The following is a 66,055-nucleotide window of genomic DNA, read 5'->3' as shown; positions in this document are numbered from 1 at the left end:
TGTTTACCACGTTTCAGAAGCTGAGCGTGCCTCTCCCTCGCCGGCCGCGTGGTCTAGGGCAGGGCCTCTGGAAACTTGGGCCTCTCCTGTGGCAGAAATGCTTTGTGGAAGCCGCAGAAGCGGTAATTGGGTGTAACGTCTCATCCCATGCACCATGAGGGGGCTGGCTCCCCCGTCACCCTCAAGCATCTATCACCGTCACTCTGTTGTGGATTGACGCTCCCCCCGGCGCTCAGGTGGGGGACCCCCTCATAGAATTTTACCTCAGAGTCGCCATCTCCCTCACTCTGCACCCAATCCCTTCACCAGCTCCCCCCCTGCACTCAGCTCAGCTCAGCTCCCCAGACTGCTGCATGTGGGTCACTCTAGCACCAAGAATCGCCAGCTCCCTGCACCAGGAGAGCTCACAAGACACCCAGACAAAGGTAGAACTGGCATCGCCAAGCGGTGGTGTGGAAGGAAGTCCCAACGAGGTTAAGTCACGGAGGAAGGCTGCCGCAGAGCCAGGGTTCACAGAGGTGGATATAATGCAGAAGGGACCAGAGACTAGGGTTCCAACGGGACCTCCTCTGTAGGCGACGATGCCACGACCACCACCCAGCACCAGTCCCCCAGCTACAGAAATGAGACCACTGTTGTCCAGCCCCAGGAGACCGGACTGTCCTGGGCCAAGACAGAGCAAGGGAAGGACCAAGGTGGCTGGAGACCCCCGCAAGGCAGGGAAAAGACAAATGATAGATAAGCAGATAATCCTGGCAAGTGACCTGCTCCCCAACCTGCAGAAGAAGGTGAAACCCCTAAAAGTCCCTGCTGATCTGCCCTGAAGGGAAATCCCTTCCTGGCCCCCTACGTGGCGGTAAGCTTGAGCCGGCCAAGGACCTGAGACGCTAGCAGGAGCCATGCAGAGCCCTGCCCTGCTATGCCCCGTCCCGTGTCCCATCTCCAGCTGGGGTCTTCCTGGATGTGGCAACAGATGGAGATTTTTAAAGGGGCCCTCCCAGAATACATCGGGGGTCAGAGTCAGTCTTAGGGGCCGGTGAGCTGGGCGGTTGCCCAGGGCTGCCGCTTTCAAGGGGCTGCCAAAAAGTTGGCCCAGCGTGTTGTGCTTGGCTGCTGTCTCGGCAGCTAGCTTCCCCCCACACTGTGCACTCCTGAGCAGGCACTCTGCTCCTTGGGGGCCCTGCCACGCTGCTCTTGCTCCTGGGCAGGCGTTCTGCTCCGGCCGGCCCCTGCTGCACCGCCTGCGCTCCCAGGTGGCCCCTGCCACACCGTGTGCTCCAGGCTTGGGCCAGCTGCTGGGTGCAGAGCTGGGGGCTCGGTGTTTTTGTGGGGGCCACCATTTTTAAGGGGCAGCTGAGATTTGCCCAGGGACACCAGTTGGCTAGGACTGGCCCTGTTGGGGGTGAAAAAATCCCTTCCTGACCCCCTGCGGGTGGGCAGCTGAATCCCTGAAGCATAAGCATCAGGAACGTGAGCCCTCTCTCACAAGCAGCCCCTTCATGCAGTTGTCTTGATCTTTGGGTCTCGGTCCAAAGGCCCCTCCATGGTGGAGGGACACCAGGCCTCTAGGAAACATGCCTTGGCCCACAGCAGAGTCCCTCACTCCTGGGGCGCTTGTTAGGTAAGTGCCTGAGCACCTCACAGTCAGTCCTGGATGTTCTTCTCACAACTGCCGAGCGAAGGAGCGGAGGGTGGTGCTATTTACAGCTGGGACATTGAGGTCCAGGGTCAATTCAGTGACCTGTCTGAGGTCATACGGGGCATTTGTGGCTGAGCTGGGTATTGAACCCAGCTCTCCTAGTCCAGGCAGGGTATCCCAGTGGATGGGCCCGTTCTAATGCAGAGGGCTGGTGTCAAGTTCTCCAGGGAGAGGACGGAAGGGCTGGCAACATCAGCAGCTCCTCTCCCGCCTGCTGAGGACCACCCAGACTTCAGCCTCCTTCTTCAGGCAGCTGCAGGCCTGGGTTCCTGGGCTGGTTATGCTGGAACAGCGCTGGGCTCCAGCGGCTGATTTATTCCGTTGTGAAGTCAGCGCATTCCTCCGCCTCGCCAGGTATTTGTCTGTGGCTGTTCCAAGATAAACCTTGGAAGTTGGTCCGTCTGTTCCGCATCAACAAAATTTGGCCGTGGTGGAGAGAGTTCAGAGCAGCCTGACTCGCCTTCCTACCCATATTTCCCAGACAATGATGGGCTCTGGCAAATAAATCCACATGAGCAGTGTTTCGACAGTGGAGCTGGGGAGCGCCAGGTAGAGCAACAGACACTGTAAAACAGCCCCCTGTATCTGCCCCGACGGTCCCAGGAGAGGTGACGTGCATGGCAGTGACTCTGGTCTGAGATCGGCGGGAGGGATGAAGCCATTTATCAGAAGGACTTGAAGGGCTCAGACAGCCACTAAGATAACATCCGTGCCTTGTGGTTTTAACCTGCAGAAAACGCAGTGGAAGCCCTGTTGCCTCTGGCTTCTGTCCCTCAGACAACAAAAATGAAATTGCAGGCTGGGTCATTGGTCTTAGCTGGGAAACAAGGTTCCTTCTAATTCTTTCCTTCTGTGTGCAGAATGAATTTTATTATGTGCGGCAAGGCAGGTGCAGAAGTGCACCACCCGTAACTGTGGGCATTCTGCTAATCAGCTGGGCAGCACCTGAATGTCTCCTGGGTAGCTGCCCAAGCGCTCAGCTTCCAGGGAACTGGGAGGAGGATGGTTTTGCTCCTGATCAGCACTAGTTAGATGTATATTTTGATTTTGTGTTAGATGGACCACAGTTGCTTGGAAGGGAAAACCAAAGGGAGGTGAAGGTCTGATGGCAGCTAGACAGGGCACTGAACAGGGGAGGAGACAAGGTTAGGCCTCTAGGGAAGGGAAACAGCGATCACAGGCTCCCAGGGTCTCTGTCTACCTCTTATGCAAAGCTCAGCTGCTTCCTTCATACCGCCCCCGGGGCCCTGATTTGGTCTTCCTGGTCCTTCTGACAAAACAGCCTCTTGGTCTGTGCCCGGTAGCACCCTGTCTTGTCTGATCAGGCTGTGAGAAGGCTTGGCTGGGAAATCCCAGGGGAGAACCCTCAGCAAAAGGACACCCGAGAACGCCGGAGGCAGATCTGATGTGTTAACTGTCCCGTGGGCCTCCAACGGGCACCGTGGCATTAAGCGGCACGCATGGGTGCTGGGTGTCTGTGTAAGGTCAGTTTAGCTGGACAAGAACTGTGTCCCCTTAAGGCTGGCAGGGGCTCAACAGGGACCCTGGCTGCCTGCTTGGTGGGCTTTGCTCCGTTTCCCTTGGACAGCTGTAGCATTTCAGCAGGCGGGAGTTGAGCTCTGAGCTGCACCAGGCCCTGGAGCTGGGGGGGGCTCTGCTGGCATCTGCACTGATACTACTAGTATTGGCATTACAGGATAAATAGCAGTACATGGCCATGGTCCTCTCTTTCTGCAATGCATCCCGCTGGGGACGGACGTACGGACGTGTGGCTTTGTAAAAGGCGACTTTTCCATTCTTCTTTCCTCTCCGTCAGCCAGTCTGGGTTTTCGAGACTGAAGGCCGGGAGGGAGAACAGCTGAAATTGGCGGGGAACCCTGCGGTTCTGCGGTGTGATGTGAAATTGTCCCTTTGGCTCCATGAGACGTGGCTGGGCTTTTCCTGTCTGGGAGGAAACGGAGGCAGCTGACTCTGGGTGTGCTTGTGGGGGTGGCGGGCGGGGGGCCACCCGCAGTAGGAAAGCAGCTTTCCTGCATCTGCTAAAACACTGAGGCTTTTTCACCCCCTCACTTTGCACCTGCCCTGGGGGGAGAGGCAGTCAGCTCTCTTAATCTCCCTTTACATTTGTGCTGGGACTCTTGCACACCCTGGAGGTGATTAGGTGGAAGGTGACCTGACTACTGTCAGGAGGCAGTGTGAGCTAATGGTTAGTGTGCAGAACTGGGGCAATGGAGAGAGTGCTCCGCCACTGCATGATCTTGAAAGTCATGTCACCTCCCTTAGTTGCCTCAATAAAATGAGGATCACTCTCTAAAGTACTCTCTAAAGGACTGAAAAGCCCTAGGTGTTGTTACAGACCTCTTGCCAAAAAGTCCTCAGAAAAGCTTGCATGGGGGGGGCGATCTTCCCCCTTATTGATATTACAGTGGTTATTAACTCTCATGACTTAATTATGAGACGTGTGCCTATCTGGTATGTTTCTGAAAGTCCCAGCTCCTGGAGTCATGTGAATTGATGAGAAACGTGGCTTTCACCTTTTTTAAAAAAAGTATGTTTGCGTCTAGTCCTCGCAACTATGGATAAAAGCTTGGAAATGTGACTCAGGTGAGGCCTAAAAGGTTAAAAGAGAATCACAGCAAGGCAATTTAAAAAAAAATCCCCTTCTGGTGAGTTGACTCAAGTCTCAGGATTCTTAAGCCAGTCTCGAGCTCTTGGGGTTGACAGTGCTTTCTTTTGCTGTCTTTCGTTTAAACCCAGAACAGAGCCCAGGCTGTGTGTAATGTACAGTACAGGAACTGGGGAGCATCCCTTTAAATAGCATGGGAGCCCTTTAATGTTCCAGCCGGCAGAGCCAAGCAGAGCTGGGGTGAGCGGTGATTTCTGGTGGAGAGGGGCTACTCCAAGAATTGAGTAGGTGGCTGAGGGCTGCCCTCTTCCTGATGTTAATTGAGGGGGTGCGGGGTCTGGGAGGAGATGGGGCGCAGAAGGGAGCTGGGGGTGGAGGTGGGGCTGCAGGAGAGGATTCTGACCTGGAGGAGGGGTGTAGGGGAAGGGAGGGGTTGTGGCTTGGCACAGAGGTGCAGGAGGGGTGGAGGGTGTTTGGTATCTGCCGGGGCGGGAGCTGGCTGGCTGTGGGGTCCCTGTGCTTTCTGCGCACCCTTTGTAGGGGAGCTCCACACGCCGCCTGCCCTGCAAGCCTGGTCCAGGCAGCTCCCAGTGGCCGTGAGCAGCGGGCAGGGGCAGGGACAGGGACAGCAGGGAGCCTCCCTAGGCTTCTGCTGGGCTGCAGGGCCGTGGTGTGGCGGACGTGCCATCTGTGTGCACGTGGAGCAGCCGCATGTGTTTGCTGCTCAGCACAGGCTGTTTAGGGTGGGGTCCTCCAGATCTTGGGCCCCCCAGGCGTGTAGAGCAACAGCTGCTTCCCAGGCGGCTGCAGCCAGGCCAGGCCGGAGGGAGCCCCCAGGGACGAGCTCGCGCAGGGCCAGTGTGTTACACTTGGTGCCGACCCACCGGGGGGCTGAGTTCTTGCAGCGTTCCGTGCGGCGCATTAGTTCTTCCTCTCGCCGGGCACGCGGAGGTACCTGCTCCAGTCCTGCAGGGCCGGCCCAGCAACAGCTCTGGGGGCGAGAGGGGACCCTGCAGTCCGTTTGTGTCCAGCACCCTCCTTAATAGTTCATTGCAGCTGATCCCTTCCCCTTCGTAGCACGAGCCAGGGCCTGGCGGGTCCAGGAACGTGTGGAGCGGGCGGTGTAAAGAACTCTCCTGCCTCCCGTTCTCGCCCTTGCCTGTCTCTTGCCCACCCTGTAACTAACTGACGCCAACCAGTGCAGGCCACTTGTGCGTCCCGTCCTGCAGCCACCAGTGTTCCCTGTAAGCTGGGCACTTGTGCGGCCGCTCAGGAGGGAGTCCAATGCCGCCCGGCTGATGAGCAGGGCACCCACAACGGCATTGTGTGGTTTTATTGGTGGTGCACATTTCCACGTGCCTCCGTGCATGTAAAAATTTATTCCGCCCGTGGATGGAAAAAATCCTCATGTGGATGGAAATGATTCTGGGGACTTTGGTGCCCAGCCTTGTCTGCTTGCCTAGGATGAGGTTTTGCATGTTGCACGGACCCTGATTGGTGCAAGCGAATCCCAATGCAGGATGGGGCCTTCCCTGCTTAGGCCTTGGGCAGAAGCTGTTCCCCCCCAGCGCCAGGTGAGGAGGTGAGTCAGAGGCTCAGCACTTAGGGAGTCGTTCTGGAGGCTGTCGAGCTAGCAGCAGGGGCAGATTCTGAAAGGGGAGGAATCAGCTGCCCTGGTGTTGAGCGGCACCTCTCCTGGGCAGTGCTGATGCAGAGGGAGGATCCTGTGGGTGGTCAGTGTGGCCTTCCCTGTGTGTCCCCACTGATCTCCACCCAGTGCTCCTCAACCCTGCGCAGCTGCCCGTGCCAGGGTTGATGGCTCCTCACGTGGCCTGCACTCCCCACCTGCCCTGTCTGGAGAACACAGGGGAACAGGGGACCCTGCCGGTGTGGAGAGGCTGCGGCAGAGTCCCACCAGGGCCTGGCATGTGCTTATCGTGGCCCCTCCCCTGCTGCATGTGGCCCTGGAGTCTGTCAGCCTGACACCTTATGCAGCCTCCAGCGTTAACACCACTTGCAACGTGATTTCATTCCTTCCCACAGCCACCCTCAGCCTGGCTCCAGCCTGCTGTTTTTTGTAGCCTGCCGAGCTATACCCCAGGCGGTTCTACGAGACCTGGGCTCCCTGCCAGTCTGCTGACAGCCCAATTGAATTACACTGGAGAGGATGTAAAGCAGAGCTAAATTTAAACATTAAATGCTGAAATTACACAAAGGGCCCCTTGGAGAGGTTTAACTCCCCAGGGCGAGTCCTGCAGAAGGATGCAGCATCCCCCCTCCCTGCCCCTGCAGGCTTGGCGCCTTCCTACATGATCCTTAAAAATCAAAGCCAGCTGGGCATGTGGCTTGGAGCTATTCTGACACCTGCCGGATCATTTTGCAGGGATATTTTAAAAGCTGAGGTCAGAAACTAACCACACCAGGCCCCACCCCATTTGGGCTATGCTCTCACCCTCAGATGCCGCAGAGCCACTCCTTTGCTGGGCGCTCCCTAACACGTCATGTGGAATCACTGACCAAAGCAGATTCAGGCCATGTCTCTGCAGCAGCAGCTCAGCAGCTATGCTGGAGCATCCTAGGTGCTTCTGGCATTGACATTTCCATCAATGTAGTTAATAATCTATCTCACTGAGAGGTAGCCACAAGGTTGAACTGACTGCAAAGTGCAGACCTGGCATTGTCCAAGTTTCCACATCATTTGCATCCTCGCTTTGTCTCTATTGTTGACCAGAGACCGTGCTCTGTATGGAGCACGAGGTGGTATATGGACACATCTAGGGCTAGTTCTGTAACAGGGCCTCAGGCTGAGAATTCAGAAATCTAGCTTTAGACACACCGCTGCCTCGTGGAATCCGCAGCCCCAAGGTATTGGGCCAGAGAGTGGGTCAGAGTAACTCTCTGGCAAAGTGGTTTGGGCACGCCCTTGGGCTGTGAGAAACTCGCCTTTGAGTCTTCCCTAGAACCTGATAGTTTTTACGGAGAGGAAGAACTTCAACAGGAGATGGGGAGCAGCCAACTTCATGCTCTCCCTACAGCCCAGGGGCTCAGGCTCTCAGCTGGGAGATGTGGGATCAGGTTCCTGCCTCACACTTGACAGAACGGGCTTTTGAGCCCAGCTCTACCCGCACAGCCTGAGCAGTGCCAGGAGCTCAGTGTGGCCCTTAGCTCCAGCTTTCTCCCCACCACCCAAGCCTCAGTCCAGTCCCCTTTCAAGCCTTCCTGTGCTACAAAAACACCCAGCCCCACCCTCCTTCAGGTCTTCCACCATGTACTGCCTTTATAGACTCCACATGCCTCGGGCTGGGCCTGACCCATGCTGAGTTTTGTCCGGCCCTGTGTCGTTTCCTACTTGGGCTCACCCAGAAAGTCAGCCCCTGTGCTCTGCCTTTGCTGAGAACGAGTCGAGGTCAAAACTGCAATGGGTTTTAGGGCACCCTTTCCGGCAGCTGTGGTTATGAGCTGGGAGCAGATGCAGGCAGATCAGGGGGTTCTGCCACACGCTGGGGTTTTTCAAGGCTGTAGAGACTGTTTTTAATCATCTCTTGTTCTTTGGGGCAGCATGTGGATTCCATAGACGCGGCAAATTCGTCTGTAAGGCTGTGTCCCCAGGCCCCTGGATCTATCCAGCCCCAGGCTCGCACCATCTGTCCATTGTCATCTATCTAGAATATGGCCCTTTGAGGCAAAGGAACAAATTCAGCCCTGGGACTCTGGTCAACAAGCGAGACAAAGCAGGGATGCAAATGATGACCAGGAGTTCTCAGTGGGATTCCAGTGTTTTTGCAGTTCTCCTGCAGTGGGCCTCCAGCTTTTTCCCCTGGGCCCTACTAAGTCTAACACTGGCCCTTCTTGTTGCATGGAAGGTGAAAGGCCTGGGCCTCCAGGCCAGGCCTGTGTAAGGTATTTGTAGCGGACAAACACAGAGGCAGAAGAGGGTGCATAGGGTATTGGGAGCAATGGGAAAAGCCCTCCATTCTGATCTCCAGCAGCCCCCCCCGACCCATCAACTGGAATGTTATAGTGGATTAGGCCGAGATCACCACACTCATTTCACATGTGATCTGTTATAGCAGATCTGCCCAAGGGAAAGGCTGACAGTAACTCCCCTCTGGCATAGTCCAGATTTAATTCACAGGCTGTTATTTCATCCCAGATTGGGCCCTGGGCAGCACCCCGTCAGCCTGCCCCTCTTCCACCTTTGCAGCGGCTTGGGAGAGCTGTCATCCCACAGAGCCGTGTTCGGCTGATGAATATCATTTTGCAGTTGACTTGATACAAAATCCTGGGACGCTTTTAAAAATTAGAATAAAGCCAAACTGGAGCCATTCTTTAAATAATCGGGGGGCTGAGCACTCAGTGATGGGACAAAGGCGATTTAAAGGGATTGGACTGGTGGACAGAAGCCTGCCAGATTCCAATTTGCTGATTAATTCTGTCACAAAAATGGGCGAAGCATCCTGCCCTGATCTTGCTGTCCCTGGCTCTGTCTCCCCAGGGGGTGACACGTCAGGGATCGCAGCAATGCTGCTACCCCATGGGAAAGGAGAATAGGACCCCTGGGGTTTAACCCAACAGATTATCCTTCCATTGTAATTCAGGAGCAGCAGATACACAGAGTTCAGACACGTGGGACAGCGCTGTCAGTCTCCAGGGCTTTCAGCCAGGGGACAGTTCTCCTTGACGTCTCCCAGCTTCTCAAAGGCTTTTATGTCAGGTTTTTCTACTCTTCGGGCACATCTGTGCTTCCCGAAAGGTGGACCCGGTCAGCATCAGCCTTTCCCATCCTCGCGAGGAGTAAGGGAGATTGGCAGGAGAGTTTCTCCCGTCACCCTCCCTCAGTGGGGACGGCCAAGTAAGTCGATCCCATCTGTACAATTGCCGTAGCTGGAATTGTGTATCTAGGGTCAGTGTTCAGGTTTAGTGTAGACCTGTCCCATGTCTAAGCCTGTGTGGCTGCTTCCGGCCAGTAGGGGGCACTAGGGTGTGAGGTGAGCTTGGGCAGCCCCTTCCATGCCTACGCTTGTAGTACCTGGGGTTGCCACCGAGCACTTGGGTTGATCCGGTGGGTATCAAATGCAAATGTTCTGCCTTTTGGAAACAGCCTTCAGAACATGAGGAGCAGCCAGAGCAAGCCTCCTGGTGAGGAGTCTCGGGGGGATAACTGCGTTAGTCTGTGTCTGTAAGAACGAAGAGGAGTCCTGGTGCAAGTTAGGGCATAAGCCTTTGTGGGCAAAACCCACTTCATCAGCTGGACGGGAGTGGGAATACAAAGGCAGGTAGATAGGTATGAAAATGGCTGCAAAAGAAAGAAGGTGCTCTCCATTGTAGATTAGGGTGATTGCAGCTATTCGGTGTCACTGGTGAGGAGGCGTGGATATCGGTGGAGGGGAAGTTGCCTCTATAGAGAAGTAACCAATTTAGATCCTCACTGAGGCCTATGACTTTGAATTTGGCCTATGAGTTTTGAATTTGGAAATGAGCTCCACTTCAGCTGTTTCCGTTTGCAAATGAGTTGTTCATTGGAGAAGGATGGCTACTTTTAAATCCTTTGCTGAATGTACCAGGAGGTTAACGTGTTCCTCTGCAGGTTTATGTATGAGGACTTTGTATAATAGCCGTTGCTGCTCCATTTCACTCTGCCACTCCCAAGCACGTCTGGCAAATGGATGTTTTATTATATCCCCTGCCCTCTATGGCTGGGTCTACACTAAAGAGGTTTGTCAACAGGAGGGACTTTCTGTCGACATAACTCAGGGAGCGGCCACGCACGCTGGACACATTCTGTTGACAGAGTCCCAAAAGAACTCTACATTTGCCTCTCCAGTATCATCCCTCAAAAATTCAAGGCATAACAATCTCTCGTCAGTGTACTGTCAACAGAAGTGCCGCGTAGCCACTTCTGTCAACAGAGAGGGTTTCTGGTTGCCCAGCAGCCCTCTTTGCAGAGTTGCCATTCTGCTTTCTGGCACCAGAGGGCTGTGGAGCCTGGCAGGTCTCTGTCGACAGAGAAGGTTGTGTGTAGATGCGATCTGCTGACATAGGTTCTGCCAAGATTTCCCTGTCGACCGTGACTTCTGTCAACAAATGCTTCTCTTGTAGACATATCCTACCTGTTCAGTGTGCCTAGTACAACAAAATCCATGGCCATCTATGACTTCCCAGTTGTCGCTATTCTACACAGCATGGTAACTAAGAACATCACACCAACATTAGGGATGGGGGGGCGCAGAAGGAGAACTCTGAGTTTTCCCAATCCATAACATTAGGAAAAAGCTCCTAACTGTCAGGGTGGTCAAACAGTGGAATAAATTGCCTAGGGAGGTTGTGGAGTCTCCATCGCTGGAGATATTTAAGAACAGGTTAGACAAATGTCTATCAGGGATGGTTTACACAGTACTTGGTCCTGCCATTGGGGCAGGGGGCTGGACTCGATGGCCTCTTGAGGTCACTTCCAGTCCTAGTATTTTATGATTCTATGACTTACATAACACAAATGCCTACCTTCTGAGCTAAAGGAGAATCTCTCTTCCCACTCCATATGGGCCCTTTGACACACAGTCAAGCACTGCTGATGTGATCCTCCAGTAGGGAATGTGATTGGTCAGTTCCATTCTTGTGGAATGTCCCATAGAGTTCCTGGCAGGATGTCTATAAACCCTCATCAAATCAAGGAAAAACTTTTTAAAAATGCACTTAGCAATGACTGTTTGATAGTGAAAATCTGCTGTGTAAAGTCATCAGCCTGCGTGAGAAAGTCATACCAGAGAGATGAGGATAAGAAGAATAATTTCATCGGTGCTCAGATGCCATAACAAACACTTTCACCTCTCCCTCGGCTCCCCCCGTCACACTCCCCCTGGCCTGCTCATGATCTAATTAGTGCTCCTTTCTGATGAGATGAACTCACCGCTGAACATTGCCTGTAATGAAATTACATGTGAGTTATGTTAAAGGTGAACTGCAAAGCTTCCCAGCAGAAAGCATAAACAAATGGAGATTAAAGACCTCAGCCCATCCAGAAATGATACACCGGGAGACCGAAAAACGGCAAATAATTACATTAGCAAACAAAATAGGAAGGGAAATAGAATTTGCCAGCCAGGAACAGATAAATAGCCTGTCTAGCCCAGTATCCTGTCTCTGACAGTGGCCAATACCAGATGCTTTGGAGAAAGACGCAAAAAAGACCAACAAAATAGCTGATAGTTTTGCATTAAGGGGCCCGTGGGAAAATTCCTGTCTACTCCCAGTCAGTTAGTGATTGGCTGGTGTCCCAAAGCATCACGGTTGATGCTGCTCAGCAAACATTATCCTATCTGATGAAGCAGGTCTTTGCCCACGAAAGCTTATGCTCCAAAATCTCTGTTAGTCTATAAGGTGCCATGGGACTTCTTCTTGTTTTTGAAGAGAGAGACTAACACGGCTCCCCCTCTGATACTTATTCTATCCGGTGTAATGCTGCCTGTTGAGCCAGGTTCTCAGCTGGTGTGAATCAGAAGCTCTGTGGAGCTACACCAAGTAACGCCAGCCGTGGAGCTGGCCCGCTCTTAGTGCTGATCGTACAAATGTCCACCCTTTTATCGAATGCTGTTGGGCTCCGTATCGTGAGTCAGGAGTTCCACAGGTGAGCTGTGCCCAAATGTCTCCTTGCTCTTCTCCTAAGAGAAGGGTAAACAGGCGCTCCCAGATTCCTTCTCTAGCCCACTGACCTAATGACTGCTGAGAAGTGCTAGATGAGACCGTCCAGGCCCGCTGAAGATGGAGCAGGCCTGGTCCAACTATGTCTAGCTAATTGCCTTCCAATGGCACTGAAGATACCTGGCCTACCTGAAAACTCAGGCAGTGGTTGGGAAAGAGAGGCAGAAAGGGGCAGCTGGGATTGGAGGAAGGTCTTGAGAGACCATGAACTAGTTGTTAGGGAGCAGCTGGGGAAAGAGACCTCAGAAAGCTCTGGAGGGCAGTGAGGGGGAAGTTTACTTACTAACTCCTCAGAGCCCAGAGAGAAGGAAAGTCAGAGGGGATTCCCTTGAGCTGGGGTAGAATTGAGCGTAAGCCCAGGGTGGGGTGGGCCTTGGTTACTGTGAATCTTCATTAAGCCAGCATGTGTGGAGGGTGATTGTTCTGTGGTTTTGGTCTGGTCTTTCAGCTTATCTGGGGGCCACCAGAGAGTAACCTGCAAACCTGCCCTCTCTGAGTGAAAAAGGATCCTGAGAAGGAGCCTGGTTTTGCTAGTATGGTGGTGGACCCCACCTGGTGGCTTTGGGAGCATTTGTGTTACTCAGATACCCAGCAGCCAGGACATTACTGCCCTAAGGAATGAAGACAGAGGGACCTCATGTGGACATGCTGAGGCTGGGATGCCTACGAGACCAATTCTAGCTACCAGGGGGTGCTCCTAGAGAAGCCACCAATTGGTGGCTGCCAAAGACCTGCCACATTGGTGGATTCTCCATCACCAGCTATTCCTGAGTGGAACTTAAAGGGGCAGTGTAAGGGGGGCGCTAAACTGCAATACACCTGATGAGCCATTAGCAGGCACCCCGGGTACCGATCATGAGTAATTCATGGGGTCCGAGTGGGTTTCCCTTTGGGAGCTCGTGACAGCAGCCGATAAAATGATCCAAAACTAACTCCTTCCAAACAAAGCAACGTTTATTCTTGCATCCCAAGCACGCAGGGCCCAAGTAGAAAACAACACTCCTAGGTACATATTTTACCTCACCTTTACCCTCTGTATCTGTAGCTCAGCTCCCCTTTGATCCCAGGCTTAGCCTTGAGAGAGGTAAACCATCCTAGCCTGGATGGAGTTATACTGGTAGCTTCTCTCCTCTTTGCGGTCTGCCCTCCTCTAAAGCTTTGTAGCTAAGGATGTCTGGTCCATGTCACTGTGCTACCTGTGCTGCTTGTTTCTGTAGCAACCGCCTTCTCACCCTTCCCCTTAATTTAACTCTATGCATTCCGACAGGTAGGGAAACTGAGTCACACAGACTATTCACATGAAAACAGATGTCCCATTTTGTCATGACTATATCATGCTCTGGTGGAACCCAGACTTCAGAGGAGACTCCAATGACCTCTGTGAAGCTACGCTCATGGAAGACCATTAAAAGCCAGCAGCAGGTGAGGCCCACGGACTCTTCTAAAACGTATGGCCAGCTCCTCAGCTGGCGTAGTTTGAAGTAGACCCATGCAGTTTAGCAGAGCTAGACTGCTTTACCGCAGCTGGGGATCTGGCCCTTGTTATCTAAACAGTTCTGAGAACACGGATTATGTCAGAGGTTTTGTTTAAAACATGGATTAGTGACCAGATGGGTTGTAGCAGCCGGAGCCTGTTGTATAAATACATATAAATGGAGGGCTTTTAAAGGACTAATATTTAGCTTTTCAGCTAAGACAGCTTGTGCTGTTCTGGGCATAGTTATGTAGGGAAAACAACAAGAAGTCCTGTGGAACCTTGTAGACTATCAGCTATTTTGGAGCATCGGCTTTCATGGGCAAAGACCCGCTTTGTCAGATGCATCTGATGAAGTGAGTCTGTGCTCACGAAAGCTCATGCTCAAAACTTTTCTGTTAGTCTATAAGGTGCCACAGGACCCTTCGTTGCTGTTACGATGAGGTAACTGGCTCTGTGGATAGGGAAAAATCAATGGATGTGATTTATCTGGACTTTAGCAAAGCTTTTGATATGGTCTCCCACAATATTCTTGTTGGCAAATTAAAGGGATGTGGATTGGATAAATGGACGGTAACATGGATAGAAAGCTGGCTAGAAGGTCGGGCCCAGAGGGTAGTGATCAACCTCTCGATGTCGGGATGGCAATCAGTTTCTAGTGGAGTGCCTCAAGGTTTGGTTCTGGGTCCTCTTCTGTTCAACATATTTATCAATGACCTGGATGAGGGGTTGGATTGCACCCTCAGCAAGTTTGCGGATGACACTAAGCTAGGGGGAGAGGTAGATACGCTGGAGGGTAAGGACAGGGTCCAGACTGACTTAGACAAATTGGAAGACTGGGCTGCAAGAAATCTGATGAGATTCAATAAGGACAAGTGCAGAGTCCTGCACTTGGGCCGGAAGAATCCCAAGCATTGTTACAGGCTCAGGTCTGACTGGCTCAGTAGTAGTTTTGCAGAAAAGGACCTGGGAGTTGTAGTGGACAAGAAGCTGGACATGAGTCAATAGTGCGCCGTTATAGCCAAGAAAGCTAATGGCAGATTAGGTTGCGTCAAGAGGAGCGTTGCCAGTAGATCCAGGGAAGTGAGTATTCCTCTTTATTCGGCTTTGGTGGGGCTGCATCTGGAGTACTGTGTCCAGTTCTCAGCCCCCAATTATAGGAAGGATGTGGATACACTGGAGACGGTCCAGCGGAGGGCGACCAAAATAATTAGGGGGCTGGAGCATATGACTTACGAAGAAAGATTGAGGGAATTGGGACTGTTTAGTCTGCAGAAGAGAAGACTGAGGGGGGACTTGATAACAGCCTTCAACTTACTGAAGGGAGGCTGCAAAGACGCTGGAGAGAGGCTGTTCACAGTGGTCACAGATGGCAGAACACAGAACGATGGTCTCAAGTTGTGGTTGGGAAGGTCCAGGTCGAACATTAGGAATAACTTTTCACTAGGAGGGTGGTGAAGCATTGGAAGGGTCTCCCCAGGGAAGTAGTAGAGTCTCCAGCCCTGGAGGTGTTTAAGTCTCACCTCGACAAAGCCCTGGTGGGGCCGATCTGATGGGTTTGGTCCTACTTAGAGCAGGGAGCTGGAATCAATGTCTTTTTTAGGTCTTTTCCAGCTCTATTGTTCTATGAGTCTATGATTTGTCCCACATTATATTTGAAGGACCTTAGTGGTTAGCACTAATGAAAGGCACTCAGCTAACCGCTGTGGACACATTCACCTGAAGAAAGAGCAGCGCCAATGACGAGCCAAGTTTTCCTCAGAGCATTCCTGTCTGTCCTCAGCCCTGCTCTGGAAGCTGGGAGAGGAGGCCAGCTTCTGTGTCTTGGTCACCACAGCTCTTTCTCTGGGCATCAGATGCTGGCTTCAGACACCACCAACCCAAGCCAGGTCTGGACAGGTGAAAGGCCCCTACTTGCCTCAGTGGTCTCTGAAGATATCTGGTCCCCCAGTTCACCCAGGGCGCTGGGTGGATGAATTCTCCTGGCAGAGCTGCTGGTGAAGTTACTGTTCAAGGTGTCCCATCAGAACAGATATAATTTGCTGGGGGTTGTTGACTGAGTCCCCCACCCATCATGGACTGGAGTTGCCTGTCAGCTCTCCTTGCCAGTTGCGAGCGCTGAGCTTGGAACAAGAGAGAGAACTGAGCTTAGATGAGGTCTTCAGAGTCGGCCAGAGGCCATTCCAGCTCCGCCTGGTTCCTAACCAAAGCAAAACCCCTCAGACAGACCTTCCAAATGGGGCTTAGACTGTGTGGTCTGGTTCTGTCTCCACATCTAGACAAATTCGACCCCCTCCTTGACCCTACCAAGGCATCTGGGTTATGAAGTTACCGACATGACATCATGGGAACAAAGTCTGTTTGGCAGATCTTGCAGCCAAATGTATCTGTTATAGAAACAATTCCGCCAGCTTTGCCTCACAGATACCGTGTTTACAGTAACAGCAGGTACCTGGAGCGTGCCAAGTTCCTCCATCCTTAACAGTAAAAAAAACAAAAAAAAAAACCCCACATCTTAGAACTACAGGAGACCAAGACTTCTGTGCAAAGGGCCATTCACGCGCATGCAGTGAAACAGGGGGCATGGTCTCTGGGCATCCCCATTAGAAGTGCTACTTGTGAGGAAGGTAAATGCACAAGGAGGAGAGTCAGAAGAAAATGGCATTGAACCATTAGTTACATGGCCATGAATAGAACTCAGATACAGATGCAAGCTACTCACAGATGTCTACTCAATGGGCTTTAGGGCCCTCCAGGTGTTCCTGAGCTTGGTAGGTAAGTTATGGAACTGTTGCTTTTGTTTTCTGTGTGCTGCATCAGTAAATTTCTAAGACCTCCTGGGGACATCGCTGTTGTTTTCGCTTGTCTTCTTCCTTAACCTAAAATAAAAGCCACTTCAGAAGGAAGCACAGGGTTGCTCTGGGTGTGGGAGAAGAACATAAGTGGATTGATAAACCTGTGGCACAAGGAAACAGTTCAGGGCATCTGCGTGACACAGCTATCCCAGAAGAATCGAGTCTTGCAGAAGAACTTATCTTTAGCTCTTGCATAAAGGCATTACCTTGTAAAGCAATAACACATTTAATTGACACGAGGTGTAACCTTCCTCACTGCCATCCTCCTCACTTCATTTGCATACTGCAATCATACTGGTTACAATTTAGTCAACTAGAAATTGAGTTAGATCTGCGGCATGCAGTCAAGCAAATTCATTATCTAAAGATACTGAATATAATCCATTAACGCCGGGCTTGAAAATCAGTGTTTGGAAAGGGTCCGTGGACATCATTTTAGCTGCTGTGCTCAGATGGGTCTCAGCTGCAGCATTCTTGTTTGAATCCATATGGATTCTAGGTTTGTGCTTCCCTATGGAAACAGTCTGAATACTCCTGGAGGTGAACATGTTCCAGAGAGAGTATCAGGGATGTTTCAGAAGGCGGCCTTGGCTCTAGAAACATAAACCATGGCTAGCGCTGCTGCAGGTTCATGGGGAACTATTGTCCCTGAAAAGGGTCTTTAATGGAATGGGCTCCACTATGGAACCGTTGGTGCTTCACCTAATCCAAGCCAAATCTGGGAGCCTGTGATGTCACAGGCAGAAGTATAGAGAGACGCTGGTGGCAATCAGAGCAACACACTCTCTTTGTTGCTTCTTCTTCTAGGTCCCGTGGCCCGAGGGCAGAGCTCAAGACAGGTTTCTGGACCCTTCAGCTTCCCAGGTAAGTGTAACGCAAAGGAGTGGCGTTGTTGTTGGGGGAGAGAGGCAGGAAGGGAGCTTGGGGGGGAGCGTTTGGGTGGTTGTTGTGAGTTTCGTGTAGGTGGATGGCCATCGCTGGTGTGGTTTCTACCTGGCAGCTACAGCAAGGTTGGGAGCAGAGGAAACTTCTCTAGCAACATTTCTCCTCGTCAGACTGTGATGAGGGGCTGGAAGGGCCTCGTTTGGTGCGGTGCCTGGAGCTCAGTAGTGCAAGCTGGTGACCCCTTGCTCCTGGACAAACGCAGGCCTCTGAGCACGTAACCCTGGCCTCTCAGCATCAAGATCTCTCTCCTGCACCTCTATCTGCAGCTAAGCAAACCTAGATGGCACTTGGCAAGACCTGCTCTCGGGGCTAAGAAGGCATCTCGGTCTCGCTCGCTGAGGCTCATTTATGCCTTGGCAGCCTGGCTTAGGCTGGCAACAAGCGAGTAACTTGGAAGCAGTTGTGCTGGTGGTGTTTGTCCAGCTGTCCGCTGGGACCGGGGTGTCAGAGTGGAACCCTGGCTCCATCCAAGTCCAGGAGAGGGTCTTGTCATGGACTCCAGAGAGACCAAGATTTCACTCAGAGAGTTTGAGGGCAAGCAGGGAGCTGGGGGCATGAGGGTAGGAATTTCTAATGCTTCTCTCACCTGCTGGTGACTCTGAGGTCTCCCCACCAGTGGGGGACAAGAGGGGCTGGTGGTGAAAGGTGCAGACACCTGAGCCAGGGGCTAGACTGAGACCTTCTCACATGTTCTGTTTATAAAACAGGCTGGGTGAGAGCGCCCCTCTCCAGATGGGGAAAGTTGGAAGCTTTAACCAGAGATGGGTCTGAGCTAAAACTGTGGACTGGCTCCAGCCTTTGGACCTGTCCTCCCTGCCCTACTGATGTCTGGAACATGGGTTTTGGCTCAGTCTAAAAACCCATTTGAGAGGCATTCAGGCAGGTGGCATTGGGCAGAGGTGGAGGCAGGGAGGCTGGTGTGGTACAGGATGAACCTCTTTAATCCAGAACTCTCTCATCTGGCAACTTTGGTAACCCATCATGATTTTAGTTATCTGGACAACCACTTCTCATGGGTGTGGCCAAGTTTCCCCTGGTCCCATGAAGTTTGTTTCCAGCCCCCAGTCCTGGCTCTCAGTGTTCTTTGCTGTTACTTAACTGTAATTTACCCCTAAGTGCCTTCTAAGAGCCCAGGCAGCAGTGAAGTTTTGGTGATGTGCTAGAAAATATTAAGCTCCCATGGTCCAGCAAAAATCTCTCATCCAGCACCAGTCAGGTCCCAAGGTGCCGGATGAGAGAGGTTCAACCTGTACAAGGAAGACTGTCTTTGATTCCTCTTGATTATCATGGTTAGGTTAGCTATTGTGTTGTGGGGTGTGAAGTCCCTTGCCCTAGTGCTGGTTAGAGTCCTGCATGTTATGGGTGATAGATTTCCCCAGTCAGAATTGCTGGCATCTCTGCTAGGCAGGGTCCCAGGTGCCCTGTGGGGATTTCACTCCCAGGAGTGCCTGGGTTGGTCTTATTTCAGCGCTCTCTAGTGAAGTAGACACTGCCCGCAGGTTTTGATTGCAGTGTGTTTTCCCTGTCATGGGGTCTGGAGGAGTTTGCAATCAGATTTGTTCTCTCTGAGCCAGGGCTTGTGGCGCACACAGCACCCTGGAGCCATGAGGATGGCGGCTGCATCACAGCAGTAGGGGTATCTGTCAGCCACTGTGGTGTAGGCGCCTTGAAAAAGTTGCTTGCATGACTCCAAACTGAAGTGGGGCTCGCCGGCGGCTAGTCAGGCTGGCTGGAGAATCAGAGAGCGCTCAAGAGCTGCATTCTTGCTTGGTCTTTCAAAGACCAGAGGGGAGCACAGAGAGAATACACATGATTATATCTGTGCCTGGAAGCACTGGCTAATGGCCCATAATCTGGTCTGCATTAACTGTCTCCCACTTGGCAGCTGCCCAGGGCTCTGGCATGACTCGCACCCCAGGGCTCGGCTTAGACAGCGCTTGGATCCCGTTACAAAGAGCGGTCTGTGTTAAGCCCTTCCCTGCAAGATCTCTGCCGCCTGGGGAGTGTCTAACCCCAAGTTCCCAGGCACTCCCAGCAGATATCAGGTGCCAAGTATCAGAGCAATGCAAAGAGGTGATGGGGAAAAGATACAGCCGTTGTCTGGAAGGAAGGCTGGGTCAGGATTTACTTGGTCCAATACCTAATGCTGCTCTGCAGTCCAGCTCTCAGACTTTGGAAAAGGACAGGGTGAAAGCCCGGCCCTTGTCCTCAGCATGTCTGCGGTCAATCCTTGGCTCTGCTGCAGCTGCTCCGAGTGACCGTGGGCAAGTCCTTTCATCTCTCAGAACCCAGTGCCCCACTGGGATGACAAGTCGTCCTGTGTCTGTTTAGGCTGAGCGAGGGCCTGTCTCCTCCTCTGTACCAGGCTAGCTCAATGGAGCTTGGATCTTGGTTGGAGGTCCCAAGGCACGGCTGAAATAAAAATGTGGTGATCTGTTTGTCAAGGAGGACAAAGGATACAAGCTGGGGTCCGTCCCTGCCTCTGGCCCACTGTACGACCCTGTGCAGATAACAGCCCCTCTGTTCCTCACTTTGCCTTTCTGCAAGGTGGGGATTGTATTACTGACCTGCCTTTTTCCTTACACTGCTTCAGCTGATTTGTCCATTTACACACGTGCCAGTCAGACCAGAACTGGGTCCACCGAATTTTTAAATGAACATAATTATTTTGGTGCTTAGGACCACAATATTTGGGAGTCTTACCTAAGCACACGCAGGTCAGTTACAAATTATCTGTTAGCATCCTCATGCCAGATTGCAGAACCCTGGCCAAACCCATTCACTGGATCTCTCCTGAAGCCGCCAGCATCTCATGGGCCCTCTGCTGAAAATGCAGTGGGAAGTCTAAATCCCACATCTAGCAGCACGAGCAAGCCAGCCGCTCTTAACGTCCTGAGCACAGGAAGCGAAAGGGCAGCCCATGAATTATGAAGACACGAACTCGCATTTTACAGTTCCAAGGCCATCACTTCCAATCAAGGAGTATATTGGATTTGATCTACAGCCCACATGTCGGTTGCGCACGAGGCATTGATTAAAGAGGGAAAGGTGGGCTGCAGAGCCTCAGAGATGCTCCCTAATGATGCTGAACTCATTATCGTTAATACACTTACGTGCCCAAGACACAAGGAAGAAAGGGTGGTCTTGTGGTTCAGGTCCCTTGCCAGGGACAGAGGAGATGTGGGTTGAATTCCTAACTCTACCATGACGCGGTGCCTGATCTCAGGCCAGCTGCGAGGGCCCAGATCCTGAAGCCAAGAGGAGTTAGATGCTTGGATACCACTGAGGACCTGAGCCTGGGAACTGGATTTTCCAGACGATCTCCATATCCAGATTGTCACCTTAAGAACATTGAGCGAAAACTCAGCTGCTGTAAATCCCCCACAGGACCTCTGTATGCTAGAACTGCGCCCAGGGTGAATTATAGTGACTGCAGGTTTGCAGGAGGTGGGGACAAGGGGGACAATCGCCCTGGGGCCTGGTAATGTGAAAGGGCCTGGGACTCCTGGCCGCCACCACCATCCTAGTGGCAATAGCAGCAGCCAGGAACCCTGGGCCCTTTAAATTGCTGCTGGAACCCCTGTGGCACAAACTGAGTGGTGCTTACAGCTGGCCAGGGGAGGTTGCCCCCCAGGCCATACCCCTTCCCTCTCAGGCCCCGCCCCTTTTGCCTCAGGCCCCGCCCCTGACAGGGGCCCAGAGCCGCTCGCAACCCACCTTGCCCAGGGCCTGGCAAAGTCTGTCAGCTGCCCTGCAAATCTGCACACGCAGTCACAGTGACTCTGAGCCCGGTGAGGCATAGGGGGTACACTGAATATGCAGCACCAGCTGGGCTGCAAGATAAACGGGCAGAGAGCAAAGGGAGGAGAGCGCCAACCCAGCCAGACTGACCGGGTGCCAGTCTCCTCTGAACCACAGCCTGGCCCAAGGAACGAACGTTTTCCAGAGGTTAAACCTCTAGGAGAACCTGGTTTGGAGTTGCTCACTGGGCCTGTTCCTCCAGGTTGATTTCCGATGGCAAGTGAGCCAAACGTTCTCTCTCTTGCTCCATTTTATAGGGGCCTTCGTCACGCCCATATCTGAGCACCTCACAGGCGTTTAATGAATTTGCTCTCCCGGTCCCTAAGGGAAGTGGGCATGAGCCCATTTTACAGATAGGAAACTGAGTCAGGGATGTATTGAGTATTGCCGATCAAAGAACCCGACAATGATGAAATAGCCTGTTATGAAATTGGCGGGGGGGGGTGGGATTTTCAGAGAATTTGGGAGTGTGCCGTTTTCATTCCCATTTGTACCCAAACCTCAGAAGCTGCTGAGAACTGGAATTTCCCCACTTCACACAGCTGTGATACGAAGCAAATTCCTTGGAATCTGGAGCAGAGCACAAAAATGAATCCAGATTTCCCACCTCCCGTTCTGGTGCCCCAATTCCAACAACACACATCTTGCCACAGCAGTGGGGCCTCTCCCACGAGGGCGTTAGGTTGGGGAAGCAGGTCCAGACATCTGGCTTTGGGAGGAGGGTCACAGCATCTCCTCGTTGGTCAAGAACAGGTATCACAATGAGACTCGGGCCAGGGTGGACTTGTGCTGTGGCAATGTTCCTAACATGGGAACACCTGTGGTGGATGGTGTGTCCCAGCTATGGTCACTTGGCAGGATCTTCTAAACAGAACAGGCTGGAGAAACGTCTAACAGGTGGTGCTTGGTCCTGCCTTGAGGGCAGGGGGCTGGACTTGATGACCTCCTGGGGTCCCTTCCGGTGCTGGTATTCTGCAATTCTTTCCCCTGGTGTGGCGGAGATGGCAAAACGCAGTCCAGTGACCTTATCGACTGAATTTTGCTGTGGCTCCCAGACAGGGCTGCGCCTCAGTCATAGTTACGTACAGCAGCTGCTGAATTCTTAACCTGACATATCTGCCATGATGTGGGGGAAGCTGCAGGAAAGACCTCCTGTAAGGCTGGAATAACAACGAGAAGTCCTGTGGCACTTTGTAGACTAACAGATTTATAGGGGCAGAAGCTTGCTGGGGCAAAGAGCCGCTTTTTCAGGTGCATGTGACGAAGTGGGTCTTTGCCCACAAGAGCTTATGCTGCAGAAAATCTGTCAGCCGACAAGGTGCTACAGGACTTCTCCTTGCTTTTGAGGATACAGATTACCATGGGTACCCCTCTTGCATCTCCTCCTTCCCTCCGCCCCAAAGCAGGCAAAGCCTCTCTTACAGATTCACTCCGTGAAAGGCCCTTGCCTAGCCCCCAATAGGTCAGTCCCTGCTCTCCTCCTGCCCCTCTCCAATCCTATTAGTATTAGAGAGTGGAGAGAGCTATAACAGGAAAAAAGCCCATCTCAGCGCAGCACGGCGGACGGCTTCCCTTTTAAATCTTTAATAAGCATTAGCTTGAGCAGCAGTTCCAATCTGCTGGGGAGAGGCACGGGGGCAGATACCTAACCGGTGGGCCTGGCTGATTTACTGCTGAGGATGGATCAGGACCAAGGCGCTGGTGGATGCGAAAGCGCTGGTACTATCACGAGGGGAGGGGTGTACACAGTCCAAACCAATTCCACTGAAGCCCTGTCCTTCAAGCCTCGGCCTTACCCTGAATTCAGGGGCTGCATTTCCCTTCCAGAGCTGACACCTCTGCCACTGCTTTCTGCTGCACTCTAAGATCTTTGTCCTCCACCCAGGAAATACAACAACACGACTTCAGGTCCCAGCAAGGACCTGATCTGCACAGCTGTTAGTTGGAGATGAATTTTTCTGGGGTGTAACCACCCCGATCAGTTCCCATAAGAATCAGCTGGGGTGCAGTGACATTCCTTACCCCCGTAACATCTCTCTCTCTTCCGGGCTGGGGATCTCAAGCCATTTATTTTTCATGCTGGCAATTTATAATGACCCTTTTTATTTGCAACGCTGGGGACTGAGGAACAGATGGTGGCGATGCAAACATTATCAGCTTGCCTGGGTCGTGAGCTCTGACGTGGGAGGCGTAAAGGCCATGTTTATAGCTTAGGGAAGAGTCATTCAACGTTGGTTGTCAGAACAAATGAGATTAATTAAAATAGACTCTAAAAGTGCCGCTCTCTGCACCCACTGTCCCTGGCAAGAGGTGTTGAGCAAACTTGTACTCTGCTGCCCTCTGATGGGGACCCATTTATTCCTGCCCATGTGTATACTGGCTCCTAGAGGTTGAGCTGGTTGTGGAGCCTGGCACGACTTTGTGCTATCCAGGCTTCTTGTACAGGTTGACCCTCTCTAATCCAAAACTCTCTCATGCGGCAACACCTGTAATCCAGCATGATGTTAGTTAGCTGGACGACCACTTATCAGGGGCGTGGCCAAGTTTCCCGTGGTCCAGTAAAGTTTATTTCCAACCGCCAGTCCTGGGTCTGGGAGTTCGGTGCTGTTGTTTAGCTGTAATTCACCCTTACGTGTCTGCTAAGAGCCGAGTCAGCAGTGGAAGTGTTCGTAATGTTCCAGATAACATTGACCTCCTGTGGTCCGGCAAATTCTCCTCGTTCAGCACCGGGCAGGTCCCAAGGGTGCCGAACAAGAGAGGTTCACCCAGTAGTGTTTCACTGTGCATTTCATTCACTTGAGCAGTAGCAGAGAGGGGATGTTTTCCTCTGTCTTTGGCACAGTGGCAATGCGGCTGGAATCCTGCCTCCAGTTCCGGCACCCACAATTCAAAGAGGACATTGACGAATTGGACGGGTGTCGGAGAAGAGCCCTGAGACTGCTTAAAAGAGTAGAACACTGCCATGTAAGGGTAGACTCAGGGAGCTCAGCCCATTGAGCTTAGAAAGAGAAGGGTCAGGGGGTGGGTTATGATCATAGTCTACGACGATCTACACCGGGACCAAATCTTGAATAATGGGCTCTTTGGTCTAGCAGAGGAAGGTCGAACACAGAAATGGGCAACTGTGACCAACGAGTGGGCAGAGTGAGTGACCCTCCTTCACCTCATCCATGTGCAGTCCTGCAGCCCACCTCTCCCATTGGGGTCCTGGAGCCCTGCCTTTCCCTACTTCTCCCCGTCCCTCCCAGCACATCTGGAGCACCATGATTCACCTGATTTGTGCTCCGGTGCTGCTCTTCGAACCAGGTGATTCACATGCTCCCAAAGTGCAAGGAGGCAGGGGGGGAGACCTAGAGAGTGCAGGGCTCCAGCTCATGAGACGCGAGGGGGGTGAGAGCAGCCAGGGGGTCTGCAGGCCACAGGTGGAACGCACCCCAAGTTGCCCGCTGCTGGTCTAACACAATCCAATGGCTGGAAGTTGAAGCTAGGCCAATTCAGACGGGAAATATGGCATAGAATCATAGAACAATAGAGCTGGAAGAGACCTAAAAAACCCATCAAGTCCAGCCCCCTGCTCTAAGCAGGACCAAACCCATCATACCTTTGGAACGATGACATTTATTAACCATTGGAACAATTTACCAAGAGGGGTGGTGGCTTCTCCATCACTGACCATTTTTAAATCGATTTTCTGAGAACTTCACTCTGGAAATTACTGTGGAGAAGTTTTCAGGCTTGAGTCCTACAGGAGGTCGGACTAGATGGTCACAGTGAGTCTTCTGGCCTTACAATCAGTGAAGTGCGCACCAGGGAAGACCTAGTGTGATGGTAGACTTCGGAATTCGTGTCCTCTGACGTGCATGGTCGCACCGGGCAGACAGGCCTTTCCTGACCTGTCCAAGGTGTTCTCTGGCAAAGCCAGATCTCCTGAGGTACCGTCTGATTCGGGACCGTGAGGTCATTTTCCCGTCTGTCTGCCCGCTGACTCTGTAGGCTGCTGACTCAAGGTGGGGAATGGGGAACACACTGCAAGAAAGAGAGATGATACGGAACACTAGATCCCATTGTGTCCTGCGGCCCAAACACACACCAGGTCATTTCTCACTTGGCAGCCTGTTGAGTACTGGCTCTGATGTACAAAACTCTCTCTTCAACACCACTTCCCCTCCTCAGCAAGCGCCCACTGCCTGAGAGGGTAGAATTCTTCAGTAACTGAGTCTTAATTTGTGGTTTACAGGAGTCATTTTTGCCAATGAACTGGAGAGGGGAAGCAAGGGGGGGCAGGGGCTGTGGGTGGAGCTCTGAAGAGATCAGTTGGAAGGACTTCTCTGCTGCAGGAGACAAGCGGAGAGGCGTCAGTCCTAGCCCAAGATGGGTAGGTGGAGCAGTGAGGGGATCTGCTTCACACCTGATGGCTTATTTTCCAAGCACATCATTTCCTCTGCTACCCTCAAAGCTCATGTCTTGTGAGCACACCTCACACAGTAGAAGGGTATGAAATTAACCTATCTTACAAAGGATTAGTGCATAAAGATGGGTTCTTTTCAGAAAGTCGGGTTGATCTTTTTAAGCGGGGTTCCCATAATTACATCACTTGAGTCAGGACGGACTCTGAGAGATTTAAGTGTTGTTCTCCAATTGCGGTGAGGAGGTAGTTCATATGTTGAGGTGTTTCAGCAGGAATTGTCAATTATTTTTGTCAAGGTCCAAATTTCTTGGTCAAGGTATAGTCTAAATCCAGACTGCAGATGAAATAATGAAAAAAAATAACAAAAATAAGCAAATAAAAAGATTTCAGAGTCTGTTCAAAAACATCTGATGGTCCAGATTGACTACCTTTGGCGTATTGAGTGGAAAAGGTCAGAAAGTCTTCAGCTGAACAATTTCTTTTTGAAATTTTCTGACCAAAAAAATTTAGATTTTTCATTTTGAAATGACTTTTATTTTATTTATTTTATTTGACATGTTTTGGAGGATTGGAATCAAAACAGGGTTTTGAATTAATTGAAATGAAATGTTTGAATTGACCCAAAATTACCTTTTTCCCCCCAGTATTTCATTTTATGAAAAACTTCAAAATTTTGGCTCTTGTCCCAGTTGAGGATGAAACACATTTAAAATCTTGACATTTTTCGCAGGATGGAGATTCTGTTTCCTGACCAGCTCTGTGAACAAAGAAGAACTGGAAACAGAAAGAGCGAGATTTCCTTAAACTGAAAGAGAATTGCAGTGTTCTCCCTGACTGTAGAGTGTATGTTGGGAAATCCTGAGGGGTAATCTTCACTACTGCATAGGGTAGAGTACCTGTGCCTGGGGAAGATGTAGATTAAGAGGGCTCAGAATGTGTTGGAGTAGAAGCAGCATATGATGTCTGGTGGCCAAAAAGACCTTTAGAATGGGAGGAAGTTCATACAATGCTCCGGCTATGTCCATTCCTTGCTGTTGCTCGCAGTTTTCTGGTCAGGAATCTCACCTTAATAACTCTCTGGGCTTTTTAGGTAGTTCCTGCTTCAGCATGGTTGCTTCCCCGCCTGCAGAAGTTGAGCAGAGACTTACGGACCATCCCTTCTCTTCTACTGAGCCCACACAGGACCTCAAGGAAGATATAGCTGCGGTACTTCCAGGTGAGAACATTTGCCACTTGGGTCCCATGTGCCATTCAGGGTGGGCACATGGGGTCAAACGCAGGCTCAATGCAACATCTCAGGGTCTTGGTGCCACTTAGCAGAACAATTAATTCATTTGGCATTGTACTGGTAGCCTCTAACGCGGACCTGGGTTTTGTGCATCATCCAGTTAGCAGGTAGGAATATGATTATTTCTGTTGTGAGCATGGTTAAAAACCTCAGCCTGAATCAGGCTTTTGCCTCTGAGCTCAGAGCCAAGTGAGAAGAGACAGGGAGAGGAAGTAGAACGGTTCCCATTTTATAAGGGAGGAACGGCAGCAGAGAGCAATTTAAGATCAAGTTTTTAAAGCGATTTGGGTGCTGAAATACCCAGCCCAAAGTCACCGGGGGTCAGGTGTGCTGGAAATGGAACCCAGCTGTTGTAAGTTCTAGTCCGACCTCTTGACCAAGAGCTCATCCTTCTGCCCCAGGATGGGGTGTGATTCCAGAGGATCCTTGGCTGCAAGTGTCACTTCATCAGAGCCAAATCCCAAAGCCATTGCTCAGGAAATCTCCCACCGATTTTCACTCGAGAGCTTTGCTCGAATAAAGGGTGAGATATTCAGACTCTGTGGTCCCTTTCCCCTGCCCCCCATTAGCATAGATAGTAAGAAAGCCATGAGGCCGACCCCTTTTGGCTCCAGCATGCCAATGAAATGAGACCTTTCCCACGGCTGACAGCATGGATTCATGTATTATATGCTCAGTGAAACCTTTCACTGGTGCTGTCCGCTGCACCTGTGGGGTGATGGTGGATTTTTGCTGTGGCACACAAAGCAATTACATTGCATTTCAAGGGAGAGGTAACTGACCAAGATTCAGTGGGGAGGTTGTCATTTCAGTCTGTCTCTGAGGCGTGTTGCACTGCTCTCAAGCAATTACTGTAACAGCTTAGAAGTGCCTCTGCTCATGAGTTTTCTAAACAGCATAAAACATTTCTAGGCAGGCTTTGGAAACATCAACAGCTGAGGAGTTGTTTACAGGCGGGAGGGATCAGGGAGGGAGTTCATGAAGCGTAAGCAAGGCTGTGAATTTAAAGTTCACTTGCTCGTTCCTGATGTGGATACTTGCTCAAAGCCCCCTCAGGCGGGCTTGCTTAATTCACTGTGGACGTGCACAGTAAGTGTCCACGTGGGGAGCGAGTGAAATACTTCCTACTCCAGTTTTTTCCCCCCCGAAACCGCTGAAAAAAGAAACCCCTGAAAAAACCCTAATCCAGACTCTCAGCTGGTGTAAATTGGTATAAAAGCTACTGACTTCAGTGGAACTACCCCAATTTATGCCAGTTAAAGTCCTACTCAATAGATTAGTTTGGTTGTTTGCCTTAGTTTGGTCCCCAGCAGCTATCATACAGTGACATCATTTATTTCCTCTTCTGTGTGTAGGGCAGATATGTGGCCTCTCACTCATGGTCTGTATATATTAACTAATGCTAAATACTGACCTACGAATGGCAGCCACTGTACTTTAAAACTGTTGCCTGCAAATCGAGAATAACCACTGGGTTCTAAGGGTGAAATCCTGGCTCCTTGGAGTCTGTGGAAGATCTTCTATGGATTACATATAGGGCCAGGATTTCACCCTCATCATCTAATTCTATAGCTAATTATCTCTCTGGGTGTATAATTATTGTAATGTAGCTCTCTGTAGAATATAGCTAGATCCCCATTTAGTTTCTCTCATCTTCTTTCTAGCTGCATCAATATATCTACTGTGATATTCTATTCCATGTTGTTGGCGAAAGTGTGTTTATGATAGGAATACGGCATAACCAAGATACATTTTATGCAAGATAACTCAGGAAAGGTATCACTGGAAGGGTTATGCTTTAGTGACTATGATTATCCTATTTGTGTGCCTGTATCATTTTTGTATCCAAAGTTAGGGGTACTGAATCAGCATTTGTATTTCAACTATGCTGCTATGGGTCACGCGCACTGTGGACACATCAGGTCTATGAAGAAATCGACCCAAAATAACGTTAGGGTGAGAAAGTACTTGTAACTAATTTCTTTAGTGGATCAAGCTCAGAAACTTACATCTTGTTGCAATATAACCCAGTGTATGTAATCTCTAACAGGGGGCAGGAAATAGTGTCAGAGGGGAGAGAAGTTGCATTGAGGGAGGGGGCGAATTTCACAAAACCTTTACATTTGTACCCCTTAAAGGGAGCAGGCACCAGAGTGCTGGGGGAAGCCCCTAAAACTAAATATTTCCACCGTGGATCGCTGTGAAGTGGGGTGTGCCCCTACCTATGTGCTTGTTTGAGAGAGGGCTGTGAGCCTCGCTTGCGTAGCACCCAAAGGGCATAAGCCATCGCAGTGGTGTAGCTGAGCAGGATCACGTGAACAGTGTATTGCCCTGAAACACTGTGGTTTGAAGTGTGCTGGCTAGACACCAGACAAAGTGGTTCCAGGTTTGATATTTTCTGTTCGCTTATTTTAGGTCAGGGAAGTAGAGGCAGAAAAGCGGCAAGATGAGTAAAAATAGGGAGAGGGTTGCAAATATGGAGTTGTTCAGATTGCAGACAGTGGAAAATTAGAAGGACGATAAAAGATATAGGGGATTCCTGGAAGCAGAAAATGCCAGGGAGAAAGCAGCCCGCAAGAGAGCCGTAGAGCCGCAGCAATAAGCTGTGGAGCTGTAAGTCAAAGAAAAGGGAGAAGGAGAAAAAAAATGAGACCATGTGAACAGGCTAAAATACAGAAGTGGAACCAAACCCACACCCCCGCCCGGCACCATGCCCCCACCCCCAGCTTCATAAATCTAAATGTGGGACCAATTGTGTCTGCCACAGAGCGAATCTGGGGACATTACTGAATACTTCCTCCCCTGTGAGGGACTGTATAGGCTCCATGCAATTCCTGAGGGCCAGAAGATGACCACCTGGGTTACAAAGTTGATTGGGAGAACTCTGGACATATTCAATAAGAGGCCAACTGGTGATGCTTACAGTTAGGGTAAATTTAAAGAAGTGGGTTTAAACCAGTTTCAGTTTACACCTGAAATGTACAGAGTGCAATTTAGAAGCCTTAAGAGAGGGACTGGATTAAGTAATATGGTTTATGTGACTTACATGTGGGGAGGGCTCGCTCAATAGTTTTCACATTGGCCTGCTAAAACCGGGGTTGTGAATTCAGTCCATGAGGGGACCATTTAGGGATCTGCAGCAAAAAGATTGCATTTAAACGGTGACAGGTCCTGCTGCGAGTGCAGGGAACTGGACCCAATGACCCCTTAAGGCCACTTGCAGCTCTATGAGATAGGCATATCTACATATATGTATATAAATGGGAGATCCACTGGATAGGTGGGTGAGAGGAAAAGGTATTACAAGCTTTGAAGGAATGTGTGATGCGATGGCTCTGGAACAACTCCTAAATATGTCTGTTGATGATGTAAAACAGTCTGTGGGGTAAAAAGGTAGAATGGATCAAAGAACTTGCAACATTTGCAGATAAACTGGAACAAGCCCAAACAGTTATTATGTATAAATCGCAGGCAGGGGTCTGTTTAAAATTTAAAATGTCAGATCTGAAGCACAGAGCAGATTTTGGGAAAACCCGATGGTTTAAAAACTATAAGCACAACCCAAATGTTTGTATTTTAGCCTGTTCCAGTGTAAGTAGTTTATCTTCTTAAAAAGTAAATGTTGCCTTGTGTAGTTTGTACTCTCTGTTTTCCAGCATTGTACACTAGACTCCAGCTTACATGGAGGTTGTGTTCCTGTGCAACCCCACATAAGTCAAATTTTGCATTTTTCGGGGGAGCCAGAAAACTGACCAACACAGCAAGGCTGGACACTTGCTGCTGCCCTGGTCAGTTTCCCCACTCCTGTGAGTTGCAGGGAGCTGGTGCCAGGCTCCCAGCAGCCTGCCATTCGCAGGAGCCAGGAACCTGATCAGAGCTGCTGCACTGGTCAGTTTCCCCGCTCCTGTCAGTGGTGGGTAGCCCAGAGCCAGGCGCCAGCTCCCTGCCACTTGAAATTGCGTTAACCTGAGATTCCTGCAATTTGAATGCCTGTATCTCGGGGTTCTACTGTACTAGGATATGAGCACTTGAAAGTGAAATTGACTTGAAACTGGTTATAATAGAATTTGGAGCTGACCAGTCTTATTTTCAGTACTGGAGCTAAGGGAAGGACGGAAGGAAGGAAGGAAGAGGCAGGCAGAAAAATGGATAAAGGTGAATGCGATTTTATTTTAGAATCTTTTAAAATAATCTTAAGGTGTTAATTATAAAAGAGGGAAAGAGTTTTGGAAAAGCATATGGATTTTTAACCCGTCGGTTGAAAGAGGTGATATTTAGATATCATCTACCCTAGTCCAACATGTGTTTCTATTAAGTAGCACATGCTTAGCAGCTTCCAGTGTAACTTTTAATAGAGACTCAAGTTGTTTTTTATTACTGTGATTCAGTCTCTATTCAGTTTCCTTTAAGCGTGATGACATTCGATCTTCTTTCCATCACACGCTCATGAACACATCTCATACCAGACAAACAGAAACAGCTACTTTCACCTAAACCTGTAGTCATTTTGCCAGGAATCCTGTGTCCATCACTCCTGCGGTAAGGCATTATCCTATCCTGATGACTGCCTGCCACTGTGGCATTTTGGCGCTATTGTTTTATTTCATGGAAGGATTCTGGACCAATTACAAGGGGGATGTAAGAGAGACACGAGACAAATATCACCAGGAGAGGGGAGATATGAACATACAAGAGACACACGGAGAAACTGGAAAGGGGGACAGGGGTGTCTCACTTATGTCTTACCTGTTTCTTTTTGGGGACCAAGACATAAAACAGAGATAGATGAAACAACTGAAGAATTCCCAGTTCTTTACAATTATGGATGCACACACACATGCACAAATTATGGTGTACATGATATCTGGCTGCCAACACTCATCCCTTAATGGTCGGGTGTGCATGAGTAGGCAGACACGAGGGGTTAGGACATCTCTGTCTGTGCCTCCCCCACCCCCCCGACACACACACTCCCATATGCACAGAATGGTTTTACAAATAACAAACAGTAAGCCCCACAAAAACCCATGACCTAATAAATGTGTGAGTCTCTGTGGTACCCCAGGACTGCTTGTTGTTTGCAAAACTCTGGGCTAACACGGCTACCCCTCTGAGCAGGTGGTTTTAGTAACTTGACACACACATGCTCTCACACACACACTCTTCGTGCATTAATCTCTCTCTTCCTCATTCTCTATTTCACTCGTATGTATATATTTAGATTTATAGACCCACTAAAAAAGAATGCTCATTACACTGTAGGCGCCTGGGACATGACTTAGAAAATATAGCCAAATGAATTCTCCTAGACAGCAAATCTGTTGTATACACACCATATATTTATGTCTGTCACAGAGACACAGAACACATAGGGGGTTGCCACTGCCGGCACTCCACATATGCAATGGATTGGCTGTGCTCAGGTATACCAAGAAAGCAATTGGCCAGGATCCATGGCACTGGCCATTACGCAGAGCAGGCTAAGGTGAAGCGGTGCATGGAGATATGGTTGGGTTTCCTCTCTCTGAGCAAACCTTTTAGAAAGGAGAATAGAAACAAATCCAGACTCCTCACCAACAACCGTCACCTCCCAAAGAAATAACAGCCACTCATCTAACTTTTGTGTGAATGCAACAGGTTTGTTCGACACTTCCAAAGGGAGGGGAGGATGAACACGGAGGCTGTGCAAGCCAGCCAGAAATCTGAATTAATATTTGCAGACAGCATTTTGCTGGATTCACTCAGCTCTTCGCAGCTCCTTTGAGGGGAACTCGAGGAAACAGAAACCCAGTTAGTCAGAATTCATCCCCCACGCCTGCAGGCAAAATGCTTCATTGGGTCGCATCCTGCACTCCAGAGACACTGTGAATCAAAAATCAGTTGCAAATTATTTCCTGTTCAATATTTAGTATGGGGACGGGGTGGGATATCTCAGTGATTAGCCCATTGGCCTTGTAAACCCAGGGTTGTTAGGTCAATCCTTGAGGAGGCCTTTCAAGGTTCTGGAACAGGTAAGCAATAGGTCCTGCTGTGAATGCTGGGGACTGGACTCAATGGCCTCTCAAGATCCCTTCCAGTTCTATGAGATGTGTATATATCCATGTCATCTCTCTGAATTTGCAAAATCTGTTTCCCAGCAATCTTGCAGCTCCTGATCAGGGAGGCGACATTCAGGGCTGGGCTGTCATTTCACACACACACAAATAAATGACTGTCGGCAAGCTGGGCTAGATTTTGCCTTTAATGGCAGCAAAAGAGGTTTCCTGATGAACATAAAGGCAGAAAGACCTACAATAATCACCTTTACAATCTGTCAATAGCGTCCGCGAGCTAACCAGCATTTCCTCTGAATTTGCATCATGCCTTCCTCATTCCCTGCAGCGAGCATAGGAAATAATGCAAATATTGATGTAACCTTTATGGAAGGAAGAACTGGCAATGCTTTAAGGGCAACAACAGCTGTGAAGCTATTGACATTATTAGATTGCAATGATCGTTTCTAAGGCATCCGTCCCCTCCACGAGCTAGGTGCCATTACGACCATGCCTAAGGCTGTCAGAGGCTCTTCAGGGAGTTGACCTCTGCCTGTCATCTGCCCAGAACATCTGAGTAGTCAGATAGAGAGGGTTTCCACCAGGGATATGTTTTTTCCAGGGCCGTGCCACCTAGGAGAATCCACACACAACGGGGTGAGGCTCATTCAGCTGTGTCCAACCCCTACCTCAGCAGCACTATGCAGAATCTACGCTCTAGATTCTGAACCCAGGAACAGACTAAGTGGCTATGGAGTTGAGCTGACTTTGCTGATAATGTAGAAGGTGCGTGGTCCTGCTGTGAGGCCAGGGGACTGGGCCTGATGACCTCTCAAGGTCCCTTCCTGTTCCAGTGGTCTATGATTCCATGTCATGTTGGCAGATACCTCTTCCTGGAAAATGTGTGTCATGGGCTACCCTGGCACCTCCTGCCTGATGTTCCATAAGGGAGCTGAGCAAAGATTTCTGCCTCAGAGACGTCTCTGGGCTATCAGTGTAGTTGTGCCTTTTGCAGTCAGGTATTGTAGGCTGGGAGAGAGAGAGACACACACACACAGTGGGCCAGATCCTCTGCTGGTGTAAATCAGCAGGGCTCACTGACTTCTATGGAGTTATACAAATTTACAACAGGGGCTCTTTGGTGTCAGTGCATACGTAAGGCTTGAACTGGACTCCTGGAAAAAGAACTGCTGGAACATACTCCTGATACATCCAGAACCAGCCACGGAAGTGCCGGAACTCCATCACCGCTCCTGACACAGCGATGAACGGCACTGTGGCATCCTTCAAGACTGGCATTCACAACGGTTTTGACCTGTGTCTGCTGTGGTGGTTCAGTTTCATTCAACTGACCAAACTTCTCCTTCATCGCCCCAGCTGCATTGTCACACCCTTGACCAACATTGCAAAATTCTTCATCAGGCAAACTCCTGGGCATTGCTGCTGGATGTTTACCTCCACTTGGCTGAGCGTGTCTGATGAGCCCTTACAGTCCGTCCAAAGAAAAATCTTCTTTAGCTGATTGTGTGGTCACCATTTCTACTCCCTGAAGATGTCTGCTAGTGTTCAGATCAGCCTGGGGGATCCTAGCATCTTGGGATATCAAGGAAGCTGGAGAATGATGATTAGAAAAACCGGTTATCCTCGAGAGAACCTCACAGTGGATTTGCCACTTGTTCTGAGCACGTCGGTACCCTTTTCATCTACGGGAGTTATCATGGTGGGAAGAACAGGCCTCCAGCTGCAGAAATCATCTGAAATAGGAGGAGACTTCTGACTTGCACAGAAAGCTATTGAACTAAGACAGTGTTCTTGACTGCAAGAATGGTAAATATTTTGCCAACAGAACAGGCACTGTCCTTGCCGGCAGAGGTGGTTCGTGTGCACCGGTGATAACACAGGGGCTTTGAGTGGCAGTGATTATGGACTGTGCTACTGTGGAGCAGAAGGAGCATTAAGCCCTTCCTGCTCCCAGTGCACCCACGCATCAATCCCTCCCCTAGCCTAGAGAGCTGCCAATGACTGAAACAACTTGCCCCACTAGAAGAGAGACACTACAAGCGCCGCACCAGTACCTGCCACCCGCACTCGGAGCCTTGGAGAGGAGTGGAAAGGAGGAGGAGGAGGTGTAGAACAGGGATGAAAAAGTCCCTTGGGATGAACTTGGACTGCGATTAGCCTGGTGATGCGCATTACCACAGTGCTTGCCGTGGAACCTCATGACAAATGAGCTCTGATTTACAATGATTGGTGGACCTGCTGAGAGTTTGGCTGCAGCCATGCATATTTCATGGAACCAAGCAGTTCCTCTAAATCAATAAAGCTCAGGGGAGAATATCATCCTAACGATCTCCAGTGGCGGTTTGGGTCATACATTTTTCTCTTGTCCGGGAAAAGTTCTGTGAGGGATTCAGGGAGAAAAAAAAATCACCGAGACAAATTCCAACTAACATCTTTTTTTATTCCCCCGGATTCAAAGTTGTCTAGAGAATTTCACTCCCTGTAAGCACGCAATCTGTTTCTGGGATCCCGCACGCTGAGCCGGATCCAGCTTGGTGGTGTAGAACGCCACCCAGTAGGTGGTACTGATATGAGAGAAGTGGTGTGCATGTCCATTTCGGTATTTACCAAATTGGCTGAACTTCACAACATCTCTGCGAGGTCAGGAAGTACTGCACCATTATCCCCATTTTACATCTGGAGAACTGAGAGACAGAGAGATCCAGGGACTTCACCAACCTCATGCTAGAGATCTGTGGCAGAAGAGGAGACAATCGTAATCTCCAGAGTCCCGTGGTGTATTCCAGCCACTGGTTCCACCTTCCTGTCCCGGTAGGTCTTTGTGGATCTCCCTCAGCAGGCGATATCCTTCACCGAGGCATCAACATGCACTGGGTGTCTGGGGAGCTCTTTCGGATGACACACAGAATGTCATGACCCCTTGGAACTCAGTACAAATAGAGGGGTTAGATATGACGGCCGGGACAAAGCCCCTCATCCCCACCCGCCACATTGGTGCAGCAGTAGCTGTAGGAGTTGATCCTCAAAAGCTGCCTTAGGAAAAAGGCAACACAGAGCAGTCAGAGAGCTCCTGTTTCAGCCCTGCTGGCCTGTTTGGAGCCTGTCTCGGGTCACAGGTGAAACCAATTTTGGGTGAAGCTGGTCTTTGTGCACATCACAAATGCCTATGTGTTGTTGCCCCACATCCCAGGAACAGCAGCCTCTGCTCTGCTGGGTACGTCTACACTGCATGAAAATGCAGGTTCTGTCTCTGGTTTGAGCCGCAACCCTCCTTCTGGCCAAAGTCTGACTCAGGTCAGCCAGACTCAGGACCTGGGTTCCAGGTCCCTGCTCAGGAGGTGGGGTGGGGACTTAGTCCTGCTGGGACTTAAACCAAGTCCAGCTGTTCTGGAGCGTGGCTGCAGCTCGAGCTGCAGACTTGAGTCAGAGGGCCTGGGTAATGCAGCCTGGGCGCTTTAGCCCAGCTGTCAGACCCAGGTCCGGCAGGCGAAAGCCCAGACTTACCATCCGACGTGGATTCCAAGTATTGGAAGCACCAGATCCACAGGCCAGGCGCCACAAGCCAATGTGGCGTAAGATGCGCCACGGGAGGCTACGTGTACATTCCCACAAAACCCACCCAGCCTGCACTGAGCCTTAGAGCCACTTGCAGGGCTCTACAACTGCAGCAGGGATGTCTGGAGCCTGGGATCTGACCGTCCCCTCTTGCAGGATCTCAGAGCCCAGCTTCAGTCCTAGCCTGAGGGCCTGCACTGCAGTTTGATAGCCTGTGAGCCTGACTCGACTGACACAGGCCAGCTGCAGCCAAACCCGCGGGTGGACCCTCCCTGAGGGTCCCAGGACTGGACTAGCAAGAGCTGTTGCAGGCCAGAACTCATTGGCATTGACAGAGCTCCTGGGGAGGAGCCAGGTGATGGATCCGCAAGGGGACTGTGTGTCCAGAGGGAGCTGCGTTGGCAGAGCTGTGTAGCTCCCTGGGATCTCTGGGAGCCGCAGGTTAGGGCTGAGGTGCATTGGCCCAGCAGCCAGTGTGTGTCCTCTGCTAGCTGGACCGAGTCCCTAGTTACCCAAAGCAGAGATCTGTACAGAGGCTGAGGCTGATCAAGCCAACGGTGCTCTTGAGTAGCTGAAGAAGGTCTTTGGTTTCTACCAAGCTAGCCCAATGCTACAGGCTCCCTGTTTGGTTAACCTGGTGCAGGAACCCTGGTGGCACCGCCAGGTTGGCATAGCAGTTAATCCAGCTGCAGTGTTGACTCTGCTGCAGATTTCACAAACAGACATGGCTGGCACAGCCAGCCTCAGCTGGGCAGGAGATGCTCATTACGTCTGCTCATCTCCGGGGGGGTGGGGTGGGCAGCCAGGCAGAAGCAGCACAATCAAGCACCGTTTTTCATGCCTGGGTTGAATTTCCCCTCTGCAGTCTGGGCAAGTGTGGGAGGGTAGATTTGCGTGTTCCAGGAGCTGCCCAGGCAACACCACCCTTCTGGGGCAGCCCCTCTCGTCGCCAGGATTGACACGAGGGGCCTGACCGTGGTTGTCCGTCAGCTCAAGGTAGTTAGTGGGATCTAACCAGCCACCACTCGTGTGAGGTAAAACCTCTCTGTTAAGGTTGCCAGAGCAATCCTGGTAGAAAGCTTCACTGGAGAGGCGGGAAGGGGCAATGTCAGGCAGGAGGAGGGGCAGCCCTGGGTGGGGGGGGATGTGCCCCTCCCCGAAACCTAAAGCGGGGTTCTCGGGGGGGGCACATGTTCTTGCAGGAGGCCACTGGGCTCCAGTGCTGAAACCCAGCACCTGCGCCCCAGCACCCCTGTGGGGCCGAAGCAAGAGCTGCACGGCTGAAGCTCTGATCCCAGACATCTGTCCCACCCCTGGGCTTAAACCCCCTACTGCACAGCCCCTAGCTACGCCCTACCTGCCCCTGGCTATCCCCGGCCACACAGCCTGGACCCCTAAGCCCCTCCATCCCCTCACTGAGCCCCAGAGCTTTCGCTGGGGGTCTGCCCCATAGATTGCCTTTGAACTTGCTTCAATTTGAGCAGTTTTCTCAGTTGCCCCGTAGGGAAAGAGGCTCACCCCGGTGCATTGGGAGTGAGGCAGTGGGGGCCCCAAACCATGCTGCCCTACATCTAGCTGGGCTGAAGGATGCTGTGCCCTTTCCTCACCCTTGCATCTTTTCAGCGCACGGTCTGCTGTCCCGACACCAACGGGCTGTCGGTTGGGGGGTTTTCTCCCCAGGTTCTGGCACCAGTGACGTACCGGCCGATGGGCCTGGAGAAGAGGAGGAACTCAGCGCCAGAGCAGGCGACTCCGGCCAGGGTTTGGTCAGCAAGTCTGAAGGTTGGTGTCTGATGTGCCTTTATTTGCATCTCACCCGCCCCACCAAATGCACAGGGCGTGTGACCTAGTGCAGTGGTTCTCAGCCAGGAGTCCAGGGGAGGGCGTGAGCGCGTATCGGGGGTAAGTCAAGCAAGGCCAGAGCCCAGGCCTTGCCAGAGCCCAGGGCGAAAAGCTGAAGCCCCACCACACGGGGCTGAAGACTGCGGCCCTGAGCCCTGTCAGCAGCGGCTGAGGCTGAAATCTGAGCAACGTGCCATTTGGGAACCCTGCAACGTGGGGTCCCAAGTAATTGCTTTGCTTTCTACCCCCTCGCACCAGCCCTGGCTTTGATATGCAGAAAACCAGGTGCTGTGGCACAGATGGGTTGCAACTGCTGTTGGGGGGTCCTCAGAAGGAAACAGTTTGAGACCCCCCAGCGGGAAGTGCATGGAACTAGGACTCAGGACTTCTGGGGTCTCGTCCTGCTTCAGCCACCATGCTACTGTGTCATCTTGAACAAGCCATGGCTGGTGGGCCTCAGTTTCCCCCTCCACACAATGGGGCTATTGATAGTGATTTTTTTGTAAATTGCTTTGAGATCTTTGGTGTTTATCAAAAATCCACTTTGGGGTAAGGGATTACAAAAGCTTTTTAAAAAAAAATATCATTTTGAGAACTGGTCAAGTTTTCACTCTCTTGCTCTCACACACACACGTACAGGTTTTGTCCGAAAGTTTTAAACCCCCCGGTTGTTTACACTTCAGCTGTAACGCAGAACCAGACTAGGGAACTATGGACTAGATCCATTGTTTTCAACTTTTTTTTTTCATTTTGTGGACCCCTAAAACTTTTGAATAGCGGTGCGGACCTTTTTGGCAATCTTAGCCATCTTGTGAAGGCTAAAAGGGGTCTACCAACCTCGGGCTGAAAACCTCTGGGCTAGATGAAATTACTATAGATGGTTATATAACTGGTTGAAGAAACTATACTCAAAGTTTAGTTGTCAGTGGATTGCTGGGTGAACCTATCTGGTGGACTCGCACAGGGGTCAAGCCTGATGATAATTTCATTAATGGATTGAATAATATGCTTGTAAAATTTGGGGATGACACCAAGCCTGGAGGGATTGCAAGCACTTCGGAGGACAGGATGAGAATGGGTAAAGAAGACCACGAACGATTGTTCTGCATGTCTGCGATAGGACAGGAAAGAAGGCATTCAGTGTGCAGCAGCCTGGGAGATTTAGCTTAGCTCTAAGGGCAAAGTTGCTACCTATAAAAATTGGAACTGTTGAGATGGTCACATGGTAGCAGCTTCTCGTATTGGTGATCATTCACGCATGCCCTAGCATGCAGCTGGACTGACTACGTGGCTGTCATGAAGATGATTCCACGTGCAAAATGAGATGCCCCACCGGGCTTTTTTCTACCCGAGAGCGGCTCAGGGCATGATCACTGGCAGGCTGCAGCCATTACATGCATTTAGGGAGATGGCCTTGTAATCAGTCTACACTGCTGGACGCAGGGACTCATTCCCTTGAGTTCTGCTACCACTGCAAATGCTGCTTTCCTGTATCTCAGGACAAGGGGACAGTGCTGATTTTGCTAAATGGTTCTGTATCAGTCTCCATGAAAGTCCCTTCTTGCAGGTTTGCTCCTGGGTCTAAAAATTGAAGCGTAGCTCTGGTTTCCAATACAGAGTCACTGCTTGTTTTCCGCTAACGCGGACAAATACAGATGCACTGTGACCGTGTCAGGCCAACTCAGCACCTCCAGATGTGGGAAGCTGTGCAGCTTGTTCGTCTGGTTTCCATTCATCTCGGTTTCACAGTCGACTCACCCGAAAGCCCTGAAATTCTTTGAAACCAGCTGCTGTGCGCAATGTCTAGCCCTCGTTGCCCTCCCTTGGCTCAGCCCCTCAGGTTTGGCCAGAGTTTAGCTCTAGGCTGGCTGAATGATTCATGAACACAGCCCAAAGCATAATCAAAAAGGCTCGTTTCAAAGCAAGAACCAAGCCTGGCTCCTCGCACCATACTGAATACTGTGACCCCTTTTTGACCCGAGCAGCTAGTCCGAGTTTGGAGCCCTGGGGTTGTTACAGATGGAAGTAGAAGTTGGCGCCTGGGGTTTTCTTTGATGCAGATTTGCTTATGTACCATAAGTGCCCAAAGGAATGCAGAAGGAACCGAGAACAAAGGAACAATCTCTGGCCATATGATCCCCAACTCCCAACCCGAAAGCTGTTTACAGGCTCCTGCTTGGCTTTATTAACTTGCCTCCGTCCCTCTCGCTCTGTTCTTGCCTGGTCTCTCTTCTTATGAGATCTTTCTTCCCCTGCACACACCTACCCAAACCAATCCTCGGCCACAAGCACCTGGGTGGGATCATGCACAGCTTTTGCTTTACATGGGATTTTATGCTCTCTGTTCTGTTCATTGCGGGTGTTTTAACTCAACACACAATAAGTTTTACCCAGCTCCTAATAACAGCAGTGGTCAGTGACCCATGTCCTTTGAAAGCAGTGAGGTCCACACAGTTTTCACCCCAACCCAGAGATCCACAGCCAGGTTTGCCCAACTTTTACCCTGAGCTGTGCTCAACACAAATACGGCCCAAAGTGTAATCAAAGCAGGAGCTGAGCCCAGCTCTAAGCACCCTGCTGAATAAGTCCCATCTTGAGGAGTTTGACGAGGGAGGGTAGACAATCAAAACCGGCCAAGCACTTGTAATGGGTCTGAGTTACCAACTGGATCTTCTGTCAGTGCAAAGATCGTGGGTGAATGCCTGTCCCCATTGAGGTCAAGGAGATTTTGTCAGTGAGTCCGGATTTCAAGCTTGGGCTCTTATTCAGTTGTGTTTGGCCGGCAGCAGTGGTTCCATATCTGTGCTCCTAGGAGCGCACAGCCAGGGTTGGTCCTGCTTTGGGCAGGAGGCTGGACTCAATGACCTCCTGAGGTCTCTTCCCACCCTAGAATTCTATGATCTTGCAGGCACATTGGGCGGACTCCTCCTGTGTGCCGCTGAGAGAAACTGCTGAAGTCAGGAAGGGTAATGAGAATCCTGGAGCCTCGAGTGAGCTCAGTGTGGTTGTGGGCATGTCGGGGGGCACCACATTTGGTCCATCATGTTGAACCTGCCACCTGCCTCTAATGTAGGGCTCTGATTTTTCTCCTCCAGTGTCAGCAGCGGACAGTGCCCCTGTGGTGACAGAAGAGCCAAACCCAACCCTGGAGGAGATACACAAGGACTCAGCCGGCCTGGACAGCAGCTATGACTTTTCGACCTCCAGCTTGGACAGCCGTTGTGACCCTGACCTGGCTCTGGCCCCTGCAGACAAGCTCCCTGAGGAAGGTCCCCAGTCAGGGACTGGTGACCCTGCTTCCACAGCCTCCTCCACTGGGCTGGAGTTGTCGGAGGAATGTCCGCTTCGGCCCAACACCCTGGATTTCTCCAACTCCCTCAGATTCTTGGAGGAGACGAAGCAGACGGGGCAGAGGCAGAACAGTGACCATTCAAACATCCAGGAGAACGGCGTGGAAAGCTGCCCGGAGGCAGCTCCTGCCAGCGAGGAGCAGAGGGCACTGGAGTCAGAGCTCGAGAAGTGCATTGAGGATTTCAGAAAGATCAAGATCCCCATCTCCTTCCCCAACAAAAAGTGGCCGTGGCAGAGCGAACTGCTGAAAAAATACCAGGTCTGAGGGGAGAGACGGGCTGAACCTTCCCACCTGGGACCACCCAGGACTGATTGGATTCTACAGATTCCCCTGCCTCAGTGGTGGGTAATCTCTGGCCTATGGATGCAGATAGCCCACGGGGGCTCCACCCGCGTCCCGCCGACCCCAGAGCGGCCCCTTTCCCGGGCACCTCTCACGCGTTTCCTCGCTCCTCCCCCACCCTCCCAGAGCTGGAATGTCACAATCAGCTGCTCGTGCCATTCCGACTCTGAGAGGGAGGGGCAGGAGTAGGGACAGAGCCCCACCAGGTGATTTGCACCACACCAAAAGTGCTGGGAGTGGGAGGAGCACGTCAGGATGGGGCAGACAGGGGAGGTCACAGGATGAAGGCCACGGAGGATGAAGGCTCAAGTGAAGGCTGCAGCCCACTGAGGTGAAGGAGGGCCACGCATGTGGCCCATATACTCTTCCTGGTTGCTTACCCCTGCCCTCCATCCTGTCCATGATGGGCCAGCCTTCCTCCTGCTGGGTGACTTTGGCTTCCATTGGCAACCAGGAGCAGCCAGCAGCTCAGTGTCTTGCAGGCTTGAGCCCTCTTTGAAGAGGGGCGCGTGAGAGCTTCTTACTTCAAACCGTGCATTTGCTGAGAGTGGGACCTGCTGATTTGCACCCTGTCTGGCTTCACTGACTTTACCCAGGTCACTCAAGGGGAGTCCAGGACAGGATGTGCCTTCAAAACAAAGAGCAGTGGGTTCTTGGCCAATGGCTCGTGCCAGGAATTGGTGGTTCAGAGGCAGAGGTTACGAGCCTGCCACCATGACATCATGATTGTTCCCCAGCCAGCCCCGGGTGGGGAAGTGGGCATGAAAGGAGCTTACCCACCCTGAAAGAACAGTACCTGAAGGGGTGTGGGGACAAGAAGGAGGAAATGGGATGGTTCGGGTTGTGTCTGCAGGGCTGACCCAATGCCCAAGCAGTATGGACTTTCCAGCCTTTATGAGACCTCCTGGGGTAGTGTAGCCAATGGGGAGACCTCATCCCAGCCCCTTCCCAGCTCTCTTTGGCAGAACAATTCAAAGATGCCCAGGGGATTTAGACACACAGTTCCTGCTGAAGAGAATGGGAACTGTGGGTTTAAATCCCCTAGATTCAGCTAGGCTGTTCACAAATTTTCCCTCTCTAAATGATTTTCAAACTCTGTTGTTGGCTAAACAAATTTTTTGCGAAAAGCGTCGGCTTGCCATGGAATAGTTATGCAGATGTTTTGGATAAAAGAACTAAATGGTTGAAAACTGAAAAGGCTAAACACTGAAATTCTTTGATTTGGAAATTCCACCTGGGTAGTCGTTTGTTTGTCTCGTGTTTTCATTTTCTACTATGGACCCGGTTTCCTTCCTAGAGTACTTGTCCAAGAATGCACCAAGGCTATAGGAATCCCACAATATACCACTTCTTCTCAGCCGTAAAGAAGACATCGTGTGCCTTAGAGATGTAGTCCAACAAAGTCTACAGAGGAGGTGGGACGCATGAAGCCCCTGGACCACAATTCCCGTCAGCAATCTCAACTGAAATATGTCAGATTTGGACCTAAGTATTTTAGTTTGTAATTTTTTGAGAAGTTGAAATATTTGAGGCCTAAAACAAAAGAGGTTCTGACCAGCTCTGGGGCTGACTTTTGAGAACCTCAGTGCTTGTGAAGTTTACATGTCAGTTACATTCTTCTTTTAACACTAGCCCCCACTTTTCATCTAAGGTTAACTCGTTACAGGGGTAATGTGATGTAATACAATGGGACAGCAAACAACAGGTTATAGGTCGGTTAAGTCACACCCTTAATATTTCCTTTGAACTAAACTCACTCATGAGTGAATTGCTGAATTACTCTGTGCTCTCTCTTAACATTCGTTTGATTTTTATTAGCGTATGAGGACAGAAGAATGGTCACCGTGGGTCAGACCAAAGGTCCATATAGCACCAATATCCTGTCTTCTGACAGTGGCCAATGGCAGGTGTCCCAGAAGAATGAACAGAGCAGGTAACCATCAAGTGCTTCCCCCGTATCATCCCAGCCAGGGACACCATCTCCGGAAGTCCTGACTAATAACCACTGATAGACCTATCGTCCATGAATTTGTGTAGTTCTTTTTTGAACCCTTTTACTGTCTTGGCCTTCACAACATCCTCAGGCGAGGAGTTCCACAGGTTGATGGTGAATCGAGTGATTTAGCCTGTGACCCTGGCCTGAGTTGAGACCTGGGTACTCAGCATTGCCGATGCTATTTCAGCTAGAAGACTTTTACTGTCAGAAATATACCTTCAGCTGATTGTGAAATTGAGACCTGTTTTTCCTCCAAAAAGATGACATGTCTGAGGAAACACAGTTCAGACAGTGGTGAGATGGGTGTTAGTCCTGAGTTATAATCTGAGAAGAGCCAGGAATAACACCAGGTATAAACTATCAAACACACTCCAAGCTCTTGGCAGTAATTAAAGTGTATTTCTCATCTTAATGTATAAGTTTCAGCATTCCACCTGGGATCTACATCTACATTTTACAGGGTCAAGGGCAGGCCCGTGTAACGTCTCCTGTCTGCTATAACAGGCCTGCATTGTCTGCCCGTCACGTCATCCCCAGCAGTACAATGGTACTATCACAGGAACCTAGTGCAGTCTAGGGAAAAGAGGAAAATGCTGATGAGATGCAGCAGTGGGGGCACTGCCGTAATAGGAACAGCTGCAAGGAGCTCCCTGCAGGTGTAGGCAGTTTTGCCTCTCAACTTATAAGTCAACAAAGGTGCTTGGTGATCAGCTACAACCCAGGGCTACCAACTTTTGCCAGAATTTTTGCCGGTCAAGCCCCAGCTCCTGGAGTCATGTGATTAAGTGTGACTCTGTTTTATTTTATCAAAGGACATTTCTAGCCCTGGTGGTTATGGAGAAGAACTTAGCAACCAGGCTCAAGAAACCAGAAGGTAATGGGGACCCAAACCCCAACATTTAATTTTTCTTTTTTAAATCTCCTGGTTTTGAAGCCATTTTCAGGATTTTTCATGGTCTGATTCAGGATTTGCAAATCCTTGGGGCTGCTAATACAGATGATCTTACACAGTGCCATGAATTTTGTTGCTTACATATGCTGCATCCCATTTGATCAAATAAGGCTCATAGCATGTATAAGGGAGTGTGATGTATTTGTAGGCCCTGTCATGTCTTACACCAGGGAAGGTGAGGTAATGAAGCATGGGGATCTTCGAAAATCCATACCTATTTCTGCCAGTGGTCGAGATCTCTAAAGTATTATGCATCTCCTTTGTACCCCCCTCATAGTCGTGCTGTGCCTTGCAGGCTACCCACGTGAAAATCACAGTTCTCCTCTCCCCTCTCACAGCTTGTTTGCACAAGGCCTTGCGGGGGAGCCGGGGGAGGAGATGGCGGCAAGCCACAGAGGAATTGCCCAAATGTTTGCCTGCAGTCCTAGCCTCACTCCAAACAACTTACCCAGGCTGCACTCTTCAGTCTAAATAAAAGACGGAGCGTGCCCAGCCCACAGCAGCTCTCTGGCCTAGTTGAAATACACAGAGAAATGTTGGTTCCTTTTTTAAATCAAAAAAAAAAAAGCAAACAATGCGTCCAACCCTTGGCATTGCTGAGGCATTGTCAGGAGTGGGGACTTTCTTAGCTTGTCCAAGACCTGGAGAGGGATTGCGTATTTAGCTGCATTTTTCTTCCTTTTATAAGCAACGCCTTGAGTGGGGGTGTGCTGATGAGAACCCATACAGTCGGAGGAAGGGGGGCTGAGACTGTGGCTATAGGCTTTTTTTGGAGGGGAGCTGGAAGCCAGGAAAGGCCTCTGAGAGGGGAAATCACACCACCCTGTATCCCAGTGCTGACTGTTTAGCTGCAAGGAGGAGCCAGACTTATGGCTTAAAAGGGCACAAGAGCATCAGAGGGGATCACACCAAGTGCATCTGGTGTAGCATCCTGGCTCCATAAATGGCAAGCTGCAAGGAATACTCCCTCTTCCCTCCCCAGGGATAATTCTGGAATAGCCTGCCTACAGGCTGAAGTGACTCCTTCACCCTAGTCCCGTGATAACCTGAAGCAGGCAGGTTTATATACCTTATCATTCACTTCTGTCCCATTTCATGTAACCGGGGTTGGCCTCATGATCCAGATCCGTGCCAAAGCCCTTTAAGACTCCTGCTACGCACTTTGACCCAATGACGTCCAGTGACAGGGAGTTCCCCAGGTTACTTAGGCATGTATTACAAAAACATTCCCTGGTCTCAGATTTGACATGTGTTGCCTTTCAGTGCTAGCGAATGGCACTTATTCTAGCTTGCTGGATACGGATGGCTAGAGATGTTGCAATGAGAACCAGCTTTCCCGAGTGACATTCAAGTCTTTATCATGAACAATCTCTGTTTAGGGAACCGCTGCCCCAGACTATCCCTGATGGGTGTGTGTCCAGCCTGTTTTTAAAGCCCTCCAGTGATGGGGCTTCTACATCCTCCCACAGGAGCCCAGTCCAGAGCTTACCTACCCCGAGGACAAGAAAGCTCAATTTGCTTCCAACCCCAGACCTTGCGAGGCGCTGAAGTGGCAGGTAGCGTGGATCACACGAGTAATTCTATTGAACTGAATGGAACTACTCACCGGAGAAAACACGGGACTACTCAAGCACATACTAAAGGGCTTTGCAGGATCAGGCCTTAACCGAACAATGATGCGTGTGAATGACATCGTGGAAACATTTGATATACAATAGATCCCTGATTTACTTGTAGGTTGCGTTCCTGGGTAACCACGGGTAAGTCAAATTTCGTGTAAGATGGGACTGGGTGGGGGATGGGCCCTGCTGCCTTCGGGTCCCCCAGTCCTTGCTGTGCCTGGCTTCCTACTCCCATGAGCAGTAGGGAGCCCAGAGCCCCGTGCAGCAGCTCTGATCAGTTTCCTGGCTCCTGGGAGTGGCGGGGATCCGGGAACCAGGTGGCAGCCTCGCTCCCAGCTCCCCTCCGCTTGCTTGCGGGAGCTTGGAAACTGACCCCACACTGCTGCGCCTGGCTCTGGGCTTCCCAAGGCTCACAGAAGCCAAGAAACTGACCAATGCAGCAGTGCTGGTCACTTTCCCAGCTCCCTGCTGCTCACGATTTCGACCTATGTTATTGCAAGTCACGTGTAAGTTGAAATTGTGGAAATTGGGGGTCTACTGCATTTCAAAGTTTATTGGCCTGTACTACTGCTACTTAACCCTGGTACTCCACGTGCAGCACAGGTCATCCACATGTCTCCTCCACTTCACTCTGTGTTGGGACAAAACTTCTAGCTGACTCCAGGAGTACCCCAGTTGTCCTTCAATCTCTGTAGACCTTCTCCACATTGTCCGAGGTCTTCCTCTTTTGCATTTTCCTTGCAGATTCCATGTGAGAGCTTGACAGACTGTGCTGGATGATGGTTTTCTGAGCGTGTGGCCTAGACATCCCCACCTTCTTCTCTTGGTTTCAGTGTCGATTGGTTCTTGTCCTGCTCTGTTCCAAAGCTTCTCAGTTGTGACCAGGTCTTGCCATTTGATGTGATGAATGTACCTCAGGCATCTCTTTATGAATGTCTGTAGCTTGTGATCTGAAGACTTTTTAGTATGCCAGGTCACTCACATCCCTACCAGAGCACGTTTCACATTTGTGTTGCAGATCCACAGTTTTGTCTTTGCAGATATTTATCTGTGAACTCCATATGGGATGGAGAGTCTTGAATGCAGCTGTTGCTTTCCCTATCCTGGCACTGACAGCCTTGTCTGTTCTTCCATCTCTGCCCATAATACTTCTCAAGTAGGTGAACTGCCCCACCTCTTCCAGGTCATCCCCTCCCAGTGTGATGGTGGTGGTGTTGGACTGGTTGGTCATCTTCGTCTTGGTCTTTCCCTTGTTAATACTCAGTCCAGTCATCAAGGCAGTTTTGTCTAGTGTTGTGACCTTTTCCTTCATGCGTTCATCTTGCTGTGAAAGGAGGGCGACATCATCAATGTCCTCTAGCTGTTTGAAAAGTGTCCACTGAAGGCCTCGTTGATGGCCGTCTGTTGTCCTGTTCATAATCCAGCCTATTGTGATCGAGAACAGGAAAGGTGACAATAGGCCTCATGTTGCTCTCCTGACAGTAGGCTGAAGAACTCTGTCAAGACACCATCGTGAACAACTTGGCATGTCGAGGGTTCATCCGTTGAATAAATCAAGTTAATAATGTTGGACGGGATGCCCTGGCATTGCAACAGTTCTCGCACAGTGTCTCTGTCAGCGCTGTCGAAGGCTTTTTCAAAGTCTATGCAGGTTATGTACAGGAGGGAGTGCCACTCGAGCGACTGGTTGGTGATCACTCTGAGGGTTGGTATTTGGTCAGCACAGGATCTCCCGCTTTGGAAGCCGGCCTGTTCTTCCCTGAGCTGTCTATCAATTTCTGTCTTCATTCTCTCCAAGAGAACCCTACTGAACACGTTTCCTGGAACAGACGGTAACCTGATGCCCCTCCAGTTCTTGCGTTCCTTCAGGTTGCTCTTCTTTGGAAGCTGGATAAGTTAGCCGTGTTTCCACTTTTGCGGGATCTCTTCAGTGCTCCAAATTTTCCCAAATAGATTATATATCATATTGACTGATGTCTCACTACCTTGATTACTGCTGCGGTGATGTTGTCGGGATCAGGTGCTTTTCTGGTTTTCAGATGGGCAACGGCTTTACTGATTTCTTCTTTTGTAGCTTTGCTGCTGTTCATTTGTAGTGGGGTATTTGCAGGTGGTAACTCAGGAGGTTCCACGTGGACAGAGTGGTGCACTAGCTCTTCAAAGTGTTCCTTCCGTCTACTGAGCTGCTCACCTGGGTTTGTTAGCTCATGACCCTCCTTATCTTGTACTGGTTGATTCACTGTATGCCGTGGCCCAGCTAGCTTCTGTGTGATGTTATAGTGCTCTTTCAAGCTTCTCTGTCCTGCAGCTTGTTCAGCTTGTTGCTCAAGGTTTTCCACAAAGTTCTTCTTGTCCCGTTGTACAGGCTTTTTAACTTCTTTGTTGGCTTCCGAATACAGTCTCTAAGTTTCCACCTTGGCTGCTCTTGTTTTGCTGTTGTTGACTGCTGCTTTTCTGTCCTTTCATCCTTCACTTTTCTCAGAGTTTCTGCTGTGATCCATTTTTTTGTGATGCCTTGTCCTCGCTCCCAACGTTTTATCGCAGGTTTCTTTCCAGGCTGTTTTGGTGTGTTCACAAATTTGTTCCATGGTAGCATCTATTGGGATGAGGTTTGCCAGAAGTTCATTATCTGTTAGCTCCACTTGGAAACCAGCTCTTGTATCTCAGTTCTTCAGCTGCTCCACGTTGAATCTCGGTCCCAGCTTGCTTGCTTTTGTGGTGTACCTCTTAAGCTTGAACTTGATTTTTACTATGACCAAATGGTGGTCTGAACCTACATCTGCCCCTCTGCTAGCAAGGACGTCTTGCATCGATCTTCTGAAAGAACATCTGATACAGACGTGATCAATCTGATTTTCTGACTGGTGGTCCAGTGAAACCCAAGTGACCTTATGGATCCTTTGGTGGTAGGAGGTTATGTTTTTCCACACAAATCTGTTGAAGGAACAAAGCCTACTGAAACTCTCTCCATTTTTATTCATGTTGCCTCGGCCTTCTTTTCCCTTGGTCTGTTCTCTCCCTGTATTTATGCTTCCAGTTTTCACATAGAAGTCACCCATCAAAACCAGCATAGCCTTCTTTGCTTTCTGGTTCACCACACATTGTAGTTTCTCGTAGAAGTCTGCTTTACATTCCTGAGCTGCTTCATTGGTTGGTGCACAATACTGCGCAATAAGTACCTTCCGCACTTTGGTGTAGAATCTGGCTGTGATGATGCGTGATGATATCGTTGTCCACTCCATTAAAGCACCGTATGCCTCTATTGATAACATAAAGCTCATATCTTTTGGGTGTGGTGCACCCTCTTCTTCATGTCTTGAAAAGATGTGGGTTTCACCTGTTGCCAGGTGTAGCAGCCCAAATTGCATCCATCTTGTCTCACGCAAGCCCAAGCGTACAAGTTTGTAAGGCTCATCTCCACTGCAGGCAGTTCTGTCTTCCCTGCTTGCTACAGGGTCCGAACGCTCCACTTACCAAACTGGGTGGTTGTCCTGGGTGACAGAAGAGTCAGCTGCCTGGCAGCTTCCATGCAGCTTTCCCTGACAGGTTTCACACTCAATCCGAGCAGATTGTCAACTCCTCCCAAGACTCGTGTAGTTGTAGGTTTCTTTGTTGATGTTCCTGTAACTTTAGTGTGTTTTACAGATAGGGTTGTCAGCCCTAAGCTGAACCCTTTCACTTCGGGGAGAGGTGATCCAAATTTGTCTGGTCTCTGCTCTTTGACTTGTCCACTTTGAGTGGCCATCCCAGGACTTGTAGCTCCGGCTGGCACAGCTCTTACGGTTCTTGAGACACACAAGTCACCTCACCATGACAAGGAATGGACCACGAAGTAGCATTGGCTTGGAAGTGGCTAACAATCTCAGTGCCTTGCCCATAACTTCCAGAGTAATGCTTTATCCTCTTTCCTTAGCTCTCTGAGTTTCCTTACAGCCGTGCTGCTCTTGTGTAAGGCCATTGGGAACGAACAGAGGATGCTGATGCATTATTAAACTCATCATTATTGCCTCTTCCCTGTTAAAACTGCCACTCACTGAGCTGCATTTGGAAGCAATCTGACATTTTTCAAGCCAACAAAATGAGCCCCAAAGCCTACCAAAGCAGGGAAGGTACCAGCTTTCTGCATTTTGCATTTCTTACAAATTCCAGCCAGGTAAAAGCTGAAGGTGGGGAGAGTTAGGAAGAGGTGATACAGGCAAGGCAGCAAATAGCTAAAATGCAATGCAATATATAAGCAAAAATAAGGAACAGTTAATTATTAATGGCATCATTAAACTCTTGGGCAAAACAATTAGAGCTAGAGAGCCATCCCTTCAGCCGTCAAGCTGTGAGAGGCCAATTTGCATTTGTTAATTGATTTACATTTTTTTCAACCGGGCACATCAATTTTGAGGGAGAAAAATGGATTTGCGTTCACTGGGAAAAAGGGGCAGCAAATTGTAAGGGAAGCTAAGCAAGTCATGCGGCCGCAGCGTTTGGTATGCAGGGGCTCCTTCCCCCTCTCCTTGGCCAACTGGTTTCTGAAGCTGTGGGCTCAGAGGGAATTCATACGTGTGCAGAGGGGCAGCAGAAAATCGGGCGTCTGTAAAGCCTATTTAACCCCCCTGTGGGTACGCGTACACTGCAGGGTGGGGTGTGAGGTCCGTCATACAGACCCATGCTAGCCACCCCATTCTAGTAGCACGGAAGGGCTGGCCCAGGCTTCTGTGAAGACTACACAAACATGCCAGAGACCCTAGGTATCAATAGTCCTTCTAATTTTTCCCGTCCATGTGAGAATACATTTTGTTGTGTGCTTGGTGGCTGTGCACCAGCAATGGAAACACACTCTGCAGGCTGTAGGCGCTCTGCTAATCAGCCGGGTGGGACCTGAATCTCTCCTGGGCAATCACCCGAGGGCTCAGCTGCCAGGGAACACGGCTGGGTATGCACCCGCCTTGCTAGTTGCAGCCGGGCAGGTGCAGTTTAAGCTAGCAGAGGTCTGTCTGCTGAAGCTGCAATCATCCCTTGGACTGCCCTAAAACTCTTAAACCAGAGCAACTGGGAGCATTGGCATGGACACAAGCAAGCTGGAGCCTGGGGTGAGTGAACTGGAAAGTGTTGCACATAGACACCGCAGGGACTTTGTGTGAGGAGCTGGTCCCCCAGGAGGCTGGGGCGCACACAGAGGTTGGGGAGCCGACTGCCGGTCAGCTTCCCGGGGTGGGCGTTCAGCGCCAGCAGCAGCAGCGGGGCTGTTTTGGAGCCAGAGGTGCCATGCTCAGCCCACACGGGCCAGGCAGTGTTACGGTTGGGTGGACAGTTTGGTTCGGAGACTTTGCTTTCGGGTGAGCTCCTGCAGGGTACCTGGAGCAGCACCCCGGGGGCGTCAAGCGTCTGTTCCATTCCACTCTGCGGCCCCTGGCGTGGCATAGCCAGGAGCAAGGGCCCTGGGACTGGCCTCTGGCAGAGTCCAGCGGCGCGCCCCTCCCGAGCTAGGCGCCAGGTCCCTCCCTAATGGCAAGGCCCCGGGTTTGCAGCGTCACTGCTTTAAATGAGTCCCATCCCCTGGCTGTGAAAGGAGAGACAAGCCGCTGCCACCAGGATGCTCAGTGGGACGCAGCGCAGCCTTCCTGTTCCATCTGGTAACATTTACACAGAAGATTGCAATTAAAAGCACATTCAGATCTAGGCCACAGTGTCTGCAGGGAAATATGATTTATTTATGTCCGGAGCGAGTGGCAGGGGGGACTCTTTGTCTGTTCCCTCTGGTGCCGGGCCTCAGGGGAGAGCTGTCGTTAAAGAGACATCACCGTGGGTGCTGCTTTGGGGCAGGAGAAGGCAGGAGTCTTGGAAGGATGTCTGTTCAGAGGGGAAGATTTGGCAGCAGCTGTGGATAAGAGCTCTGGGTCTTTTAGCTCAAGCAGCAGAAGTGCCTGTGTGGAGGTCCCAGGTTTGACCTCCCTTCTGATGACCTACCCAGAACCAGCTGTGTTGCCGAGTCCCTCCCATGGTCCTGAGCAGGAGAAAGAGGACAAAGCACCGGTGCCATCCATGGGCGACTCAGTGCACTGGGGGCAGTGCAGGTGGTGGGGAGCTTTGCTGTGGGTGGGAGCAGCACGATGTTTAAAGAAAGCTGCCGACCTTTCTTCTATGGTGTCCCTTTCCCAGGCCTAGATCTGGTGTCATTCCCGAATCGGGGGGGCCTGGCTTTAGCTTGGGGTCTCAAACGCTCAGCCTGTGGGCCATCCCTGGCTGGAGTGGTGTTCAGTCTGGCTCGGTACTCTGGGCGGGTTGGAGGTGGGTGGGGGCTAACCATGGTTTTCAGCTCATGCAGTAGAGGCTCATCTACTCAGCTTCAGGGGTGCAGGTTTGATCCCTGTGATGACCAGGGGCTGTTGGCATCACACTGGCAGTGCCACACTTGTGCAGGAGAAGATCTTGGTATGACCACACGTGATGACTTCCACCACCTTGATGTCTCTGGCATTGTGATTCTAACCCTTGTTCCATCTCTGCTATTGATTTGTGACACCCACAGATGGGTCTTTTTGCAAAAGCTGTGCATGCTATTAGAATGCCCCAGCCACATGGCACATTACATGGCCATTGAGTGTGGCAATATAAGGCTTCTTGCTACGCTTGCTGCAGACTGAACTTCTCTTGTCTGGCAATATCCATAATCCAGATCTCAATGAATAACATGACTCCAGGATCTGGGGCTCGATGGAACATGCCAGGTATGACACTACAGGTTGAGCATCTCTAGTCTGCCACCCTCAGGACCTGACTGGTGCCGAATGAGGCAATTTGCCGGATCACGGGAGGTCAATATTATCTAGCACATTACAACACTTCCACTGCTTACTGGGCTCTTAGAAAACATTTAGGGATAAGTTACAGCTAAAGAACAGCACAGAACACTGAGAGCCAGGAACGGTGGCTGGAAACAAACTTTATGGGACCACAGGAAACTTGGCCACATCCATGATAAGGACAACTAAAATCATACCGGATGATGGATGCTGCCAGACAAGGGAGTTCTGGATTAGAGATGCTCAACCTGTATTAGTGCAGTGCCTAGGTATAGATCAGGTCTCCAGTGTTCTAGGGGATGTACATACAGAACAAAAAAATGGTTCCTGCTCCACAGACCTTACAAGCTTCATTCCTATCAATAGAGGAAAAATTGCTCCTAGTCTCACACTCATGACCATGGCAAATTCCAAAGAAACTTAGTAGTTCTTGCAGATCAAGCAACATATAAGTATATCTCCAGCCAAGTCCGTAAGGGGGCCTGGCTGATTATTTAGTTTGCATCCATCTCCGGTGATCTTTGCGCCACCCCCACAAAAGTATTGGGAGACCAGGTGATCGCTGGCAATGTAAGGCCATTCTTCGGATAACCCGCTGCATAATTCATTGGTCCTCTCTCCATAGCTGTACTGAAATCAAAACCAAACCAGTGCTGCTGGAGGAGGTTGCTGGGTTCAACAACAAATGTCCACATTGCCGATCTTGTCTTTTCACTAAATTCCACGAGCAGACACTAAGCCCTGAAACATGGGGTTCGTTGCATGACAATCAGGCAATTATAGGACACAACTGGCAAAATTACTGGTTCCAGTGTGTCTCCTCCTCTCTTGACAGTGAGCATTTGTTGTGGGTGTCTTGGAGCAGTTCTTCCTTTTCCTATAATATCTCAGTATTCCAGGAACTGCTTTTGGGACACATTAAATGTCCCTGTTTCGGACATACTCAATCCAAACGTGGGGGGGGGGGTTGTTGTGTGCACTCGAGGCTGAATAGCTACGCCGAGCAGAACTTGCTCTGTGGTTGCCAGGAGCCAGCAGACCGTGTGAGCAGCATGCTGAGCAGGGAGCGGAGAACAGAGCTGAAGGGGTGCAGCCTGTCGAGATTGGGTTGTTCGCACTGAGTGGCTATGAATTACCATTTTTCCTGGTAAACTCATCTGGACAACATGTTCCTGGGGGAAAATAACCCCCAGCTGCGGGGCACATATATGTCACTGCTAAGCAGCTGGCCGCAGGAACATCAGCACTTCTTCTAGGCATGCTTGTTTCTTTTGTATGTGTTTCCTACGTCCCTAAGAATGTGTGCCCTAGTGGTTAGAGCACCGGAATCTGGCAATCTGGTCTTTGCTGTGCGATCTAGTCACAGCAGTGCCTCAGTTTCCCCATTTGTAAGATGGGGTGGTGATACGGCTCACTCTGAGACTTGATGAAGAGAGCTGGATGGGAGCTGGACATAACTGAAATGGGCAGCATCTTCCCTTCTGCTTTCTGAGTCTGGGCGAATGAGGCCCTGGGGATCCTTAAAAGGAGGTGTGAGAGAAATTAAACAACTCGCGGCTTTATTGTTCGCCGGAGGAATGTTCTCACGGCTGATCTGATTGAACGCTGGCTGTTCCCTGAGCCCATCTGAATGCCCCAGGCCAATCGTGGTATAACTAGCAACACTCCTGCACCCGTCTCGACATCCAGCAGGTACCGCGATTGCGTCAGATGGGTGGGGAGAGAAAAACAGAGGCCCCTGGCACAGAACACTGTCCTGCTTAAGAAACAAACATCTCAGCTTCTCCTCTGACTTTGTTTTCATGAATTCCTCCCTTTTGAGCAGGCACTTGCATAAAGCAGGGACCCATCAATTACCCTGCCTCAATGTTCCACTGTCATGGCTTAATTTAATGCCATTATCCCTTAATTAATTAAATGCCAATTAATTATCGAGGCCTATTGTATGCCAAGTAACAAATGCCACCAGCTACTTCAGACAGAATAATTGAGCACCCAGTAAATGTGTCCCTAATAACAATGCATAGCAATTGCCTGCGGAGTAAATGAAATGCTCATCCTTGAAGAGATCCAAAAATGGGCAATAATGAGTGAGGCCTGGGGGATGATGGGTGCGGCTAAGAGGAGCCAACCTGGCTTCTGAGTTTCCATCAGCCCTGAGAAGAACCTGGCTGGCCTAAAAAAGACTGATCCAAAACCACATAGATACCAAGTTATTCTTATTACAGCCTCTTCCATTGTTCAGGGTGTTATACAAACTAGTAAGAGACTCTTTAGTTTGGCTGTAAGCTCTCTGAGATGGGACAAAGCTGGTTGGTGGTGGTGGTGGTGGTGGTGGCCCAGACAGCTGTGACTGGCCCAAGGTTACATGGGGACTTAGGACAGAGGTGGAAACAAATTTGAATCATCTGAGCCCCAAAAGATGGCCTTACTCCAGAGATCGCTCAGCTTTATGCTCTAGGGCTCTTAATTCTCATTGTTTCATGCAATCATAGAACAATAGAGCTGGAAGAGACCTAAAAAAGCCATCAAGTCCAGCCCCCTGCTCTAAACAGGACCAAAACCATCAGATCAGCCTCGCCAGGACTTTCTCAAGGCAAGACTTAAACACCTCCAGGGCTGGAGACTCCACTACTTCCCTGGGGAGACCATTCCAATGCTTCACCACCCTCCTAGTGAAAGAGTTTTTCCTAATGTTCAACCTGGACCTTTCCAACCACAACTTGAGACCATTGTTCCGTGTTCTGCCATCCGTGACCACTGTGAACAGCCTCTCTCCAGCCTCTTTGCAGCCTCCCTTCAGCAAGTTGAAGGCTGTTATCAAGTCCCCCCTGGGTCTTCTCTTCTGCAGACTAAACAGTCCCAGTTCCCTCAACCTTTCTTCATAGGTCATATGCTCCAGCCCCCTCATTATTTTGGTCGCCCTCCGCTGGACCCTCTCCAGTGTATCACATCCTTCCTATAAATGGGGGCCCAGAACTGGACACAGTGCTCCAGATGCCACCTCACCAAAGCTGTATAAAGAGGAATAATCACTTCACTGGATCTACTGGCAACGCCCCTCTTGATGCAACCTAATATGCCATTAGCTTTCTTGGCTACAACGGCCACTGTTGACTCATGTCCAGCTTCTCGTCCACTACAACTCCCAGGTCCTTTTCTGCAAAACTACCACCGAGCCAGTCGGACCCCAGCCTGTAACAATGCTTGGGATTCTTCTGGCCCAAGGGCAGGACTCTGCACTTGTCCTTACTGAACCTCATCAGATTTCTTGCAGCCCAGTCTTCCAATTTGCCTAAGTCAATCTGGACCCTGTCCCTACCCTCCAGCGCATCTACCTCTCCCCCTAGCTTAGTGTCATCCGCAAACTTGCTGAGGGTGCAATCCAACCCCTCATCCAGGTCATTGATAAATATGTTGAACAGAACAGGACCCAGAACCGAACCTTGGCGCACTCCACTAGAAACCGACCACCATCCTGACATTGAGTGGTTGATCACTACCCTCTGGGCCCGACCCTCTAGCCAGCTTTCTATCCATCTTGCTGTCCATTTGTCCAATCCACATTCCTTTAATTTGCTGACAAGAATATTGTGGGAGACAGTATCAAAAGCTTTGCTAAAGTCCAGATACATCACATCCATTGATTTTTTTTTTCCCCCTGTCCACAGAGCCAGTTATCTCACCTTAGCAACTAATCAGATTGGTCAAGCATGACTTGCCCTTCATGAATCCATGCTGACTATTCCTGATCACTCTCCCCTCCTCCAAGTGCCTCAAAATGACTTCCTTGAGGAGCCTCTCCATGATTTTTCCAGGGACTGATGTAAGGCTGACCGGCGTATAGTTCCCTGGATCATAGTTCTTCCCTTTTTTTAAAGATGGGCACTACATTTGCCTTTTGCCAATCATCCGGGATCTCTCTCGATCTCCACGACTTTTCGTTCTCCAGGGTTGTGGTCTTTGATGGAGTTACTCCAGCATGAATTTGGCCCTCTATGGACAAAAATATCACCTCTTCTGGTGGCTCTGAGGATGAACAGGTCAGCACCGCAGGTGTCTTCTACATGTTGCTCCTTCCCCTCCCCACTGCCTCCCAGGGTAAGCCCTGTATCTTTTTGTAGTTGCTGTTTTATTACTGGAAACAGACAGGATAGCTGCCTGCTGTGCCTTATATAACGTGTTGACCAGTGGATGGCACCAAAGAGCAGGGCAGCTGCTCTCTTACGCACCTTGGTGGGAAAAACTCTCCAGACAATTAGAGGTAGAGATGCTACCTCCAGAGCACAGAAAAATCAGCTATCATCTGTGCTCTCCTTCATTTAGCAGCCTCAGTCCTCTCCCTACCTCCCCAAGGCTAAGTTCCTACACATGCCCCCCGCCCCACCCAGGAGCATCGGCCCTCAAGGGAACCCCGCACTTGCTTTGCTCCAGGACCTAATGCCTCCCAGCCACTGCTCCTAACGTTACCCATCCTGCTGCTGAACCTGGCTTTCCTACATCCTAGCCATTCCCAGGCAGAGAGGAGCTGCTGCCGTTTTAGCAGATGACGTCATGGGAAGCTGCACGCAGGGAGAGTGGCTCCCAGATGCCAGCATGAGCAGCCACGAATTCAGACTGCTGCGTGTATAGCGGCAGGTGCGCGGCCATAAAACACATGGGTCACATTTCTTGACTGGCCACCTGCTAGGTAGTAAAAATCTTCCCAGGCTGCCCAAATACCAGCTGGACAGCAGCCAGTGGTCCCTGTAATCTGTTCCCTCCATGTGCAGAATAAATTTTATGTGCCCTGAGGCAGGTCTGAATGTGCACCACCCACAGAAACAAAAATCTTCAGTTGTGGGGGTTCAGCTAATCAGCCAGGCAGCATTTGGATCTCTCCTGAGTGGCCATGCCAGCGAATAGCTTACAGCAGATACTGGTGGCAACCTGATCTATCAGAGCTGACCACCAGGACCCCTACGGCACCTGGTCCTTTTGCAGTTGTGTAATGTTAAGGAGGATGCAAGCAGCCTCACCCAACACACACCAAGGTAAGCGGCAGAAAAGACGAGGTGCTCAGCGAAGCCCCATGTCTGCTCTCTGCCTGCCAGTCTGGGGGCGCACCAGCCCAGAATTAGGCATGGCTGACACCCCCACCCCGCCCCAAACACCAGCCAGTGCAGCTGATTGGCCAGCTGGAAAAAGTAAGCTGCATGTCACACAGGAGGAGCAGCTGACATGCCGGGTGTGTGCCCACATTGTGTCTCCAAAGCACCTCTCCCGATGCGGCTGCTCCCCATTCCCAGCAGGGGCAATGCCTAAATGGTTACAGTCTAACCTTCTGAGTGATGGCCCCACCTTGTGCCTGAGGTGCCCTGGGCTCCCCAAAAGGAGCTGTCCATTGTCAGTGGAGTGTGTTGGCAGCTGAGGGAGCCGGGCTCCAGTCCCAGATCTCGGTGTGTGCATGAAAGCTGCAGTAATGCTCAGTTTTTTGCAGCTGGGGGCAGACAGGACCACCTGGGGGCTTGTTGCAAGGATGGCTGGGCTACAAAACCCAGGCCCAGTTGGGGGTGCTGAGCATTTCTGAGAAACCTGATCCTTCCTCTCTGTGTTGGCCCCATCGCACGCCGTCCCCAAAGCTAGAAGTGCAAATCAGGCCCTATGCCTCCCTGCTGCGTGTGTACAGCACCTAGCACAGGTGTATGAGTAGGGCCCCTCAGCGCTCCAGTAACACCTCCCATAAATCACACAAACAAGTCACACGTGACTTGTTTGTATAGCGGTAGGACCGGACAATGCCCCAGGGTGTAGGAGCCCCTTGGGCCTGGCACTGCACAAGCCCAATGGAAACCCGCTCTGCCTTCTTGTCCGCCCAGACCCAAAGGAGTTAAACCTTCACGCTCATCTGCCCAATCGACCAGCCTACCGTGGCTAACAGCCTTTTTCAAAGGAGCGTGTAATGGCCGTGAGGGGGATTTTAAATGGGTTAGGTTTTTATTTTAGACTAGCAGCACAACTAGACGCGGCTACACAAAGTGGGGGAGGGGGGACTCGGGTGGACCAAGACCCATGGTAAAGCAAAGGGAAGAGGCTAAAATAATTAGCCTCCCAGGCAGAGCCTCTTGTATAAGTATTGCTGTTTTTAAAGGTTACCGTGAGCCGCTCCCTATCTCCCCCAGCTGCCTGTGGTCTCCTGGTCTGTCAGCCCCCTCCCACTCCCGCTCCATCGAGGAAGGATAGCTCAGCTGCAGGATTGCTTATGAATTCCTTGCCTCCTCTTTCCCCAGGCGTCCCTAAACCGTTGCAGTGAAAGATGTTGCAGGCAAGGAGATCTCGTATTAATCAGGAGCTGGGGAGGCTGCAGGGAGCCATTTTTCACTCTTAGCATTTTAACCTTCTTCAGAGACTTTTGCAGGGAGTTGGCTCCAGCCTGCGGCAGCAAAGGGCTTGCAAAAGAGGGAAATGCAGCCGTTGGAGATTAGTCCGTGGGAGCCCCCTGCAGGGGCAAGGAGTCCGGCCCCAGCTTGTTCCCTTTAAAAAAATGTCCTACTGAACCTCAGTGCTTTTTGAAAAAGGAGCGTCCAAGGCTGAAGTTTTCCAGGCTGCCTAAGGGGGTTAGGCCCAAGATTCGCCCCCTTTCAGGGGGAGCTGTGGGTTTAAATCAGCTGGCCTGCTGTGTGACTCTCAGCTGGAGAGCACGCACCTCGCAGCCGGGTGCTCTGCTAACATCTCCCAGCCACAGCGCCCTGGGCGCGTCACCTTGCAGGCCTGGCCTGCACCCTCAGCCTCCCCTGCCATTCCAGACCCGAGCTCCTGCCATGAATCCATGACCCGCCGCCTCTCCCTTGCTCTAGCTCTGGGGTCCTCTCTTACCTCTTTGCCCATGACCCTCAGGCCTCCCCATGCAACTCCTGGGCTCTCCCCCAGCATCCTGGGAGCTGCCACCGCCCCTTTCTAAGCACCCTGGTTAAACAGGTGCTTGCGTACCTCTTTGCTTAATCTCGTCCAGCCTACTATGAACTGAACCATTGTTTTTCTGGGCTGGCCGACGGTCCACAGAGGCCCTCGCCCAGTGGGATGCTAGATCATGCGCAGCCCTAGCAGAGGTGACTGTCATTACTAAAAGCTCCACCCATAGCCCCAGATGCGGCTGTCGTAGAGGGTATTCCTGTAGAGCACTGCGGGGCAGGCCCACTGACAGGGGTGGGGAGGGGGCAGTTGCTCCCAGGCCTGGCTTTAGTTCCCGCTCCCCCTCCCCCGCTGCCAAAGCTGCATGCAGCTGGGGGGTGGGGCAGGGCAGCACCCCAGTTGGGGGAGGGGTGCTGAGAGATGACTGCTCTTGGCCCTGCCTCTTCTGCTGTTGGCCCCACCTCCCATCCTGGGCAAAGAGCCAAGCCCTGCCCCTGCCTTGTCTTAAGGCAGCTGTCGAGGCTGGCCAGCAGAGTACAGTAGAGATGCAGGTCTCATAGAGCTGGAAGGGACCTTGGGAGGTCACTGGAGCCAGTCCCCTGCCCTCTTGGTGGGACCAAGCACCGTCCCTAGCTCCAGTGCCCTCCAATATAGCAAAGCGTGTGTGTTTAAAGTTAAGAATTCATTTATCTGTTGCAGGGCATAGGGACAGATGTAAGTGGAACCAAAGCTGGGACCTCTGGAGCTTAGTGCCGGAGCTTCTACAGTCTGAGCTAAAAGCCAGCTGGCTCTCAAGGAGACTCATTGTTTTCTCTCTGTAAGTGGCCTAGGTAGCACCACACAGAACGGTGAACCACTCCCAGAAGGTGTGTGTGGGTTACATAAGCACACACTTAAAATTAAGCATGTGCTTTACGTGCTTTGTTGAGTCAAAGAAGAAATCAGCAAGCTCCTCTGCTTTATATTGTCTTCCAGCCACCATCTCAAACTCTTGAATTGTGTACATTAGCCACCTGCCAAATGTGACAGAGGTCACTCACTTGTGGGCAGATGTATGTCAGGGAGGTTCCTGAAACAGGAGGGATCAGGCGTCTCTCCCACGCAGAACCGTTCATTATCGTTCCAATAGCGGAGCATCTGATCAAAATAGCTCATGGCGCAGTAGATAAAAAGAAGGGAAGTTACTCCCTGCTTGGCTGAACCACAGGCATTGATTTAACTGATATAAAGAAGCATTATAGGCTGGTATATTTCATATAAATGCATTGTTCCCCCTGCCCCCCCCTCCCCCCGCATGCAATTAAAACAGATTTAGCTCTATTTTAAGAACCAGAAAAAATCAAACTGGACGGGGGGAACGTCATGTGAACGTTAAATAAGTCTGAAAACTAGGAAGAGCCTCATGTTAAGTGGAGATACTGATTTCTCCTAGTCAGGGGTTGCAAATGGGCATTTTGAAAGGAATCATTGACTGGCAAAGGTATGCCCTGATTTGATATAACCAGGATTCTGCTGCTCGTGCACACCGGCGCAAACAGCTGAAATAAACATAAGGCCCTTCGTTTTCAGTTTTTAACCGACATTTACCAAAAAAAAAAATCCCCAGTGTTGCAAAAGCTGTTGGGGTTTTACTGATTTTTTCACCCAAATTTTGGACCCTTTAAGCACGTGAAAATACTGACTCTTTTAAGAGAATCCATTTGGTCAGTGTGCTTTTGTTAATTATAATAAGTGTAAATGCAAGGCTGTTTGCGAAAGGGTAGCTCTGTTTCAAGTGGCTGTATTTGGCCCTGGCTGATCAGCACGTGAAACAGAAAACATTAGCTGCTCCCTGTTGGCAACTGCCTCATAAGTAGAGAGTTCACTTACGTTCTGAAAATACTACCTTGCTTTGCATGCCCAGGCTATGCTTAAGTACCCCCAAAACTACATTAACAATGGCCCTCAAGTCAGGCAGGTGAGCCAGGGAGTTAGCTAAGAGGCATGAAAAGTGCATAAAAAGGAGGCATGATGGTTCCAATGATACGTCGGTGTGGCAGATCCGAGGCTGTGGGCTGCAGGAGCCCAATGGTGGGCCAATACATACAGAGCTGGCTGAGCGGGTTCCTGTTTCCTGCATAGAAGCTACCTGCCTGTGGCCATTCAAGGCCAGGAGGCTCACCTTAAAAGGGCTCCCCCAGGTAATGGAAGGGAGAAGGAGAAGAGGAGCGGACCAGGAGTGGAGAAAGTGCTGAGAGAGTGGAGGTTTGAATAACATGGAAAACCCAGCCAGGTACCCGAGTGAAGGCAATAGGGGGAGCAGGTGGCGAAGGAAAAGGCTGCCGCAACTGGGCCGAAGGAGAAACCTCATGAGCGGCCTATACTTAGGGTCCCTGGGCTGGATCCTGGAGTAGTGGGCAGGCTTGGGATCCTATCCACCTGCCTATGCCCTAAATGGGCTGCTGCTGGCAGGAATAAGTGGGAGCAAGAACTGCTGGAGGGGTTTTGCCGCAGGCTAAGGACTTGCCTGCGGTGAGAGTGGCTTGGTAAGCGAAGTCTCCCCTCTCTGGAAAGACAAGAGGCAGCGAGAGTATCAAGTGGAACCTCTCGGGCATGCTCAAAGGCCACCAGGAAGCGTGGGACACACAGTGAGTGACCAGAGCCCCCCACAGCTGGATACTGGATCTAGCTCGTCCTCCTCGGGTGACCCTGCCATGGGCTTCTTCCTGCCTCTCTGGCCATGAGGATCTAGTCCAGTTCCAAGGGACTCGGTCCATTTCTGGAGCTGGAGCTGGTTCTTATGCCACACTCCCCACCCCAGTGCCTGAGTCTGCGTGCGTGGTATGTTCATAGCAGCTCGATCTCTGCTGGTAACGCCTCCCGTACTGCGATTCTGCCTTGGCTTTCAGCCCTGCAGAGCCAAGGCCTCTGGCAATGACCAGAGGCCCCAATTTGGCAGGGTGCTACATGCCGGTGAAAACACCCAGCTGTAAGGGACAGATCCACGCTCCTGGGAGCTGTGGATCTTCACCCGGGGGTGGACAATCCTAGGCTGAGCTTCTTCATCCCGAGCCCTTCCATCAGCCTTCTCCTTGGGGAGGGACGCCCGGCCAGCCCCAGTATGGCCTCCACTCGTGCCCGCCCTGGTGTCTGCAGCAGCCAACCCCATGTCTAAAGCTTCATGCCACCTGGCGACTGCCTGAAATGCAGACTGTTCCCAGGAGCCAGTCAACCAGCTTTGCAGCCCCAGGACCACACAGCTGATGTCCTGGGTGTGCTGCAGGTCTGTGACCTGGGAACTAGTGTTCTGGACCATGGCTATAAAGCACAGTAGGGCTGTGCAGTGAAGGAGCATTTAGAAAAGATCAAGTCAGTGGGAGCTGAGGGCATTTAGCACCCTGGAAGGATCAGGCCATAAAGAGTGGGGCAAGGAAAAGGCCAACAACAGAGGGTGGGTGAGCACAGAACAGAGCATTCGTGCCTTTCCCAGGCCTTTGTTTCAGCAGGCAGCCTTTCCAAAGGGGGCAGCTCGTGGGAATAAAGAGAGACCCCAGCAGGTGTGGGGAGACAGAGGTAAATAAGGCTTCAAGAATGATGGATGCACCTCATAAGAAGGAGGATCAAGAGGTATGTTCATCTCCCTCTGCCGCCTCCTGCTTGGCAAGAACTAGACTATTTTACTCCCTTTATATTAACACCCAGAGGGAATTTGCCTACATAAGGAAAACGTATTACAGCCTGTAACTACTCTGCCATGAGTTACAGGTGGAGCTGATCTAGATGCTGCAGGAAAATTAAACTTCTCTTCTGTTAGTTTAATGCTCTTTTCATAGTTACTTGTTATGGGCAAACAGCTTTGAGCTCTCAGGTCCTGTCTCAAGAGCACGGTGTTATCTGCTTCCCCAACGTGTTTTATTCCAGTATCTCTTTCTATATAACCTGTATATACTATATCTCTGCATGACATCAAGTGGCAGAGAAATTTAACATGGAGGTGCTCCTGGTAGCTACATTCATGCCCATACGCCGGAGGGAGGTGCGAAGGTGCGCGCGCACGTGTGCGCGCGCGCGCACACACACACACACACACACACACACACACACACACACACACACACACACATCCAGTTTCTCTCCCTTCCTTTCTGCTGCGCTGCACATGGAGGAATCCTGCAGGGCATGATGGGGGAACCCAAGGCACCCTGGGACCTGTAGTTTCTTGGCTAGGTCCCTCCCTAGACAGCTGGCCCTGGGGCAGAGAAGGGCCTACATTTCCCAGCATGCCCTTGGCTGCTGGCAAACGGAAAGAGAGGGGGAGGAGGAAATATTATTTTTCACTTGTGATATTACAGCAAGTTCCCAGAAGGTATTGTTCATAAAACCTTTATTACTGTATCAGTTTTGAGTGTGTTTATAACAAAATAATTTTGTCAATCACTGTTTCCACTCAAATTTTTCATTAACCTCTTGTCTGACTATTTTGAACGCCCTTATAGTTTAAATAAACACACTCCATGTTTACAGAAGAAACATACACCACCTCGAAATTCCTGTGTTTGGGCCTGACATTCGTGTACCATCCCAAATGTTGCCCAGTGGAGGGCTACAACTCTATCTTCCCAGTTTGCCAGGAGCCTCAGGACCATCTCTAATGCACATAAGAGACCAGTTCAACTGCCCTCAAGTGTCATATGGACAGGCTGCCTGCAGAGGTCCTACTGCTAGGTCACAGCACACCAGGCCCAAGTCCCAGGTTTGGTGGAGAAAGGCGAGAATCAATGGCTGGCAGTTACAGCCAGAGAAATTCAGACGAGAATTAAATTTATAAGAGCGAAAGTGATTTGACTTTCCTGGGTTGTAAAATTCACTTCCTAGCCATTATGGTTACAGAGAAAAGCTTGAAAATGTGACACGAGGGTGATGGAAAGGCTCACCAAAGAGAAAGTGAGTCGTGAGGGTTTGAATCTTTGACTCATGACAGGGCCGGCAATAATGTAATGAGAAAGGGATTCTGGATTTGCTTCTTTGTAACTCCTTTATGGGGCTGGAGGTGCACGTCAATTTCTGGCCCTTAGATCATTTCTTCTGCTTCTTCTGGACTGTCTCCACTTTGTCCAAATCTTCCCTGAAAAGTGGCACCCAGAATCAGACACAATACGCCAGCTGAGGCCTACAGAGTAGAGTGGAGGAAACACTGAGAGTCATAGACTTCTAGGGCTGGAAGGGACCTCAGGAGGTCATTGAGTCCAGCCCCCTGCCCAAAGCAGGACCAACCCCAACTAAGTCACCCCAGCCAGGATTTCTTGTGTCTTGCTTACAACACTCCTGCTAATGCATCCCAGAATGATATTTGCTTTTTTTTTTTTGGCACCCATGTCACACTGTTGATATATTTATCTGTGGTCAGCTCTAACCCCCAGATCCCTTTCTGCTGTGGTCCTCCCTGGGCAGCCATTTCCCATTCTGTAGATGTGCAATGGATTGTTCCTTCCTAAGTGGAGTACGTTCCATTTGTCCCTATTGAATTTCTTCCTTTAAACCTCAGAGCGTGTCTCCAGTTTCTCCAGATCATTTTGAATTTTCATCCTATCCTCCAAAGCATTTGCAACCCCTCCCAGTTTGGTATCATCCACAGAGTTGATCAGCGTACTGTTGACAACTCTAAATGGACCGTGATGTTTAAAAGATCTCTGTAGCTAATAAGGTTTCATGTATGTAACTAAGGGCAAATTTTGACCCCAGTTATGTTAGCTTTTCTGGCTAACGCTATGTCATTTCACAGGAATTATATATTGGCAGTAGACCACAGGCAAATTATAATGTGTAGGCACAATGTATCTCACTTGTGGTTTGGAAGACAGAAATAGCTATGCATGGTAGTTG

At 50.6% G+C, this 66,055-nt stretch overlaps 1 protein-coding gene across 1 annotated transcript; it reads left to right on the top strand.

Annotated features, from left to right (window-relative positions):
* The first annotated feature begins 13,307 nt into the window (after positions 1-13,307).
* On the top strand, positions 13,308-43,721 carry LOC142020077 (uncharacterized). The gene is made up of 5 exons (XM_075007672.1): positions 13,308-13,445; positions 17,160-17,216; positions 26,597-26,722; positions 38,083-38,184; positions 41,340-43,721. The coding sequence occupies exons 3-5, from the start codon at positions 26,614-26,616 to the stop codon at positions 41,858-41,860; spliced, it is 732 nt and encodes a 243-aa protein (XP_074863773.1). The 5' UTR covers positions 13,308-13,445; positions 17,160-17,216; positions 26,597-26,613; the 3' UTR covers positions 41,861-43,721.
* Positions 43,722-66,055: the final 22,334 nt, after the last annotated feature.

This window comes from Carettochelys insculpta, chromosome 13, assembly GCF_033958435.1.
Source record: "Carettochelys insculpta isolate YL-2023 chromosome 13, ASM3395843v1, whole genome shotgun sequence".
NCBI classification, from domain to species: domain Eukaryota; kingdom Metazoa; phylum Chordata; order Testudines; family Carettochelyidae; genus Carettochelys; species Carettochelys insculpta.
Note: the sequence above shows the minus strand (reverse complement) of the source record. Positions and strands in the feature narration are given on the sequence as shown.

What these genes read in the sequence shown, in the direction of transcription:
- LOC142020077 (XM_075007672.1), top strand. Translation starts at nt 26,614, where the DNA reads ATGGTTGCTTCCCCGCCTGCAGAAGTTGAGCAGAGACTTACGGACCAT. An exon ending in TATAGCTGCGGTACTTCCAG is followed by an intron (nt 26,723 to 38,082) that starts GTGAGAACATTT and finishes TTTTCTCCCCAG; the next exon opens with GTTCTGGCACCAGTGACGTA. An exon ending in TTTGGTCAGCAAGTCTGAAG is followed by an intron (nt 38,185 to 41,339) that starts GTTGGTGTCTGA and finishes TTTCTCCTCCAG; the next exon opens with TGTCAGCAGCGGACAGTGCC.